General features: G+C 35.4%; 1 protein-coding gene across 8 annotated transcripts; it reads right to left on the bottom strand.

Moving 5' to 3' along the window:
- Nucleotides 1–13,243: 13,243 nt before the first annotated feature.
- On the bottom strand, nucleotides 13,244–46,764 carry LOC18432502 (Ubiquitin-like superfamily protein). Of its 8 annotated transcripts, none has more exons than XM_088857171.1 (7): nucleotides 46,454–46,764; nucleotides 46,295–46,370; nucleotides 46,149–46,216; nucleotides 45,799–45,926; nucleotides 39,999–40,212; nucleotides 35,060–35,232; nucleotides 13,244–13,588 (listed from the first exon to the last, which is right to left on the bottom strand). In XM_088857171.1, the coding sequence occupies exons 1-6, from the start codon at nucleotides 46,454–46,456 to the stop codon at nucleotides 35,065–35,067; spliced, it is 657 nt and encodes a 218-aa protein (XP_088713297.1). In that variant the 5' UTR covers nucleotides 46,457–46,764; the 3' UTR covers nucleotides 13,244–13,588; nucleotides 35,060–35,064. The 8 variants fall into 8 exon arrangements, with proteins under 8 accessions (XP_088713297.1, XP_011622745.1, XP_020521860.1 ...); XM_011624443.3 differs by lacking the exon at nucleotides 13,244–13,588 and adding an exon at nucleotides 22,413–22,812; XM_020666201.2 differs by lacking the exon at nucleotides 13,244–13,588 and adding an exon at nucleotides 22,413–22,766.
- Between the last annotated feature and the right edge of the window lie 25,325 nt (nucleotides 46,765–72,089).

Raw genomic sequence — 72,089 nt, 5'->3', positions numbered from 1 at the left:
TGCACTCCCCAAAAAATGAAAGGTGATGGTGCAAATGAGAGTATTTTGATCCACCAGATTATCTTTTCCACTAACTTTGTTTTATGCAAATATGAATAAGAATAACAATACTTCCACTTCTGAACAAAGGGGAAAAGCCCCTATGGAAACCTCACTGGATATCATTCCAGTAAATATTACCCAATCACTAATAAGAATGGAACCTGCTTTTTCATCTAGTAATAATCATATTTCCTATTCCCCAAATATCAATTATCCAGCTTATTCAAGCCAACCTTCAGCTTCACCTCCAGCTCAAGTTTTTCAAACCTCTACACCAAAGAAACCAACTTTACCCAGCAAATCTCCATATCTTGAAACCTATTTTATTGCTGATGTAATCATAGAATCCAGACATATGAATGACAACCCAAATACTGTTGCTAAGTATTGCTTATGCAATAATCTTTGTCCATCTGTAGGTACCAAAACAAGAGAATGGTACGAAATGATTCTGCTAGAAACAGAGTCTATTTCCATGGTACATTATAATCAAAAGAATTTGAAAATAGTAGCATATTCAAAATTACAAATAAAGAAAGTATAATCTTTTGAAGATTGAGGATCAAACCCTTCCAAAGCCAAAAGATTATATTCCCCAGATTTCCTAAATAAATATTACAGGCATGCTGATTACATTGATGCTTGGCATAAGATATTGACACTTCAAAACCCATATAATTCTCACATTTGGTTCTTACAGTTTAAAATGCCTGTAAACACTCCATTTCCAAATTGGTTTCGTAACTGGTTTGCAACATGGGGATCTTTAACCCAAATACTTCCTGAACCTCTACAACTCTCTCAAAACCATTTTATTGAAATCAATGGGAATGATCCCAATATAGATTACCACTTATATTTTATTGCTATGTGTCAAGTACCATGGATCGTTAAATGGAACTTTGTGATATCCCCAAATAATACAAATAATTTTGAATACATGTCATGTTTAGGCAAACAAATTGCCATAAAATGGTGGGACGTCTTTGTCTATCATAATATTGAACCAGACAATATACAACTCAAACGAATCCCATTAGCATATGACTCTCATTCATACTCCAACCCAAATAGTTTGGCAGAATATATTACCATAATGAAAAAGCAAAATCCTAGAGCCACCAAAGAGGAGCTAGAAAAACAACTAATGAAAATATTGGAAGAAAAGGCAAAAACTGTCCAAATTCATGATGAATCCAGCACACCAAGTACTCTCGAAATAGAAATGTCACCTGATACACCAGACCCGTCAGGACATGGAATGTCCTAGAAACATACCATGTATTAACCAATCAAACCAAGATGTACATACCTTCAATGGAATGGTTCCCTTTATTTATAGAAGGGAAAAGCCTTAGTGGATGCCACCTGGTTCATGATGAAGGAATCTTCCTTTATTGAGAAAAGATGACTTGATGGGATGCTAGAGGCTGGATAGATGCCGCGTAGTTGGCCTTTATTTGGGAATCTTTCCGTATAAACTTGATGAGTTCTGGACTTTGTCGGTGGTGTTTTGCAGGTGGCATTTGTTGTTTAGTACAAGTGGTGGCTGTCTTATCAAGTAGTGGTTGTCAGATCATTTGTTGTTTAGTACAAGTGGTGGCTGTCTTATCAGGTAGTGGTTGTCGTATCAGATAATGGTTGTCCCGTCTGTTTTTGCTTTAAGTTGCTTTTGTCACATCTTCCTTTGTCTGCCTTGCTTTAGTCATATCTATATTGCTTTTCTTGCTTTATATCACATCTGCTTGCTTTTTGTCATATAACAAATACTATTGAAGGTATGTACATCTTGGTTTGATTGGTTAATACAGGGTACGTTTTTGAGACATTCCATGTCCTGATGGGTCTGGTGTATCAGGTGGCATTTCTATTTCGGAAGTACTTGGTGTGCTGGATTCATCATGAATTTGAGCAGTTTCTGCCTCTTCTTCAAATATTTTCATTAGGTTTTTTCATAGCTCATCTTTGGTGGCTCTATGATTTTGCTTTTTCATTATGGTAATATATTCTGCCAGACTATTTGGGTTAGAGTATGAATGAAAGTCATATGCTAAAGGGATTCGTTTGAGTTGTATATTGTCTGGTTCAATATTATGGTAGACAAAGACGTCCCACCGTTTTGTGGGATTTTGTTTGCCTAAACATGGCATGTATTCAAAATTATTTGTATTATTTGGGGATATCACAAAGTTCCATTTAACGATCCATGGTACTTGATACATAACAATAAAATATTAGTGGTAATCTATATTGGGATCATTCCCATTTAATTCAATAAAACGGTTTTTAAAGAGTTGCAGAGGTTCAGGAAGTATTTGGGTTAAAGATCCCCATGTTGCAAACCAGTTACGAAACCGATTTGGAAATGGAGTGTTTACAGGCATTTTAAACTGTAAGAACCAAGTGTGAGAATTATATGGGTTTTGAAGTGTCACTATCTTATGCCACGCATCAATGTAATCAGCTTGTCTGTAATATTTATTTGGGAAATCTGGGGAATATAATCTTTTGGCTTTGGATGGGTCTGATCCCCAATCTTCAAAAGATAATACTTTCCTTATTTGTAATTTTGAATATGCTACTATTTTCAAATTCTTTTGATTATAATGTACCAAGGAAATAGACTATGTTTCTAGCAGAATCATTTTGTACCATTCTCTTGTTTTGGTATCTACAGATGGACAAAGATTATTGCATTAGTAATACTTAGCAACATTATTTGGGTTGTCATTCACATGTCTAGATTCTATGATTGCATCAGCAACAAAATAGGTTTCAAGATATGGAGATTTGCTGGGTAAAGTTGGTTTCTTTGGTGTAGAGGTTTGAAAAACTGGAGCTGGAGGAGAAGCTGAAGGTTGGCTTGAATAAGCTGGATAATTGATATTTGGGGAATATGAAATAGGATTATTACTAGGTGATAAAGCAGGTTCCATTCTTATTGGTGACTGGGTAATATTTACTAGAATGATATCCAGTGAGGTTTCCATAGGGGCTTTTCCCTTTTGTTCAGAAGTGGAAGTATTTTTATTCTTATTCATATATGCATAAAACAAAGTTAGTGGAAAAGATAAAGCTGGTGGATCAAAAAGATCAGTGTTGCCCTCCCTGCAAAAATTCACAAGTAAGAAAATCAGGGAGATGGTTAGTAGTACCGTTTAGGTGTTGGATAGAAAAATCAAAAGATGATAATATCGCCTGCCATCGAGCAAAGATTTGCTTAGAGACAAGGTTTTGCACATCCTTAGTAAGAATATCAGTGGCGGCTTTGCAATCTGTTCTAATAAGAAAATGTTTATTAAGAATATCACTCTGAAATTTAGTAACACAATGGGTTATGGAAAGTATTTCTTTTTTCACAGTAAAATAATTTTGTTGAGTAGAATTCCAAGCTTTTAAAGTATAGCGGACTAATTTCTCATTAGAGTATATTCGTTGTTTTAAAATACCTTCTAAGCCTAATTCAAAAGCATCGCATTCTATAATTTTGAAAGCATTAGGACTAGCTAGATTTAAACAAGGTAATTCTTTAGCTTTAATTTTTATTTTCCTTATAGTTTGAGTATGTTCCTCTGTCCACTAGGAAGGATTCTTTTTAAGCCGGTCATATAATGGTTTATCATCTATAACCAAATTTTCATAAAAGTCTACTATATAATTTAAACATCCTAAAAATCTTTGTAATTCAGTTTTGTCTAAAATAATATCAGAAAATTTATCAGCAAATTAAATAGATCTTTCGATTGGCATAATTGTACCATAAAATCATAGAATCCAGACTTGTGAAAGACAACCCAAATAATGTTGCTAAGTAATACTTACGCAATAATCTTTGTCCATCTGTAGGTACCAAAACAAGAGAATGGTACGAAATGATTCTGCTAGAAATAGAGTCTATTTCCTTGGTACATTATAATTAAAAGAATTCGAAAATAGTAGCATATTCAAAATTACAAATAAGGAAAGTATTATCTTTTGAAGATTGGGGATCAGACCCTTCCAAAGCCAAAAGATTATATTCCCCAGATTTTCCAAATATATATTACAGACATGCTGATTACATTGATGCTTCGCATAAGACACTGACACTTCAAAACCCATATAATTCTCACACTTGGTTCTTACAGTTTAAAATGCATGTAAACACTCCATTTCCAAATTGGTTTCGTAACTGGTTTGCGACATGGGGATCTTTAAGCCAAATACTTCCTGAACCTCTGCAACTCTCTCAAAACCGTTTTATTGAATTCAATGGGAATGATCCCAATATAGATTACCACTTATATTTTATTGCTATGTATCAAGTACCATGGATCGTTAAATGGAACTTTGTGATATCCCCAAATAATACAAATAATTTTGAATACATGCCATGTTTAGGCAAACAAATTGCCATAAAATGGTGGGACGTCTTTGTCTACCATAATATTGAACCAGACAATATACAACTTAAACGAATCCCATTAGCATATGACTCTCATTCATACTCCAACCCAAATAGTCTGGCAGAATATATTACCATAATGAAAAAGCAAAATCCTAGAGCCACCAAAGATGAGCTAAAAAAACAACTAATGAAAATATTTGAAGAAGAGGGAGAAACTGCCCAAATTCATGATGAATCCAGCACACCAAGTACTCCCGAAATAGAAATGCCACCTGATACACCAAACCCATCAGGACATGAAATGTCCCAGAAACATATCCTGTATTAACCAATCAAACCAAGATGTACCTACCTTCAATAGTATTTATGATATGACAAAAAGCAAGCAGACGTGATATAAAGCAAGAAAAGTAATATAGATATGACTAAAGCAAGGCAGACAAAGGAAGATGTGACAAAAGCAACTTAAAGCAAAAACAGACGGGACAGCCATTATCTGATACGACAACCAGTACCTGATAAGACAGCCACCACTTGTACTAAACGACAAATGATGTGACAACCACTACCTGATAAGACAGCCACCACTTGTACTAAACAACAAATTCACCTGCAAAACACCACCGACAAAGTCCAGAAGCCATCTCATCAAGTTTATACGGAAAGATTCCCAAATAAAGGCCAACTACGCGGCATCCATCCAGCCTCTAGCATCCCATCAAGTCATCTTTTCTCAATAAAGGAAGATTCCTTCATCATGAACCAGGTGGCATCCACTAAGGCTTTTCCCTTCTATAAATAAGGGGAACCATTCCAATCGAAAGGAGGAGGAAAGCGAGCATTCCCCTGATCCTCAGAGCATTCCTTGGAGAACTCCGAGCAACCTCTTTCCTCTTACCTCTTTCCTTTTTTCCCCTTTGAAAAAACTACTATCTATGTGTGATTGTAACAACTCTGTATTACCAAGTTACTATCCACCAGAGTGGAAGGATTTCTGCAGTTATCGTTTGTGTGTACTGTAAGTATTCTCTATTTCCATACAGTTTGTTAGTCTGTAACAGTTTGTTAGTTTATTTCAAGTTTGTTTCAATTTGCTTCAGTCAGTAACAGTTTGTTGTTTTCAAGTTTGCTTCAGTTTGCTTCAGTCTGTAACAGTTTATAAAAATTGTTTAAGTCTTCATAACAGTTAACAGCTTACAGTTGTTATGATTATACGTGTTGTATGTAGCAAAAAAGTATATCAAACTACGTATAATACATGGATTACAATTGATATTACTCCTGTATCTCTTATAATTATAATAGTATTAAGTCTCTATTTCGGTTATCTAAGATTGATAGTATAATTAGAATCTTTATTAGATCTTGGTTAGAATTGGTATCAGAGCCACACCATAGTCTTCTTTAAATAGTATCCAAAGAATATTGCTGTTAAGAGTAATACTTTAGGAGAGGGAAACCTAATTAAATTCCTTCATTAGAGAAAGTTGGTCCGAGAGGTGAGGCTAGAAAGCATCCAGTCAAAAGACTGTTAAGGCCAGGAGAGCCGCTGAGGTCAATAAGACGTAAGAGATAGCTAAGAGCACTCATCTGCAACCTAATAATGGAGAATTTAATTAAGAATCTATCAAATAAAACGTTACCCCAAACTAGTAATACTCTAAGGATAAAAAATAAAGAAGAGATAGTGATAGATAAAATCGAAAAACAAATACCGAACTGAAATATACCTAACGTCCCTATAAGTGATATATATGAGAAAGGATCTTTCAACTTCAAAATAGGTTATGCTATAAAAACCGTAGAACAAACTTTATCAGTAACAAGTACCCAGGAAGACTTTCAGTTATTAACTAATAAAATAATACAATCTCATAATGATAAAATTTACAATTATCTTCATATAGGTTTACTACAAGTAGTTATTAAACCATTAACCAGGCTAGGACTTAATAATTCAATATTAATATGTTTAAGCGATACTAGACATAATAGGTTTAATGATTCCTTATTAGGCATGATAGAAACTAGTCTATGTAATGGTCCAGTATACTTTAATTGCTTCCCAAATTATTCTATATCATTAAAAGATCCAAATATCCTTAAGGTATTAACTCTAAACCTGAAAACCCAAGGATTCGATATGATCCCAGGATCTCAGAATTTAACCATAGTATATAGAATATATTACAAAGTTATGACTACATTATGCCCCAATGTTTTACAACATGATACAAAAGGAAAAACAATATTTTTCCAAACCAATATTGAAAAATCTAAAACTATCATACCAAAAACCATAGAATGGTCAGAAATTACTCTACCTGAATCATGGTCAATCTACAATGAAAATCATCAATACCAAGCCTCAATAATAAACAATATTCCAGAAAGAATACTAGAAAATCCTAATGGTAAAATAGAAATTCAATTTACCAACAATAGAAGAAATAACAGTAAAGATGATTCTGAAATAAAATCATCTACAAGACCTATAATAGAATTACCAAGAAGTTCTACTTCTTCTATAAATCCAAAATTAGAAAGTCTATATAGGACAAGAGAAAATATTATCATCCCACAATATAGGTCCATACAAAAATCTGAACCAAAAATAACTGACTCAGAAATGGATTTTCAAGTCTTAACTCTTACAGAAGAAAAAAGACTTAGCAAACAAATTATAGAACAAGATTACTTATCTGAAGAAAATAAGGAAATAAGAACTTGGTATAAAAAACATTTTCAACCTACATTAGTAGAATTATTTCATATAAAGCACAATAAGGCACGAAAAAGAGAACGATATGACAAAGGATTTTTTGTATGGTTAAAAGAAATATGTAGAGAAAGAAAAATACATAATCCTAATTTTGAAATAAATACAATACAAAGTCAATATGCTTCATATGAAACAACTGACGGAAATACAATGACAAGTATTCACCCTCCTAAAAAAAGTATTATTATATAAGGATCAAAACCAGAATTAAAATTAGAAACAAAAGCTACACCGTATAAAATGACTACAGGAGAAATAATACTTAAAGCTGAATTAATTCTACATGTAATAGAACAAAATAACTATACAAATTTATATATGCAATCTTTATGAAGGCAGGCATCCAGAATTGAAAATATGTTAAGACCTGTACCTATAAAAGAAACCAAAAATGTTTTATTTAAACCACCTCCATCACTTGATAAAGAAAAATTTCATTTTGGAGAAGATAATAAAACCCTAGTGGACCAATTAATATCAAAATTATCTAAATTAGAAATTAAAAGAAAAACTTTAAAAATTCAGAACAAAGAAAAAGAGAAAATTTCTACAGAACTCCCTGAATCATCTACATTAACCTTACAAGAAGAGACACCCATAATTGCCAACACAATAGAAAATATGGAAGAAGCCTTTACGGAAAATAGTCATGAACAAGATAATAATAATATTCAAAGAATAGTATATGGAAAATCATGGAAACCTTTAACAGCTAGGCTATATCATCATAGGCCTACCCCTGTTGATATACAATTCGAAGAAGATTTGGTAGCTCAGAATATTTCCTATTCAGGAAGATCAATAGTAAATTGGAATATAGATGGATTATCTGAACAACAAATATTAAATACTATGAAACATATGACTATGTATGCCTCTGCATGCAAAATGGTAGGCAACCATGATCAAGAAGTCGTCAAAGCCATTGTTTGTGGTTTCACAAGATGGCTTCGAGGTTGGTGGGATTTCCACTTACCTGAAAATACAAAACAACAAATTTTGAATAATACTCGCCAATGGACTGTTAAAAATGAAAATAATCAAGACATCCTATATTCCGAAAGTGATGTTGTTAATACTCTCATTTACACCATCACCCTTCATTTTGTGGGGAGTACAGCCTTACTTGAAGCCCGATCTGAATATTTGTTATCTAATTTAAGATGTCCAGCTCTATCTCATTATAAATGGTACAAAGATGTTTTCTTTTCTAGACTATTAAGTAGAGAAGATAGCCAACAGAATCATTGGAAAGAAAAATTTATTGCTGAATTACTATATTTTTTGCAGAAAAAGTAAAAACTCGATTAATAAATAAAAATAGAGGAATAATACCATATTCTGTTTATACATTAGAAGAGTTATTTGCAGAAATATGTGCAGAAGGATTAGCCCTATGTACAGATAGTCTGTAACAGTTTGTTAGTCTGTAATAGTTTATTAGTTTATTTCAAGTTTGTTTCAGTTTGCTTCAGTCATTAACAGTTTGATATTTTCAAGTTTGCTTCAGTTTGCTTCAGTCTGTAACAGTTTATAAAAATTGTTTAAGTCTTCATAACAGTTAACAGTTTACAGTTGTTATTATAATACGTGTTGTATGTAGCATAAAAATATATCAAACTACTTATAATACATGGATTACTAATGATATTACTCCTGTATCTCTTATAATTATCATAGTATTAAGTCTTTATTTCGGTTATATAAGATTGATAGTATAATTAGAAGATTGATAGTATAATTAGAATCTTTATTAGATCTTGGTTAGAATTGGTATCAGAGCCACACCATAGTCTTCTTTAAATAGTATCCAAAGAATATTGCTACTAAGAGTAATACTTTAGGAGAGATAAACATAACTAAAATTCCTTCATTAGAGAAAGTTGGTCCGAGAGTTGAGGCTAGAAAGCATCCAATCAAAAGACCGTTAAGGCCAGGAGAGCCGCTGAGGTCAAAAAGACGTAAGACATAGCTAAGAGCACTCATCCGCAACCTAATAATGCAGAATTTCATTGGGAATCTATCAAATAAAGCATTACCCCAAACTAGTAATACTCTAAGGATAAAAAATAAAGAAGAGATAGTGATAGATAATATCGAAAAACAAATACAGAACTGGAATATACCTAAAGTTCCTATAAGTGATATATATAAGAAAGGATCTTTCAACTTCAAAGTAGGTTATGCTATAAAAACCGTAGAACAAACTTTATCAATAACAAGTACCCTGGAAGACTTTCAGTTATTAACTAATAAAATAATATAATCTCATAATGATAAAAGTTACAATTATCTTCATATAAGTTTACTACAAGTAGCTATTAAGCCATTAACCAGGCTAGGACTTACTAATTCAATATTATTATGTTTAAGAGATACTAGACATAATAGGTTTAATGATTCCTTATTAGGCATGGTAGAATCTAGGCTATGTAGTGGTCCAATATACTTTAATTGCTTCCCAAATTATTCTATATCATTAAAAGATCCAAATATCCTTAAGGTATTAACCCTAAACCTGAAAACCCAAGGTGGATAGTTGAAGCAAACTGAAACAAACTTGAAATAAACTAACAAACTGTTACAGACTAACAAGTTGTATGAAAATAGAGAATACTTATAGTACACACAAACAATAACTGCAGAAATCCTTACACTCTGGTGAATAGTAACTTGGTAATACAGAGTGGTTACAGTCACACATAGATAATAGTTTTTTCAAAGGAGAAAAAAGGAAAGAGGTAAGAGGAAAGAGGTCGGTCGGAGTTCTCCAAGGAATGCTCTGAGGATCAGAGGAATGCTCGCTTTCCTCCTTTCTATCGGAATGGTTCCCTCTATTTATAGAAGGGAAAAGCCTTAGTGGATGCCACCTGGTTCATGATGAAGGAATCTTCCTTTATTGAGGAAAGATGACTTGATGGGATGCTCGAGGCTGGATGGATGCCACGTAGTTGGCCTTTATTTGGGAATCTTTCCGTATAAGCTTGATGAGATGGCTTCTGGACTTTGTAGGTGGTGTTTTGCAGGTGGCATTTGTCGTTTAGAACAAGTGGTGGCTGTCTTATCAGGTAGTGGTTGTCACATCATTTGTCGTTTAGTACAAGTGGTGGCTGTCTTATCAGGTAGTGGTTGTCGTATCAGATGATGGCTGTCCCGTCTGTTTTTGCTTTAAGTTGCTTTTGTCACATCTTCCTTTGTCTGCCTTGCTTTAGTCATATCTATATTGCTTTTCTTACTTTATATCACATCTGTTTGCTTTTTGTCATATCACAAATACTATTGAAGGTATGTACATCTTGGTTTGATTGGTTAATACATGGTATGTTTCTAGGACATTCCATGTCCTGATGGGTCTGGTGTATCATGTGGCATTTCTATTTCGGGAGTACTTGGTGTGCTGGATTCATCATGAATTTGGGCAGTTTCTGCCTCTTCTTCAAATATTTTCATTAGATGTTTTCATAGATCATCTTTGGTGGCTCTAGGATTTTGCTTTTTCATTATGGTAATATATTCTGCCAGACAATTTGGGTTAGAGTATGAATGAGAGTCATATGCTAATGGGATTCGTTTGAGTTGTATATTATCTGGTTCAATAATATGCTAGAGTAAGACGTCCCACCGTTTTTTGGGATTTTGTTTGCCTAAACATGGCATGTATTCAAAATTATTTGTATTATTTGGGGATATCACAAAGTTCCATTTAACGATCCATGGTACTTGATACATAGCAATAAAATATAAGTGGTAATCTATATTGGAATCATTCCCATTGAATTCAATAAAAAGGTTTTGAGAGAGTTGCAGAGGTTCAGGAAGTATTTGGGTTAAAAATCCCTATGTTGCAAACCAGTTACGAAACCAATTTGGAAATAGTGTTTATAGGCATTTTAACTTGTAAGAACCAAGTGTGAGAATTATATGGGTTTTGAAGTGTCAGTATCTTATGCCAAGCATTAATGTAATCACCATATCTGTAATATTTATTTGAGAAATCTGGGGAATATAATCTTTTGGCTTTGGAAGGGTCTGATCCCCAATCTTCAAAAGATAATACTTTCCTTATTTGTAATTTTGAATATGCCACTATTTTCGAATTCTTTTGATTATAATGTACCAAGGAAATAGACTATGTTTCTAGCAATATCGTTTCGTACCATTCTCTTGTTTTGGTAGCTACAGATGGACAAAGATTATTGCATAAGTAGTACTTAGCAACATTATTTGGGTTGTCATTCACATGTCTGGATTCTATGATTGCATCAGCAACAAACTAGGTTTCAAGATATGGCGATTTGCGGGGTAAAGTTGGTTTCTTTGAAGAAGAGGTTTGAAAAACTGGAGCGGGCGGAGAAGCTGAAGGTTGGCTTGAATAAACTGAATAATTGATATTTGGGGAATAGGAAATAGGATTATTACTAGGTGATAAAGTAGGTTCCATTCTTATTGGTGATTGGGTAATATTTACTGAAATGAAATCCAGTGAGGTTTCCATAAGGGCATTTCCAAAATGAAATTTTTCTTTATCAAGTGATGGAGGTGGTTTAAATAAAACATTTTTTGTTTCTTCTATAGATACAGGTCTTAACATATTTTCAATTCTGGATGCCTGCCTTTCTAAACATTGCATATATAAATTTGTATAGTTATTTTGTTCTATTACATGTGGAATTAATTCAACTTTATGTATTATTTCTCCTGTAGCTTTTGTTTCTAATTTTAATTCTGGTTTAGATCCTTTTATAATAATACTTTTTTCAGGCGGGTGAATACTTGTCATTGTATTTCCGTCAGTTGTTTCATATGAAGCATATTGACTTTGTATTGTATTTATTTCAAAATTAGGATTATGTATTTTTCTTTCTCTACATATTTCTTTTAACCATACAAAAAATCCTTTGTTATATCGTTCTCTTTTTCGTGCCTTATTGTACTTTATATGAAATAATTCTACTAATCTAGGTTGAAAATGTTTTTTATACCAAGTTCTTATTTCCTTATTTTCTTCAGATAAGTAATCTTGTTCTATAATTTGTTTGCTAAGTCTTTTTTCTTCTGTAAGAGTTAACACTTGAAAATCTATTTCTGAGTCAGTTATTTCTGGTTCAGATTTTTGTATGGACCTATATTGTGAGATGATAATATTTTCTCTTGTCCTATATAGACTTTCTAATTTTGGATTTATAGAAGAAGTAGAACTTCTTGGTAATTCTATTATAGGTCTTGTAGATGGGAAAAGCCCCTATGGAAACCTCACTGGATATTATTCCAGTAAATATTACCCAGTCACCAATAAGAATGGAACCTGCTTTATCACCTTGTAATAATCCTATTTCTTATTCCCCAAATATCAATTATCCAGTTTATTCAAGCCAACCTTCAGCTTCTCCTCCAGCTCCAGTTTTTCAAACCTCTACACCAAAAAAACCAACTTTACCCAGCAAATCTCCATGTCTTGAAACCTATTATGTTGCTGATGCAATCATAGAATCCAGACATGTGAATGACAACCCAAATAATGTTGCTAAGTATTACTTATGCAATAATCTTTGTCCATCTGTAGGTACCTAACCAAGAGAATGGTACGAAATGATTCTGCTAGAAAACAGAGTCTATTTCCTTGGTACATTATAATCAAAAGAATTCGAAAATAGTAGCATATTCAAAATTATAAATAAGGAAAGTATTATCTTTTGAAGATTGGGGATCAGACCCTTCCAAAGCCAAAAGATTATATTCCCCAGATTTTCCAAATAATCATTACCGACATGCTGATTACATTGATGCTTGGCATAAGATACTAACACTTCAAAACCCATATAATTCTCACACTTGGTTCTTACAGTTTAAAATGCCTGTAAATACTCCATTTCCAAATTGGTTTTGTAACTGGTTTGCAACATGGGGATCTTTAACCCAAATACTTCCTGAACCTCTGCAACTTTCTCAAAACCGTTTTATTGAATTCAATGGGAATGATCCCAATATAGATTACCACTTATATTTTATTGCTATGTATCAAGTACCATGGATCGTTAAATGGAACTTTGTGATATCCCCAAATAATACAAATAATTTTGAATACATGCCATGTTTAGGCAAACAAATTGCCGTAAAATGGTGGGACATCTTTGTCTACCATAATATTGAACCAGACAATATACAACTCAAACGAATTCCATTAGCATATGACTCTCATTCCTACTCCAACCCAAATAGTCTAGCAGAATATATTACCATAATGAAAAAGCAAAATTCTAAAACCACCAAAGATGAGCTAGAAAAACAACTAATGAAAATATTTGAAAAAAAGGCAGAAACTGCCCAAATTCATGATGAATCCAGCACACCAAGTACTCCCGAAATAGAAATGCCACCTGATACACCAGACCCATCAGGACATGGAATGTCCCAGAAACATACCCTGTATTAACCAATCAAACCAAGATGTACTTACCTTCAATTGTACTTGTGATATGACAAAAAGCAAGCAGATGTGATATAAAGCAAGAAAAGCAATATAGATATGACTAAAGCAAGGCAGACAAAGGAAGATGTGACAAAAGCAACTTAAAGCAAAAACAGACGGGACGGCCATTATCTGATACGACAACCACTACCTGATAAGACAGCCACCACTTGTACTAAACGACAAATGATGTGACAACCACTACCTGCTAAGACAGCCACCACTTGTACTAAACGACAAATGCCAGTAGCGAAACATAACCTACAAAGCCTAGAAGCCATCTTATCAAGCTTATACGGAAAGATTCCCAAATAAAGGCCAACTACGTGGCATCCAACCAGCCTCTAGCATCCCATCAAGTCATCTTTTCTCAATAAAGAAAGATTCAAACCAGGTGGCATCCACTAAAGCTTTTCCCTTTTATAAATAGAGGGAACCATTCCAATCGAAAGGAGGAGGAAAGGAAGCATTCCCCTGATCCTCAGAGCATTCCTTGGAGAACTCCAAGCAATCTCTTTCCTCTTACCTCTTTCCTTTTTTCCCCTTTGAAAAAACTACTATCTATGTGTGATTGTAACAACTCTGTATTACCAAGTTACTATCCACCAGAGTGGAACGATTTCTGCAGTTATTGTTTGTGTGTACTGTAAGTATTCTCTATTTCCCTACAGTTTGTTAGTCTGTAACAGTTTGTTAGTTTATTTCAAGTTTTTTTCAGTTTACTTCAATCTGTAACTGTCTGTTATTTTCAAGTTTGCTTCAGTTTGCTTCAGTCTGTAACAGTTTATAAAAATTGTTTAAGTCTTCATAAAAGTTAACAGTTTACAGTTGCTATGATAATACGTGTTGTATGTAGCATAAAAATATATTAAACTACTTATAATACATGGATTACTATTGATATTACTCATATATCTCTTATAATTATCATAGTATTAAGTCTCTCTTTCGGTTACTAAACCTGCATGTTTGATCGCTTGTACAAATGTATGAATATGTTTAAAATGTTGTTCGATAGTATCCGAGAAGACTAAAACATCATCAATGTATACTATCATAAATTTATAATATGGATTAAATACTTCATTCATTATTTTTTGAAATTCTGATGGAGTATTTTTTAATCCGAATGGCATTACGTTCCATTCATATTGTCCAAATGGAACATTAAATACAGTTTTATATTTATCTTCTTCTTTTATTTGTATTTGCCAATAACCAGATTTTAAATCAAATTTAGAAAAGATTGTAGCAGTAGCAAGTCTATCGAGTAAGTCTCTTTTATTAGGTATTGGATACCTAATCCATTGTAAAACTTTATTCAAGGGTTTATAATTTATTATTAATCTTGGTACGTCTCTTTCTTTTTCCGCATTTTTATTGACATAAAAAGCAGCACAGCTCCAAGGAGATGCACTTATTCTTATCAGATTTTTTCGTTGTAATTCATCAATTTCTTTTTTACAAAATTCTAATAAGGTTGTATTCATTTGTACTAGTCTAGCTTTGGTAGGAATTTTTGTTTCACCGAATCCTTTTTCGTAAGGTAATCCTACGATATGTTTCTTTCTTGTCCAAAAGGCATTGGGAAGGTCACTACAAATTTCTGTTTCTATTTGAGTCCGAAGATTATTAATTTTTGTTATTATCTCAGGGTTTTCTAAGTCTTCTTCTATTTGTTTATATTTTATTTCTATTTTAAGGGAGCATAGAAACTTTTCTTTATTATCTATTTTGTCTTTGACTCTATTTATTTCTTTAAGTTTTGGTTTTTCTAAAAATTCAAACTTAATTGTTTGTCCTACTCTAGATGTTTCTATTCCTGTAATATTAATTGTTATGGGATATAGTAAGGTTAGGAATGGAATTCCAAGTATGACTACTTGACTTAAGTTTTTTACCATAATAAAAGGTGTTGAAAAACAGTGTCCATTATTACATACCATGGCATTTGATAATTTGTATTTAATATATAATATACTACCATCAGCAGTATTAAGTATTTGAGTAGTTTTATCAAAATGATTTGATAGAACTAAACCTTCATTAATACAATTTAAATCTGCACCTGAATCTACTAAAGCTAGTGTTTGAAAATTACATTCTTCTTCAATGACAATTTTTACTAATATAAACCATTTTTGGGAAATAATTTTATTTACTAAGTTTATTGATATATTTTCTTCCACTTATTTGGTTCCGGAAGTTTCTGGTTCTTTAGCACTAGGATCTGCTAGTTGATCGAATTCGATTTCATCTGTATCCGTTACAGTTCCTGATATGTCATTTTGTAATTCTAATATTTTGATTCTAGTTTTTAATTGTCCTACTTCTGTTTTTATTTCATTTAATTCTTTTTTTAATTCAGATATTGTGGGTTCTCTTTGAAGTATATCTTTTTTATTAATTCGTTTGAGTATTTCAGCAAAATTGTAATCCTCTGGTGGTTTGAGTAATAGAACTGGTTTATTTTTTGCTTTTGTTAATGTGATAAATTGGGTAATAATTTCTCTCTTTTCTTCTGGATCATTTATTTTTTCTATAAGGTCTAATATTAATGTATCTTCTTTGGATAGCATATTACAGGAACATTCTTCTATATTCTGTTAAGATCCAGATTGTTCTGTTGAGGACATGACATAATCTTCATCTTCTATTTATCCTACCATTGTAGTATCAGTGGAAGATTCAGAAGAATCATCATCATATATTTGTATTATATCATATAGTTTATTTCTAATAGATTCTTCTAAGATTATAGTATCTATTTTCTTTTTTATTTTACATTGTTATGGGATATAGTAAGGTTAGAAATGGAATTTCAAGTATGACTGCCTGACTTAAGTTTTTTACCATAATAAAAGGTGTTGGAAAACATTGTCCATTATTACATACCATGGCATTTGATAATTAGTATTTCATAGATAATCTACTACCATCAGCCGTATTAAGTATTTGAGTAGTTTTATCAAAATATTTTGATAGAACTAAACCTTCATTAATACAATTTAAATCTACACCTGAATCTACTAAAGCTAGTGTTTGAAAATTATATTCTTCTTCAATGACAATTTTTACTAATATAAACCATTTTTGGGAAATAATTTTATTTACTAAGTTTATTGATATATTTTCTTCCACTTCTTTGGTTCCGGAAGTTTCTGGTTCTTTAGCACTAGGATCTGCTAGTTGATCGAGTTCGATTTCATCTGTATCCGTTACAGTTCCCGATATGTCATTTTGTAATTCTAATATTTTGATTCTAGTTTTTAATTGTCCTACTTCTGTTTTTATTTCATTTACTTCTTTTTTTAATTCAGATATTGTGGGTTCTCTTTGAAGTATATCTTTTTTATTAATTCGTTTGAGTATTTCAGCAAAATTGTAATCCTCTGGTGGTTTGAGTAATGGAACTGGTTTATTTTTTGCTTTTGTTAATGTGATAAATTGGGTAATAATTTCTCTCTTTTCTTCTGGATCATTTATTTTTTCTATAAGGTCTAATATTAATGTATCTTCTTTGGCTAGCATATTACAGGAACATTCTTCTATATTCTGTTAAGATCCAGATTGTTCTGTTGAGGACATGACATAATCTTCATCTTCTATTTGTCCTACCATTGTAGTATCAGTGGAAGATTCAGAAAAATCATCATCATATATTTGTATTATATCATATAGTTTATTTCTAATTGATTCTTCTAAGATTATAGTATCTATTTTCTTTTTTATTTTACATTGTTATGGGATATAGTAAGGTTAGAAATGGAATTCCAAGTATGACTGCCTGACTTAAGTTTTTTACCATAATAAAAGGTGTTGGAAAACAGTGTCCATTATTACATACCGTGGCATTTGATAATTTGTATTTAATAGATAATCTACTACCATCAGCAGTATTAAGTATTTGAGTAGTTTTATCAAAATGATTTGATAGAACTAAACCTTCATTAATACAATTTAAATCTGCACCTGAATCTACTAAAGCTAGTGTTTGAAAATTATATTCTTCTTCAATGACAATTTTTACTAATATAAACCATTTTTGGGAAATAATTTTATTTACTAAGTTTATTGATATATTTTCTTCCACTTCTTTGGTTCCGGAAGTTTCTGGTTCTTTAGCACTAGGATCTGCTAGTTGATCGAATTCGATTTCATCTGTATCCGTTACAGTTCCTGATATGTCATTTTGTAATTCTAATATTTTGATTCTATTTTTTAATTGTCCTACTTCTGTTTTTATTTCATTTACTTCTTTTTTTAATTCAGATATTGTGGGTTCTCTTTGAAGTATATCTTTTTTATTAATTCGTTTGAGTATTTCAGCAAAATTGTAATCCTCTGGTGGTTTGAGTAATAGAACTGGTTTATTTTTTGCTTTTGTTAATGTGATAAATTGGGTAATAATTTCTCTCTTTTCTTCTGGATCATTTATTTTTTCTATAAGGTCTAATATTAATGTATCTTCTTTGGATAGCATATTACAGGAACATTCTTCTATATTCTGTTAAGATCCAGATTGTTCTGTTGAGGACATGACATAATCTTCATCTTCTATTTGTCCTACCATTGTAGTATCAGTGGAAGATTCAGAAGAATCATCATCATATATTTGTATTATATCATATAGTTTATTTCTAATAGATTCTTCTAAGATTATAGTATCTATTTTCTTTTTTATTTTACAATGGCTTTTATAATGGCCAACTTTTCCACATTTATAACATACAGGTAATTTCTTTTTTTCTTTATGGTACTTGTATTTTGGAGAGAATCTTTTTATGAATTTTTATTTTTTATGTTTTTTATAAGATTTCTTTTCTTTTCTCTCTGTCTGATATCTTTTCTTTTTATGAAATTTATCTCTAGATTTCTCTATATGATATCCGAATTGTTCACACAAGTCCCCTAATTCTTTTTTACCATTCATTTTTTATTTATATAATTGTTTCTTTAAATTCTTGTCTGTACATAGGGCTAATCCTTCTGCAGATAATTCTCCTAATGTATAAACAGAATATGGTATTAATCCTCCATTTTTATTTTTTAATCGAGTTTTTACTTTTTCTGCAAATAAATATGGTAATCCAGCAATAAATTTTTCTTTCCAATGATCCTACTGGCTATCTTCTCTACTTAATAGTCTGGAAAAGAAAACATCTTTGTACCATTTATAATGAGATAGGGTTGGGCATCTTAAATTAGATAACAAATCTTCAGATCGGGCTTCAAGTAAGGCTGTACTCCCCACAAAATGAAGGGTGATGGTGTAAATTAGAGTATTAACAGCATCACTTTCGGAATATAGGATGTCTTGATTATTTTCATTTTTAACAGTCCATTGGCGAGTTTTATTCAAAATTTGCTGTTTTGTATTTTCAGGTAAGTGGAAATCCCACCAACCTCGAAGCCATCCTGTGAAACCACAAACAATGGCTTTGGCGACTTCTTGATCATGGTTGCCTACCATTTTGCATGCAGAGGCATACATGGTCATATGTTTCATAGTATATAATATTTGTTGTTCAGATAATCCATCTATATTCCAATTTACTAATGATCTTCCTGAATAGGAAATATTCTGGGCTACCAAATCTTCTTCGAATTGTATATCAACAAGGGTAGGCCTATGATGATAGGGCATAGCTGTTAAAGGTTTTCATGATTTTCCATATACTATTCTTTGAATATTATTATTATCTTGTTCATGACTATTTTCATAAAGGCTTCTTCCATATTTTCTATTGTGTTAGCAATTATGGGTGTCTCTTCTTGTAAGGTTAATGTAGATGATTCAGGGATTTCTGTAGAAATTTTTTCTTTTTCTTTGTCCTGAATTTTTAAAGTTTTTTTTTTAATTTCTAATTTAGATAATTTTGATATTAATTGGTCCATTAGGGTTTTATTATCTTCTCCAAAATGAAATTTTTCTTTATCAAGTGATGGAGGTGGTTTAAATAAAACATTTTTTGTTTCTTTTATAGGTACAGGTCTTATCATATTTTCAATTCTGGATGCCTGCCTTTCTAAACATTGCATATATAAATTTGTATAGTTATTTTGTTCTATTACATGTAGAATTAATTCAGCTTTATGTATTATTTCTCCTGTAGTCATTTTATATGGTGGAGCTTTTGTTTCTAATTTTAATTCTGGTTTTGATCGTTTTATAATAATACTTTTTTTCAAGAGGGTGAATACTTGTCATTGTATTTCCGTCAGTTGTTTCATATGAAGCATATTGACTTTGTATTGTATTTATTTCAAAATTAGGATTATGTATTTTTCTTTCTCTACATATTTCTTTTAACCATACAAAAAATCCTTTGTTATATCGTTCTCTTTTTCGTGCCTTATTGTACTTTATATGAAATAATTCTACTAATCTAGGTTGAAAATGTTTTTTATACCAAGTTCTTATTTCCTTATTTTCTTCAGATAAGTAATCTTGTTCTATAATTTATTTGCTAAGTCTTTTTTCTTCTGTAAGAGTTAACACTTGAAAATCCATTTCTGAGTCAGTTATTTCTGGTTCAGATTTTTGTATGGACCTATATTGTGGGATGATAATATTTTCTCTTGTCTTATATAGACTTTCTAATTTTGGATTTATAGAAGAAGTAGAACTTCTTGGTAATTCTATTATAGGTCTTGTAGATGATTTTATTTTAGAATCATCTTTACTGTTATCTCTTCTATTGTTGGTAAATTGAATTTCTATTTTTACCATTAGGATTTTCTAGTATTCTTTCTGGAATATTGTTTATTATTGGGGCTTGGTATTGATGATTTTCATGCTAGATTGACCATGATTCAGGTAAAGTAATTTCTGACCATTCTATGGTTTTTGGTATGATAGTATTAGATTTTTCAATATTGGTTTGGAAAAATATTGTTTTTCCTCTTGTATCATGTTGTAAAACATTGGGGCATAATGTGGTCATAACTTTGTAATATATTCTATATACTATGGCTAAATTCTGAGATCCTGAGATCATATCGAATCCTTGAGTTTTCAAGTTTAGAGTTAATACCTTAAGGATATTTGAATCTTTTAATGATATAGAATAATTTAGGAAGCAATTAAAGTATACTAGACCACCCATAGAGTGAGACCAAATTACTCGCCCAAGTTGGACCAGACTCGGGTGAGTCATGGCAGAATAACTCAAAGACTTAAAGATGAGTTTTTCTTGAGTTTAGTAATTACATGGATGGGAGGGTAACTATGCTATGCTTTTTCTCTTTATTATTTATGGAAAATGGCCATAAATGATTTCTTCTCCTCCTACTTTTCTCGTTTGAAGTTGCAAAATGGGGCCCCATTTTAGTTTTTAGGCTTTTGAAAGGACCTCTCAACTTTAAAAGGACATATCCTTAAAAATGGTAGCAAAATTGAACTATGATTCAATACTCATGTACAGGGGTATACAAAGGCGTATGGTTTGTTGATATACACAGTGATTTTTTAACCAACATCCCTTACCCATTGTAAGACCTGTCTTTTTTCTATAACCCAAAAAAACAAGGCATGTCTTTTTAGCGAGACCAATTGTATAGTCATTGATTAAAGATGTATGAGTGTTCATGCTAAAATGTTATAAATAGCAAGAGGAATAGAAAGGCTCTTGTTTTCCCCTTATTCTATTATAGGAGAAGAATATCTTTGAAGGCCATGGTCTTAATCATTACCGGGATCTCTTCCCAATGTTTACAAAATCGAACCGGAATGGTTAACCTAACATGGGCCTGGAAGCGATCTAACCGGTAAATAGGTCGATTCAACCGCTCTAACCGGACAAGTCCCAACGTCATAGGAGTATTGAAAAAAAATTAAAAAAAAATACAAACAAATCTACTAAAATATGAAAAGCATATAAAAAATGATTAAAACAAAACACATTCAAATGAAGTTGAAAATTAATGAAAAAATGGATTTTAACCCATTTAATATTTTCCAAGGGCTATTTGTAAAATTTTCTTAAAAAAATGGAAAAATATAAAAGCAAGTATTAATGACCAAAACAATTTTTAATCTTTACCTTAATGTAAAGAATATTTTAAAATGCATTACAAATCAATTTTTTTATTTTTAAGAATTTATATACATTTTTTTGAATTTTTTTTTTTTAATACCTGTTGATCACCCTAGCTGCCCAAAACCGGAACCGGCCACTAACCAGTTCCGATCTAACCGGGCGATTAGCCGTTAGATCGGGGGATTTTGCAAACAATGGTCAGTCCAGATCTGGAAAGTCGATTTTGTGCATTGGGGTAAGGGATGTCAATTTTAGGGCATTTTGATTTAAGGATCTCAATCCGTGAAATTAAGGATCTAGATCCCTAGTTAAAGGGATCCAGATCCCATCCAAATCTTGGCTCCTTAAATTACTCGAATTGAGCCTCAACTTGGAAACGAGTTTCTTTTACATTAGAAATAAGGTTCACCAGAGCTTCTTCATTTACAATACGCGGATGGATCACAACATATTTGAGTTGTTGTGTATGACAACTGGTTTTTGGAAAAGTAATATACACACTCACTCTTTAGGATAGAGTAAAGAGTGCTTTCGGGAATTATCATTAAAATGATAAAAGAGAGAGAGAGTGTGTGAATTTCCAAATGATTGAACTTGTCTGTAGAACTGACTTTTCGAAACTAGAAGAATACCAACGATTGGGAGAAGCAAATTTCTACATGATAAGAGTTCTGTCATGGAATACTAACCTTGAAACGAAAGTCGGAACTTCTTTTTATTATTATTATTGTTATTATTACTATTATTACTACTATTATTACTATTGTCATCATTGTATACGATGATTACATAAAACTCCAATTACACATCTTTGTTCAACATTGTGCCTCACGTGGCTCTCTCATGGTTGACTAGCCAAATTCATTGAACTAAATTACAAATCGCACTATCCCATTTGTCTATTTCCGTGATTTAAGTTATTCAAAGTCCATCAAAATCGTATATCCTTTTGTAGCAAACATGGTGGTTGAGGACTACAATGACCACTTTGGAGCAGACGATGTGGCTGAAGTTGAAAAGGAAGTCGATGAAGCCTTCACCACTCTATCATGGAGATATGTGACAATAGTGGGTAGAAATACTCAAGGAGCTGGCAGTTGAAGAAAGTAAAAATATAATTTGAATATTTGTGAAGCCCCCGTTAATTTTCTCAAAAAAATAAAATAAAAATAATAAAAGAAAAATGATTGAGAAGGCCCCATTTAAGTGGTCATAAGCTCGTGTGCAGGCTCATTTATTCGTGCTAAACCATGGGCGGAGTTCAAAGGGCATCTTGTTCAATCCTAAAATATTAAAGGATGAGTGCTAGGCATTACAGTGTGAGGAGTTGGAAGTAAATATATAGTATGGTAGTAGAAAACAAAGAAAGGAAGAACAGATACATTGTATTTATCATTATTCGTGTTCAAGTCTACTCATCTAACACTGGGAAAGAGGGGAAGGGGAAGCTCCCATAGATTTTTGAGGTGCATGCAAAAAAGGTGAAGTAGATGCTATAGTTCAGGTGTTTTTTTTTTTTTTTTTTTTAAATACTAATTTTGCATGCAATAAACTATGCTCCTAATGGCTCCGTGGCGCCCAAGTACGAAAAGCTTAGGACGCCATTGTTGGACAAAGAGTGGAGTAGCATCGATGGTGAATTAGGTGTATCAACTTATGGATTTGGAGTAACATGAAGGATGAATGTCTAATTAATATCATGGTTGTCTAGTGAAAAAGCATTATTTGTGAATGGTTTAGGCTGTTTGATGTTTGAGAAGACAAACCATAATATTGTAGATATCTCTTTTAGTGCCATAGATAATAGCATTGGCTTTATAATGCGGTCCAAGCTGTGACAAACAATTACATGAACTGTAAAAGTGCGGAGACCATATTCAACATTGTCATCCTCATATTTTATTGACAGGTTGCTAGGCTCACACTTTGAGCATTCTGAGCTTTTGTAAGAAATCATTGGAAGGAAGCAAAAAGGGCGTTAAAGTATTTCTGGAACCGTACTAGGTGTGTGTTCATATTTAGGAGTATTTCCAACCTCGGACTTTTCCAAAGAAGACTAGGTTCGGTTATCACTTCATCATGTTGTACAGACTCATGGAAATTAGAGTTGCCCTAGCATCTATTGTATTAAGTGAATGCGGGGCTGCTCTTAAATAGGATCCAACAACAATGAGCATGGTGAGGTCCGCAAAGTGATTATGGAGGATAATTTTTTGACAGTAAACTATAAAATCTTGGATCTTACAAAACTCATATCGAAGATTACAAGGTTCTTTAATATAAATAAAGTTGTGATGCTTGTGAGAAAATTGACACTATAGACGGCGGGGCCACTCTTAACACCACCACCCCCACCACGCCGCCGCAAAGTGATCATGGATGATAAGTTCATCGTCATTGGCTGTAGAACGAGAAAAATACCCTTATAAGTTCATATTATATTGCCTGTAAAGTCCCACAATCAGCCTCCCCGAGAGTCTCTTTATGTGACACTACCATCAAAATTGAGCATTACCCATCGTTCTTGTAGTGCCATCCATCTGATAGGCCTACTCCATTTGATATTTCTATATGGAGGTTAGATTTCAACTATGCTCTGGTAATACTCCAAAGGCAATACATAAATTGTAGCCAGCTATATAATGAATTGAGAATGAACTGCTTGATATCTGAAAGGTCTAAAATCTTGTCTTAAAAGGTTCTAAAGATCCTCTCTCTCCATATATACCAAGGGACATGTTCCATTGAAGTTCTCCATAGCCGAATGAATACCTTTTTTTGTAAATGGGGAAAACAACCATTAAGCAAATGAGAAGTCCACCGTTTGACGAGCAGCCCATTGTAGATTGACCAAGGAGAGTATCCACTTCCATAATTCCATCAAAAGGGCAATGTCAGAAGAGATATGCATTGAGCTGCATCAAGGTGTGGCTTGCGAGGTATCTACATGAATTAGCTAAGCACATGTACCGAGCAAGTGATATCGGGGTGTGTAATTGTCAAATAAATGAGTCTTCCCACAAGACAACGATAAGAACCAGGGTAATCTAAAACATCAGTATTGTCAACCCTTAACCAAAGATTTTGCTCCATGGGAAATTGGACTAGTTTGGATCCAAGAAAACCAGTTTCATATTCAGGTAGGATTTTTCCGTCCCAAATCCTTGATGTGAAATTTCATATTCAAGTAGGATTTCAAACGATTGATGGAGTCAGTATCATTGCCAATAACAATCACATCATTGACATAAACAAGTACTACAATAAAGTGGTGACTATGGGAGCATGTAAACAGAGAGTAATTGACAATCGATTGTTCGAAACCAGCTCGCTTGAGAGTGGTGGAGAACTTGTCAAACCATTGATGAGAGGCCTACTTGAGACCATATAAAGATTTGCGAAGTCGGCAAACGAGGGTCTCCCTCTTTCGGGTATAACCGGATGGAGGAGTCATGTAAACTTCCTCATTTAAGTCGCCATGTAGGAAAGCATTGTTGACATCCAATCGATGTAAAAGCCAATTCCTTACAGAGGCAATGGAAAGTAAACAACACACAGTAACGAGCTTGTCGATGGATGTAAAGGTCTCATGGTAATCGAGTCTTGCAGTTCGAGTATAACCTTCGACAACTAGATGTGCCATGTATCTCTCTATAGATATATCAGCCCGAAACTTAACCTTGTAGACTCATTTGCAACCAATGGGGTGCTTACCAAGTGGCAAGGGTTGTAGGGTCCAAGTTTGTTCTCTTCAAAAGCCTGAAGTTCTGCTGACATGACATTTCTCCAATGAGAATGTTGGACGGTCTATCGAAAACTGGAAGGTTTATTATGAGAAGAGACAGTAGTAAGAAAAGCTTTGTGAGTGCTAGAATAACTAGCATTAGGAAGATTGGTGGCAATAGGGTAGGGTTTACCTAGGGCAACAAGCCCTGAAGAAGACTGCATGGAAGTGTGGGATGAAAGTGAGCAAACTATCGTGGGCAGAACTACAAACATAATCATTTAGATAAGTTGGTTTGTGAGAGGTCAGTTGGGAGCGTCATATGGAAGGCAGCAAGTTATCAGGTGGTGTTGATGAGGAGGGGTATAAGGCAACACGATTATCGGTTTGTTGTTGATCAACAAAGGGCGGTGTATTAAGTTGTGTAGGTGGTGGTATTTGTGTTGATGGAGATGACCAATGTCTAGGTAGAACGAGATCATCAGCAACTCGATCAAATTGAGTGTTAGGAAAAACAGAGGGAAGCATGGTTTCTAAGAGGCAAAGTGTTTTGAATAGAGAATTATTTTCATAAAAGATGATATCTCTACTAGAAAAAATTTTCTTAGAACTAAGATCATACACTCGATAACCTTGTTGTCCAAGTGGATAACCAACAAAAATACAACATTTTGCCCGAGGGTTGAACTTGCTATTTTAAATGTCATCGTTATGAGTGTAGCATTGACATCCAAATACGTGGAGGTTATCATATTTAGGTTCGCTTTGAAGAAGCATGTCATGCAGAGTTTTGCTAGAAAGAACTTGAGTAGGCATTCGGTTTATTAAGTCTGCAGTCGTCAGAACACATTCTCCCCGAAAAGCAATTGGTAAATTGGCTTGGAAACGCAATGCACGTGCTATCTCTATGATAGATTTAGTGCTTGCATTCCGCAATTTTATTGTAGGGTGTTGACACATGTTCGTTGGTGTAATATGCCTAGCTCATGGAAAAGAGTTTGCATGAAATTAGATAAAAATTCAATCCCATTGTATGTTCTAATTTGTTTGACATGACAATGAATCTGAGTTCGTACCATGGCAAGAGAGTTCCTCATGAAAGGATACGTTTCATATTTCAATTTCATCAAATATATCCATGTACATCTAGAAAAATCATCTACAATGGTAAGAAAATAATCAGCACCTGGACGAGAAGGGGTTGGGTAACCTCTCCAAATGTCACAATGAATAAGTTCAAAAAGAGAATAGCATTTATTCAAACTAGCAAAGAAAGGGAAATGTGTTGGTTTAGCTAAAATGCATACATCACAAGATGCAACAAAACATGGAAAAATATCCAAATGAGATGAAGATGAACTAGCCAAACTATGTTGGGATGGATGTCCTCATCTTCGATGCCAAAGTTCAGAGCAAGAAACGTGATGGGCAGGGAGTGCAACTTATTTATTTTCCCTTAGCTAAACATAGTGATACATCTCATCTCTCATCTCAACCAATCCAATCAGCTTCTTCGTTTTCAGGTCTCAAAAGACACAAAATGTTGGAAATAAAATAGCAACACAATTCAATGATTCAGTTAACTTACTGATATAGAATAGATTAAAATTGAAAGATGGTACACAAAGGGCATCATCTAACATAATAGTGGAAGAAATAATTGACTTTTCAGTATGAGTGACAGGCATGCTAGTACCATTTGGAAGGCATACAGGTTTAGCATTGGAATTTTTAGTAGCATGAGAAAGAAAGGATAAGTTGGATGTGAGGTGGGCCACCAAGAAGGGGTCTTTCTCTAAACCTTCCCCTCTCAGGCAAGGTCCCTTGTATTCTGCAAATGGCAGCTAGCTCTTCCCCCTTCAAAGCAACAAGTTCAGCTTTCCTGGGCATTTGCTACTTGGTTAGTTCTTCTTGGCTTATACTTTGACTCCAACACAAAGTCAAACTCCGCCAGGAACTCCTGCCTGGAGAAAGCTTCTTCCGTGTAGCAAAGTAGCTTGTGGCCACATTATCAGTCTTGACCACAAATCTAGACCGAACGCAAGTAGTGCCTCCATGTCCTCAGTTGGAAGCACCTGAATCAATTACCCAAGAGGTAAGTGGAGAGTGGGATGCACAGTTACACTGTTGTATACCTGGAAAGTTTGCCATAGAGAGTTGTCCATCAACATTTAGAAGAGATAGAAGTTGTTGGTATTGGCTGGTGGTGAGTTGTGCAACTGGAAGTTAGTCCCACTTGAAGAAAGAGGAGCAAATGGAGTAGTAGAAACAACAAATGGTGTTGTAACAGTAGCTACTTTGGAAGCTCCACCATGTCAAGCAACAACCATATGAGATTTTGGGTGTCATGTTGGATACCCATGTAATGCAAAACATTTGCTACGGTAATGGCCCATTCCACCACAATGATCACAAGTGGAGGCAAAGCTTTGTTTTCTACGACTAGATGTTCTTGGGTTTTGAGGTGGACGAACACGCGAAGCTGCTAGGGCAGCAGCTTCTCCAGTAGAAGCGCTAGTAATTTGGACACTTCTTTGTCTTTCTTCTTGTTGAACTAAAGAATAAACTTTGTTAATATTTGGCATGGGTTCTACAGCAAAAGATCTGTGTCCTTAACGTTCAAAAAGTCTCATTTAGACCCATAAGAAATTGATAAACACCTTCAGATTGTAGATGGGCATGCAACTCCTTGCTTACTCCACATGAATAAGATGACATCTTTGTATAAGAAGCTAACTCATCCTACAATGTTTTTAAGGATGTGTAGTAAGCACAAACCGACAATTGTTCTTGCCAAAATGTGGCTATAGACCGCTTCAATTCATAGATTCTCGAACAATTTCATTAAGAGAATCTATCTTCGAGGTCTAACCACACCTCACGGACAGAATCAGCGCAACTCACGTTGTTGCCAATGTCAATGGAAACATTGTTGAACAACCTTAAAATTATCATATTGCTACAGCATTCCCAAGCCATAACTGTGGAAGGTGGAGAATTTGGTTTCTTCAAACTTTCATCAACGAAACATAATTTATTATCTGCAAGTGCCACTTTAATGACACGCTTCCAAGTAGGAAAATTATCACCAATAAGTCGTTGAGATACTAAAATCATATCAGGATTATCCAAAGGGTATAGGTAGAATGGTGATGAGTAATTGAAGGCATAGCTTTTTTCAAGCTCATCAACTGTCGACGCCATTGTTCTCAGGTATACCATGGTTTGTTGGGGTCGTATTGTTCTTGGTAGAATCATAGTCTGTAGACATGATCAATCAACAAGGGAACACAAGGCAAGCAAAAAGTATAAGGAATGAACAACACACTGCGTATGGGTTCAATTGGGTTACTGCTCTGATACCATGATAAGTTGTTACACTACACTCTGTTGACTTTATTGCTCCATTTGCTCCTCCTTGTGTTCTTTTGTTGATTGATCAAATCTACAGACAATGACTCTTCCGAGAACAACACGACACCAGCAAATCATGGTATGCCTGGAAACAATGGCGTCGACAGCAGGACAGTTGATGAGCTTGGAGGAAGCTATGCCTTCGATTATTCCTCACCATTCTACCTATACCCTTCGGATAATCTTAGTATAATTTTAGTATCACAACAACTTACTAGTGACAATTTTCTCACTTGGAAGCGTGTCATTAAAGTGGCACTTGTAGCCAAGAATAAACTATGTTTCGTTGATGAAAGTTTGGAGAAACCAAATTCTCCACCTTTCACAGTTATGGCTTGGAAACGTTGTAGCAATATGATAATTTCATGGTTGCTCAACAGTGTTTCTATTGACATTGGCAACAGCGTGAGTTATGTTAATTCTCCCCGTGAGGTGTAGTTAGACCTTGAAGATTCTCTCAAGGAAATGAAGATAGATTCTCTCAAGGAAATGGTCCGAGAATCTACGAATTGAAGCGGTCTATAGCCATATTTCGACAAGAACAATTGTCGATTTGTGCTTACTACACATCCTTAAAAACATTGTGGGACGAGTTGGCTTATTACACAATATGATATCTTATTCATGTGGAGTAAGCAAGGAGTTGCAGGCCCATCTACAATCTGAACGTGTTTATTAATTTCTTAAGACTCTAATGAGACTTTTGAAACGTTAAGGACCCCGATCCTGACCATGGCACCCATGCCATCAACAAAGTTTATTCTTTAGTTCAGCAAGAAGAAAGGCAAAGAAGTCTCCAAATTACTAGCGCTTCTACTTGACAAGCTACTGCCCTAGCAGCTTCGCGTGTTCGTCCACCTCAAAACCCAAGAACATCTGGTCGTAGAAAACAAAGATTTGCCTCCACTTGTGATCATTGTGGTGGAGTGGGCCATGACCACAGCAAATATTTTTAGTGAATCGGATATCCAGCATGGCACCCAAAATCTCATATGGTTGTTGCTTCACGTGGTGGAGCTTCCAAAGCAACTGCTGTTACAACACCCTCTGTTGATTCTAGTGCTTCATTTTGCTCCTCCTCCTTTGTATGGTTGTTGCTTCACATGGTGGAGCTTCCAAAGCAACTGTTTTCAAATGGGATTGAACTTCTACTTGCACAACTCACCACTATCCAATGCCAACAACTTCTATCTCTTCTTATTGATATAAGCAACTTCTCTCCCGCTCTCTCATATTTTGATCACTAGAAAAGGCCAAAGTTCTCTCTCTCTCTCTCTCTCTCTCTCTCTCTCTCTCTCGCTCTCATATATAAATTTCGATCACTAGATAAGGCCAAAATTCCAGCCAAAAGTTGCATCTGACATGAAATTAAATAATAAGTGCCAAAAATCCCTACAAGAAAATCTCTGAGAATAAAAATTCGAATGATGTTGGTGAAAGATTAAAGAAAACACGCCAATGAAATGGGAAACCTCAAATAAAGTACCATACTGTATCCAGGTTGTGCATGTGTATCACTAATGCAGCTTCGACCGTCCATCCTCGAGGATGGTTGATAAATACCAGAATTCCAAGGACCTAGATTCATCCAAGAACATGGTTCACCTCCATTATTGAACTTGATAAAATTCGATTAATGACCAAAGGTGTATATTATGCCACATACCGGATGTGTATTATACGAATTTTGATAGCTAAAGAGAGGTTCTTTCACTATTTTGAGAGGACATGACGGCCTCTATGAAAAGCTTCCTCTACGTTCCCCATTTCTATCATTTCTCCAGATTCAGTTCACCTCCAAAAGGGGAGTTACATAGTTTACTCTCAGCACTCAGTGAATGTACGTGTGTATGTGAGAGAGAGAGATCGATCGATCATGATGTTCCCCACCAAAGAAGTTGGAGACGATGTAGTTCTTATCGCAAAAGCCCCCAATGTCCATATTCCCCTTTCATTGACCATATCACCAAGGTCAAGGACACCGAAGCTTTTTTGGTGCACGAAGACTTGAGGCTTGAATTCTCATATTATGTTTTTAGTTTCACCTCTCGCATGTAGAACACACTCCAATGATAACAAAAAACCAAGAGAGTATTTCAAGGTGATAATTTTATTTTTGAATTCAGAGAAAATTAATTGTTCGATAGAATTTGTTCCCGAAACAAAGTACACTAGTTAAGTAATCTTCACGATCAGCAATTCTAAGCTTGATGGATTCAGTCCGATATATTCTATCAGTCGATCCAAAACAAATTTAGATCGCATCCTTCCATGTTAGGAACTCGATCCTTTACCTCCCATTGTACAGATCTTGTTCCCTCATCTATGGTTCTCAATGCGTCTTCAGTCCACAAGTAAGTTTTAATAGATTTAGGGCATGAATGCCACTTTAGATCCCTGTTTTGGGGCTCAAAATGTGCAGATCTAATGACCTGTGAAGAATTAAAAGAATGGTTGAAAGAAAATTTAAGAGACTATTTTTAAGGGTAAAAATCTGTTCTTTCCTCTCTTTTTTTTTTCTTTTTTTTTTCTTTTTTTTTTTTTTGAAGACTCGATCATTGTCGATAGCATGGACCGATAAAATTTTGGATCCAAGATCCATACATGGGATAGGTTCTGAGTTGGAGAGCGCATTTTAATAGTCGCATCGGCTGACGCACAAAAACCTCCCCATGTAAGTCAAGACTGTTAATTGTTAGGTGAGTTAGCACCAAACAAATGCATCTAACTTTTCATTATACCCCATGATAAATGACCATGGAAAAATGGCTGCTAAAGGATAGAGGCATTTAGGTTCCAAAATATTGGCGCAGGTTAGAAAAATTCACACAAGGGAGATGTCAAGAAATATTATATAGATCATCATCATCAAAACTTTTTTCCAACTAATTGGGGTCGGCTAAATACTATATAGACATGCGTGCATACATACATGTACATATTACACTTAAAAGGTGAGGATCAATGAGCATGTATTTTAGCAATGAAAATTAAAAGTTCCCTGCATTCAGTACCCCACAACTAATAGCATTGTTAGGGGTGAATTGCCAAAACCTTGTGACCTTTATAGGACTAAAAGCAACCAAAGCTGCCCCCAAGTACAAAGTGCCCACCAAAAATGACAAACACCCCCTCTGGATGCAGCTAGAAGCCTTTCCAAAATTGTCATTGTTGAAGTCCTTGTATTTGCTTCTAGAGTTTAAAAAGTGAGTCTTAAATTTGATGTTCTCAAACTGAAACACTTTACTTTCACCTGATCAAAAAGAGCATAAACCTGCAGTAGAGCAGACTACACCGTGACATCCACTGGGAAAAGCATGCTAAACACAACAAACAGATGAATTCATGGATACAAGCAGATAAGATCAATTAACATCCTTTTTATGTTATCTTTTTCCTCTCCTGGCGAGAAATCAAATCACTCCAAGTCCCCTTTTCTTCTCTTTTCAAGATTCTAGTTCTTCCGTTTTGTGAAAGTGATGATCTATCATAAAAAACGAAAAGTTATTGAAATTAGAAAATAATGACAAAGAGTCACAGAACCCCTAGACCAAAACCCTTAGTTGACATATGCTGATTAAACTGCAAGGATTATTAGATGAAATGAATACAACAATGCGAAGCCTGTAATGATTGCAGACACCTTAGTTCTATTGCAAGCAGGCAAAAATTCAAGGGATATTATAGAATCAAAGGAATCATCATGAAGGTGTCCAAACAGATGGCATTGGTATCACAAAATGGCAGTCCATCATTAGACAAGGGCATTATAAGATCATGGAGATGCTTGATTCCACCTTAAATTCCTTTGAGGATCCTTTGGTAACTAACCTATAGCAAGTTGGCCGAAAGTCCTTGAGATGGACCAAGTCCAACCAAACGAGCCATTAGGACATCCAGTTTGCATAATAGATAACCAACCTGAGGACCCCTTGATTCCCCCTTCAATTCCTTCGAGAACCCTTTGGTAACTGACATATAGCAAGTTGTCTGACCTTTAAGTCTCTCCTTCTTCCCTCCCTCCCGCTTCCTTCCCTCCCAATCGGGTAAGTTCAGAAGCATGCTTTGAACTTTCATTATGCTAAATGAGGATTGCCTGCATATTCCTCCTATTTTACCATGTTATTATATACTTATCAGACATATTATCCCAATTCATGTTCTCATTATAATATCTTCAGCAAGCCCCAAACCCATCCTCCCGAGCAGCTAATCTAGGTAAACCCAAAAAACATAGTTGGAACCTTGTCTATATCCCTTGATTGAGCCTTTGTTGCAACACCATGTCATCCACCATCCCAAAGCTCCCTTCCTTGAATGAAGGGCCCCTGTAGGGGGTGAAAGAAGAGAAACCCTAAAGTCTCCCATAGCATCTTCCACAACACTTTGGCAAAAATTTGGCAATGCCTCCAACTAGGCTAATGGAACTGAAATCCCAAGTATCCTCCTTTCCTTTGGCTCTAAGGATTGATGTACATGAAATTGTATTCTATTATTCAATCATTTATTGAGCTGGGCCTTCTTATGGAACTCAAATAATTCCACTAAACACTTTTCACAATATCGTAGCACCCCCAAAGAAATTCATGGTAAATAAAACCTATTCAGAACCGAGGCTTTATCTCTACCAGATGCACCATATAATGATCCTACATCAATTTTCAGTCACCTGATATTATTGGTGAAATACAACCTTTGGAAAACGCCCACAAATCCACATTGGCCATGCAAATATCATTCCTAATATTGTTCTCCATCACCTCACTGTTCCCAAGAAATTACAACACCGACGCATTTAAAATCTAAAGGAAGTCACTTATCCACATAACCTCATCCTTCAGTCACTTCTCCTAGATTTCTTCCTCCAGCTAATATCCTCCTGCCTTGGATTGACAGATTGCCACTCTATCTAATGCCTCAAGTTTGTGGTTATTTCCTCTAATATGGCAGGAACCTCCAAATCATGATCGTCTTCTGTGCCATCCTTTAAGTTGCTGATTGACCAATTATTCTGAAATATATACCCCAACCATCCCTTAATCTCATAAAACGTTCACTATTCTCCAAGTCATTGTCCAGAACCTTAAAATTAGACAGGACGTTCCCAAAATGAAAAGAGGCCAGCCCTCCCTAGCTGGATTCATACCCAGGAACATCTAACTTGTTTTCTGAAAAGTTACCATGGATAGGAACATCAGCATATGGTCAGATACAGGGCAAAAGGACACTGTATCACTCCTTTAAGGCTTAAGCAATCCCAGGGCGTCATTACAGGTTCCTCTCAGATGAACACCTCTGAGAGGCAGATCACTCAACCTACAGCAGCGGACAAATTCAACATTATCCATACCTTAAAGGACTATGTTCCTTTTCTTCTTAATAGAAAGTTGAACAGTGTCCAACATGCCAGCTCCTGAACATGTCCCTTGGTTTACTCAGTTCAGGCCACAACCTCTCTCTCTTACCAGATTTATAAGGAATACAGATTCATGTTAGAGAAACAGAAAAAGAAATGTATTTTCATCACCTTTTTAACCCTAATATCAGCCAACTATAGAAACGCCATCAGTTTCTTGATTATAAGGATACTATCAAGATGCTAGACAAATTTCTCATTAAAGCGAATGAATGATGGGCTTCCAATTTCTGAGAATCTATTATTGTGAAACAATCATGGACAAGAGTATCTATCAATAGGAAGATCTGAAGCAGCATTATCATTCTATTGAAAAATTAAAAACCTTACAGGATCTATTATTTACAGCCATCCACAATAGTTACTCCTGCATATGAGTATTTCTTCATGCTTCTCTTGAGTCTCATCCAATGACTTCTAGAACAAGTTCCATTATTAGAATGCCATCAGAAACTAATCGCATCATCCGGTTTTCCAAAGAAAATTATTATAAGTTAAAACCAACACCAATGGATAGAAAGTTATGTAAAAGTCAGAATAATCCAACAGGAACTCAACAGAACTTAGAAAGGAAGGTGGAGAGTATGCTCACTGCTACATGCTGGGGGATACATTAGACCTTAACGCTTCACGAAACTATAATTTAATTTGGGATCAATCATAAAGCTACTATGCTTTTAGATTGCATGATTCATATTAAGTAAGATCAAAGTTATCAAGAACAATGAACAAAAACTGTAACATACACATGAAAAGCAGAAGAAGACAAGTGTCAAATATAACCTGATTTACTGACGCCTAATGTGGACTTCAATGATATCATTGTCTTCCATGCCAAGAGAAAAGGGGCTAGCAGTCGGAGAAATTTTGTCCCCATCAAAAGAGAATGACATGCTTTCCAAGCATCCATTTACTTTTGCAGCATACATCGTAAATAGCTTCGCAAATTTGTCATCCTGCAAAAAATGGATTTCATCACCAAAAGAACTTGGAAACAGGAAAAAAAAATAGGTTCACGGATCATAGCACTCTGGTGTGAAACTCTTCATCTCAACCCTGGAGTCCAAGTTTAACAAGAATAATAGAAAAATTAATAAACAGACCCAAATGGCATAAAAACATGAGGACCTAATTAGAATAATAAAAAAATAACAGACACAAATGTACAAGTCCCTGAAAAACATGAGGACCGACATATACACAGACTTCCAGACCCTGAATAGAATACATGAATCCCTCTCCTTTGCTCCTTTCATCCCTCCCAATTGCACTAACCCGAAGATATTTGAAAGCAAAGAGCACACGATGCATTTAGTTTATCAACAACTCAGAAAAGCTTGAATATAAAGATTTAGAGCATAAAACACTATAACTATTAAAAAGGAAAGTTTGACTACGAATGCATTCTCTCAAATAAGGCTTGAGGAGATTGTTTGAGACAAGAAACAGCCATCAACCAAATCAGAAAAAGACTACAACATCACCAAACATCTGCAACGAAGGTCTGATGTAAACATAGAAACATAGAAGACTACAAAGAAACTGAGGCTTAGAAACCACGCCTAACAGTGCATCAATCAAATGCAGAAACACAGCCTAACAATTTCGTCAGCAAGGGCACGGACATAGTTGTCAAATTTGCGATGCTATGTTTCTAGTAAATCTTGTAAATAAGCATTATAGAGCTCTGAAAAACTTCAAAGCCTCGTATATGTACTTGCAAGTAGTCCTTATTCCAAGCAGCAAGAGAACTAACACCCAAATTTAGTAAGGCTCAAGGGCGTTGAGCTCTTCCTGCATTGCATCTTACCATCACTATTTCGATACCTCCTTTTAGGAGGTGGGCTCACATTTTCCAATGGATAGGCCAGAAAAACATGATGGAATCAAGAAGGCACATGAAAACAAATGATATAAAGAACAAACTTTCACATGAAAACAAATGATATAAAGAACAAACTTTCTAGGGCAATGTACCTAAATCTCCATGAATCAGAAATGAAGTAATGTGACAAGAGAGAACTTCGAATGACATCTAAAAGCAAGATCCATATACAAAGAAGGGCTCCAACTTGTCTACATATGAACGCGAGAAGAGTCACAGTAGAGTTGCAAAGTATATCTGAACGGGAGAAGAGTCAAAAAAAAATTGGGACGTGCACATAGTTGCTAATCAAAGAAATTAAAAAGAAAGAAAAAAATTGTACCTGCAATCCAAGTACCCAAGCACCAAGTCTAATAAAAAGGGATGTAGCCAAGCAGCAAGTATCATTTGGATCAATATCTTTCAGGTGATTTTACACATGCAGATCAAATTTCAAGTTCAAGCATCTTCCACACCATTTCTCAGATATTTTTTGTTCACAGAAAATTATATATATATATATATATATATATATATATATATATATATATATATGAAAAAAGCTGGGATTAGCCCACTAACTCATATGAACATATGAGCCCAACAGCCCAGATTGAATCTGGGCCGATCTGATGATCACGGATGTCCGGTAGTGTTTGAATTTTAATTTTTTTTCTACAAATCCAAATCACTTGAAATTTTACGAGTGAGTTCATCAAAAGTAGTTGAATCTTTGAAAAATATCAAAAAAATATTTTACAAGAAATAAAATGACCAAAATACCCCCGAAAAGTTTTGGGGGTATTTTGATCATTTTATTTTTCACGAATAATGTTTTATATATTTTTATTAGGTGCACCTTGATGAGAAGAACACACGCCTAAAATTTCAAGTGATTTGGATTTGTAGAAAAAAAATTAAAATTCAAACACGAAATGAGGTCGTGACTATCAGATCGGCTCAAATTCAATCTATGCTGTTGGGCTCATACGTTCATATGAGCTAGTGGGCTAATCCCAGCTTTATATATATATATATATATATATATATATATATATATATATATATATATATATATATATATATATATATATATATATATATATATATATATATATCGTGGGCTAATCCCAGCTTTATATATATATATATGTTTGGGCCATTTGCTTGACCTTAAATTCTGCACACACTCTTATAAACCATAGTTATCAAAACCAGACTGAACCAGTGGTTTGACCAGTCAAACTGTCGTCAAATGCCATGGCCGGTCTGGTCAAAGGCAAAAACCAGTCAAACCGCCGTCAAATGCCTTGGCCGGTGTGGTCAAAGGCAAAACCCTGATTAAGTCGAAACTAGTCAAAACCATCATTTGACCTATTTAGGCAAAAGATGGACCAAACGGTTTCGACCAGCTAAATGAAGTTTGAAGAATTTTTTAATGCATTTTTAATTTTAAATTATTATTTCTATTTCTCTTTCCTTTTTTGTAAAATTTGGTCGAATCGATTTGATCAATTGTTGATTGGACCAAACCTCTTACCCATTCAATTGTAACTTTGATCCTAATAACATTGTTAGAACTAGGCAAATATGATCAAACATAATTTAAAACAATAACTTAGAAAATGGCTTTCTAAAGGAGAAAGAAAGTAAATTGAAGATGAGCCATATGAACCATCCATTTTAATGCCAGATTTATCTACGCTTAAGGGGGCATTGTTTGACCCCAAATTTTCACTTTGTAGATGGTCTCACCATCTGCTTATGAACAATTAAAAAAAAATACCTATTTTGAGTTCTTTAGGACAGAGATTTGAATATATTAAAAGGAACATTTTGTTTTCAATCTTCGGGCAAAATCATTTTAGGCACTTTTAAGGCGTGAATTCTCATTTTTCCTTTTTGGAGAAGAGGAGGGGAAAAGAAAGGGGAAGGACAGCATGATTGTCATGCCCAAATTTTGGGATCCAAAGGAACCCCCTAGCATGGGTTTTGAGCCTAGGACAGACAGCTGCAGTGTCAACCCTAGGGTGACCACATCCTTTTCCATGTGTTGTGTGTATGTTTGTGCCTGTCTATGTGTGGGCTTCTAACGTTTAAAGGGACTCTCACTTTTCAGCCATTTCTTTCTTAATGTACTTTTGGTATCAGATCTTTTTTTTTTAAGGGGTGTAGTAATACATGACCATTTAAGTCTCTCCCAAAAAAGTCCTAGGACTAGTCCATCCATATCCTCCCAAAGAACTGAGAAATGAGAGATTGAGAAAGATGTTACTCATAGAATTTGAGTTGTAGTGGACGAAGTGGACATGTGCTTTTGGAGTCTTATGTGATCATCGGATACCAATGAAAATGAAGGGGAAGTTCCAAAGAACGACTATAAGACCGGCCATGCTTTTTGAGACGGAACGTTGGGTAGTCAAGAAATAACATATCCATAGAATAAGGGTGGTCAGATCCGCATGTTGAGATGGATAAGTGATAATACAAGACAGGATAGAATAAGTAATGAATACATCTGAAGGAACTTAAGGGTAGCTCCAATAGGCAATAAAACGAGGGAAATTAGACCTAGATGATCTGGTCATGTGCAGCGTCGCCCTAGAACAATACCAGATAGAATCAGTTCAAGTGGGAGGCTCTAAAAACACAAGCAGAATACCTCAAAGGACATAGATGGAAGTAGTGAGAAAAGATATAGTGAGTTATGGTCTGACTGAGGTTATGGCACTTAATAGAGCAGAATGGAAGAAAAAAATTCATTTAGCCTATCCTAAATAGTCGGGATAAGGCTCAAACAATGATGATGATTAGAGTTGGGACGATTGGACAAGCTAATCATGGTTGGGCAAATCTTTTCCCATTTTCACAATTTGTATTTGTAATTTTTTGCCCTTTTTTCTTTGTTTTTTTACTTCTTATTCTAGAAATCAAGTCTGACTAGTCTCAATGGCAGACAGTTTTGTCAGGACCAGTCCCATCAAAGGTTTGGCCAGTCCAGTCATGATAACATGTGTCAAGTATCTTTTATATAAATATGCTTTTTACAAGCGTGCACCTTTTTCTTGAATTCATGCTTTTTCCACGCAGAATCCATCAAGGAGAGACCTAGAATGAGAAACAGTCCTGAAGGACAAGCAGCCAGAGAAAAAAAAAAAAAACTCAATTACAAATAGGAAGTAGATAACAACAGAAGGGATTAAGTGGTGCGTGCATGGGGAAAAAGACTGCCAACTCAAATTGGACTAAAACCTAAAGCTCAAAAGATATGATCCAGATGCAAGGTACATGTCATGACTTGTATTCAGGAATCCAAACATGAGTGGGGGGTAGAAAGTGAACAGACATTTAGCTCCACGCGTAAGCACAATAGCAGCACATAAAAAGCATACCTTGTCAAAGCAAGTGGCTTTGGGCAGGTACGATGGGAAGAATGCATCAGTTAAGTTTCGTATGTAAATGAAAGTTTCAATTAACCAAAAGCCAAAAATTCTGCTCAACAAGTTGTATTATGACAATATCTTCTTGAAGATTTCAATAGAATAAGAATACAAGAATAAGGTCATACTGTGAAGCTTAGCACCATGAATGGGTAAACTCCAGTTGCAAAAGGCAAAATAAATTAATATAATTTCCAAAACTAAAGAAATATCTATGCATTATTGAAAGAAAACAATGACATCCTCTCTCATTAGTAAAACCAAGAAGAACCCAACAATTCAATCTATTTTATTCATTGCAGGTGCATCAGCTAGTTGCCAGGACATTCATAAAACCACATGGGTGAAGTTATAATGTAGACAATTCAAATGCAACCTCAAAATAGAAGATAACACTGGCAACATATCAAATCCATACCTTGTACGTACGAAATTGTTTTGATCCATCCTTGTCTTGAACAGCAATCACAACTTTCTCCCTCTCTTTAGGAAGCTTTGGTGAACAAGGTTCTTGTGGTTCTGGGCCAGATTCAAAAGAATGATGAAGTTCGCTTCTAGCAGATTCCTCCAACTTACGCAACACTTCGTCAGCAGATTGGGCAGCCAAAGATGCCAATTCTTGCCTCCTCAACCTACAGATCATCAAAGTGACTTCTTCATGATGAGACCAGTTCAGATCATGGTGCATGCAAACTGTAAAAATAACAGCTCCAAACATTTAATCTGCTTCAACAAGGAAGCTAGAATACCACTATGGCCATTTTGAAAAGCAGAGAATGCATATGAACAAATTTTCAGAGATTGAACTCTTCAAGAACTTTTGTCCACTCTAAAGTGGCTCTCATCATGAAATTCAATCCGCTGCATGGTTCACTCATGCTTTCCAGAATTATATCTCTATAGTCAGCATATTATGAATTACAACATTATATTGATGCTAAATTTTCTACCTCAACATGCAGGTGTAATGACCAAGGTGAGAAATTATAGGATCAGAATCAACTAAGAAATCCTAAATTTGTCAAAATAAATAAAGAAAAACAAATATTTCTTCAATTCAATGGTATATTACCATGAACCACAAGATAAAAAAGCTTTGTGATGATCAAATATCTGTCCATTAGTACCCTTAAACTTTTTGTCACATCAATTCCAGAAGGGAAGTGTCATTGGAATAATTTTATGCATAGTTTACGAACTAGAGTACAGGGGAAGAAGAGGACCCACAAAATTAAAGCATCACATGTTTTCATGATCAATAGCAGTGATCACAAAAGATGCCAAGTCACTCGAACTTGGCCTCACCTGGAAACCATCTCCCCCACCCCAACGACAACCCCCCCCCCCCCCCCCCCCCCCCCCCCCCCCCAACCCGCCCGCCCGCCCGCCCGCCCACCCGCCCGCCCACCCGCCAGCCAACCCTCCCAACCAAAAATAAATAAAAGAGACAAAAAAAACTCGGTAGGGGCATATACAACTCTATTTAGGAGCTTGGCGAGTTTCTTACAGGCCCGCCAAGTCCAGCACAACTCACCGAATTTGACACTTCTGAAACAAAATGACGATGGAAATCCTTTTCCTCATTTCTCTTCATCCACACATCTGAGCAAGCCCAAGTTTCAGTTGTAGGGTCATTTTGCATGATCAACTGATTGAGCAGATCAGATATAAAAGGAAAATCAGATTTTACACTACAGATTTGAGAGATTGAAATTTTCAGCCTAGGTTTTTCCCTAGGGTTGAGGGCTAACCACGATATTTTGATCTAAACCCTACGTATTTAATGGAAATTCGACATCGATCCACCCTTTTAGCTAGTTTAATCACATTAGCTAAGCCCATGTGAAATCCATTAAATGGCACATTGTGATCGGCTTATCTATAGGAATTATCTTAATTTGAGTATTATATAAAATGAGGTTTCCAAATTACCATAAGGGCATGCCCCTACCTTTTGGTGTTTCATTATTTTCAAAAGTATTTGATGGAAAATTATGGAAAGAGTAAATGGCATATGAGAAAACCTTTTACAGGTTAATGACTATTTGGTAAAATGGCTTGATCTTGGGTTTTATGGAGTGATAAAGTTGTGCAATCACATTCATTGATCTTGATGTCTAGATATGGATGTGTGGCTAGGATCACAGCCCTCTCATGTGCAATAAATGAATAGCATCAAGGGTTGAGATTTATTCACTCACACTACCACACCTTTATATAAACCCTTGCTCACCATCATTTCTCTATACACTTATAAGCATTACTTAAAGCGAGAAAGAGAGAGAAATAGGTCTCCACGTCCCAGTCTTTAGCGTTCTATTTTCTCTTCATGCTTGTGAGGCCATATGACCATGGCAGTGCATGCTATCTTCTAAAGTGTCTACTCCATACTATGCTCCAAGATCTAAGGTAAGGATCTCCACCATTTCTCTTTCATCTTGAGCTTTTCTCCTATACTTTGCATGCTGAAAATCTTCAATTACAGTAGCATCTCCATCACATTACCTTTAGTATTTGATGATCCTTCATTTCCTTTTGAAACTATACATGTTTGTTACTTGGTATGTATAGTCTAGCCCTTAGATCCATTCATTAGACACCATTTTATCCATTATTCAAGCACGTGACTTTTCTGAGATTTTTTAGCATCTTTTTAATGTGAATAAATGAACATTTCATGCCCATTTGTGTACCATTTATCTAGAGTCTAGTTCTTGAGCAAATTGTTTGAGAAATTGCACCATTCTACACTACACCATGGTCATATCATGTGTTCTATGTAAGCTGTTTGCACTTGGCTTCACTACACTGTTTTCATCTTCAAAAGTTCATCTCTCTCGTTTTGAGCATAATCAAGTGGTAGATTAGTGAGTAAAAGCTTCCCTTTATGTAAGTGAGATTAGCCCGTGTGACTTGAGTCATACGTGCTATCATCTACGAGATAAAATTAAGTCCTTAAAAGATTCGCATGTGATCCGGGCACAAAGGGTTTGACCTTTGGCTTCTTTTGCATAATTAGCACTCATTTTACTGTAAATTTCAGTTTGTGATTTTTTTTTTTAAATATGTGGTTTGTGGATGTTTTATGCCATGGAGAATGAGATGTAATGCGGTCCTATGATGTATAAGTTGATGGAGAAATTGTATGTGCTGTCCATGCATTAGTCTATGTACATAGTAACATTTTGAATCCCAGTGCAAAGTGATATTTGAGTCTTTGTTACTGAAGTTTGAGTCTTTGTCACTGAAGTTTGAGTCATTTTCAAGTGATATTTGAGTCTTTGTTACTGAAGTTTGAGGGTGTAACAGTGAGCTAAGAGAGCTTGGATTTGTATCTTCAAGTCTTGAATCTAAAATATTTTGTTGAAGTTCCAAGTACAAGAGTTGTACCGAGAGCACACTAGACTTTATATCACCTCAAATGGAACCTACGAGGTGCCAGTTGAAGGATTGCCAATTTATTCTATTAAAATCCTCAAAGTTGTTTCATATGCATTCAAAAGTCCTTTGGTGCCCTGTGTGGGCTGGGACAACCTGGACAATCCACCATTTGAGGTGAAGACACGCCCCTTTGAAGGATAGATTGGAATTGGTTAGGTCTTTAAGGGTTAAGTCCTTGTCTGGGAAAGAGAGAAGGTAATTCCCTCCTCGAGGTTCTCTGCAAATTTTCTCCTTGGAGCTCCAATTCCTTTGGGCCCACAATTTGATTCATCTGATGTTGTCTCTCTGGGGGTAGAATCATCCAATAAGAGAGGTCTCTAAGAGCGTTGGTTCTAACCTGAATTAAGTTCCCCCAATCAAGAAGATATTGGTCCAATTGGAGGCTGGCAAGGAGCCAAAAAAGTCTTCTCTAGAAAAATTTGACTTATCCTCCAATCTATCTGAACAGAATTTTTAACCCCCTTGGTCAAGTTTCTTCAATGTCTATCAAAAACTTTGGATGTCCAAATGTATTAAACATTTCAAATGAGCTTTTTTGCTGTCCAACCAAAAATCTAGTGGATTTTGCTGCATACAAAGAAGCTCTAAGAAAGACAGCAATAAGAAATATGTGCTTCTCTCTAAGAAAAACCATCAAGGTTAAAGTATCCCACAATTAATGTTTCTATCCCTTAGGGTCCTTTAGTGGTAAATGGTTCCTAATACTATTGCGCCCATATCATACCATGATTCCCCTAAATAGAACTACTCTTGCCATTCATGCATCCATCCTGTTCCAAAAAATGAACTCAACCTCTAATTTATATCAGTGTGACGCAAGTACATTTGATTAAATAAAATAGAGATTACTATTTGTATCCATGCAGAAGAAATGCACATATTCAAAGAGAAATGCATTAATTTTAATTTGGACTACAATTAATAGAACTAGCCTTGCCATTCATGCATCCATCTTGCTCCAAAAAATAAACTCAACCTCTAATTTACATGGGCGTGACGCAAGGACATTAGATTAAATAAATAGAGATTACTATTTGTATCCATGCAGAAAAAATACAAATATTCAAAGAGAAAAGCTGGCTAGTGCATGCACTAATTTTAAGTTGAACTATATATACGACATTCTTATCAATGAGGTTTTATACAAACACATATGTGCACCGGGAAGGCCCAAATATTTATCAGTTGGATGTACCAGCAACAAGTTCTAAACAATAATCTACAAAATGCTGTTTAGTATCAACAACAAGACAACATAGCTATTTCATTACAACTTTACAAGCTTTTGGCTAAACTTACACCTCTATAAAAGCCTGCAGATCATCTAAGGAGATGAAATTGATCATGTCAAAAAATTTATGGCAGCTTTTGGGAACGTAAAACAAATTCCTCAATATTTGTAGAGGCTCCATTCAGGCTTGACTGGAGAATATAAAGGCAGGGTAAAAAGGAATCGAATTTGTGAAAATGAAACATTCCCAATACTTTCACAAATGTTCCCAATGAAAGATGATGAGAACAACGAGCACTCATGCCTACCAAGAGATCTTTCGACACAAGACAAACGCCCAAAGTAGGGATGAAAACACTCGAGTCAAGTTGAAAACTCAAGTCAAGTTGGAAAACTCAGCCAAATTAACTCAAATCACAAGGCGGCCAAGTTTTATAAATGAAACATTCAGAATGTATCCAAGAATTTGTCATAAAATGTTCTAGTTTTAATTTGAGAAATACAAGGTGTTGTTTCAAAGTCGTAGCGCTGTAATACGCTTTATTTCACGAGTTGGGTTCGATTCCCATGACAAATCTTCTAAATTTTTTTTAGAACACTTCACATGAAAATTCAAAAGGATCACCAAGTTTTTCAGAGTTCAGTATTCAGCTCTGAGAGGTCACGCATTTTTGCCATAAACAAGTTTGAGTTTATTTAATACTGGCTTGAACTCAATCATTTGAAAGAAAACCTTGATCATTTATAGTTCTTAGAAATGGCAAGCAAGAGCAGGCTATAACATTCAAGATGAACATAGAAGCAAAACGTAATGTAATAACTCCTACAGACTTTAAAACCTTCCCATTCGAGACATATCAATCAGGTTCTTCTAAGATGAATGGTTAAGTCACCTTTAGTTAGAGTTTGGGAAGATGGGTGAAGCAAGTTTTTCAAAACCTGTAGTCCTACATGTAAATTATTGTACTGGTAAGAACCCATGCTTAAGCCTAGATTTCTTGCCCATAAGAAAAGATAAACAGAAATCTATATTATTAATTAAAGTATTAAACTTTCTAACTCCAAAGACATGATTCCAGTGTTCTCAAACAAATTCTAACAAGGGAATGTCAATTTAAGAACCCAAATGAAAAAGGGCTCAAGGTTACTATTTGCAAACAGGCAGACCTTGTACAGCTAATTGTTTGCACTACTGACCCTAAACACACTAGATTTTTCCACCAAAAATAAGATTCTAGACACATATACACAGTGGTATCCATATATTTTGCTCCCTCAATAATTCTTAAAAAGTTACGTATATGCATAGTGTTTACATCAAAATTTGAGAATGGGGTTGGGGTTGTGGGGGTAGCGCCCCAGCTAAGGTCTAGGCTTACATTCTCACCCAACACCTTCAAAAACCACCAATAATTTAGAAAACGAGTAGGGGCTCGTTATCCCCATTGAGTTACCCAAAAAAAACAAATTACATCAAAATTTTAATTATAAAAAGTAACATAAATAACTTGAAAAACAAATCAGCACATGGCTTAGTAACACATACCTTAACTCCATTAAGAGAGAGTCCCCATCAAAATTGTGTTTTGTATTTGGACTTTTTGGAGGTGGGGCTAACCAATCTTCCTCTTCTTCACCATCAAGAGTAACCACTTCTACTTTTTTCGTTGTCTCCTGTTTATCAACAAACAACTATAATCAATCAAAATATAACCTTTAATTATTTACCCCCAAGAATTATCACATATTCAGTGAAGAAAAGCTGGCTAAATTACATAGAGCTTACAAAATTTACCAACAACACAACATTCAAACTATTAAACCAAGGTACCCAACATAAACTCAACATTATAAAAAAGAAACAATATAATTTCTTTAAAACTATTTTTGACTTACAGCGGGATTGGAGGGCTTAGTGGGCTTCTTTTTCTTTGACATGGTAAATGGAGGTGAATCTGAAACATCTATAACACCACCAAAAATTAAACAAAAAAACCCTAAAGGATAGAATAAATTAGAATCGATACACAAACATTGAGTACCTTCAAGATCGACGAAAGTAAGGGGTTGAACACGACTGTAATCAAACAAGGGTTCGAATTCATCCTCTGCTTCTCCCTATAAAAAGAGAACAATGATTTTAGTGAAACAGTGATAATGAATTCAAAGAGTAAGGGAAGGCTGAGGACATGGTACAATACCATTGTGAAGAAGCTCGATCATCTCACGCTTGATTAATCAGAGAGATGAGGTTTAAGGAGTGAAGAGAGTGAGAGAGAGAATTAAGAAGGGAATTTAGAGAGAGAAAGAGAGGGTACGTGAATTTATTGCAAATCTGCGATGGATATATTTGACGGCCAAAGTCGCTTTTCAAGGTGTGTAATTATCGTACTAATAAGAAAAGGCAAAAGGATGGTAGCGATTATCCCGCATAATTGACAGAGCGCGTATATGTAGAGCATACTGTATGTATTTCCTTAGGATAAAGAGTTGCTTTAGAGGTTATTCCCATGAAAAAAAAAAAGGGTTGTGTATATAAGACTATTAATCTTTTTATATGCTGCTCATTATTAAATATCAAATTAAATGGCTTGTATCAAAAGTCCAATTAAATGGCTAGGGGTGTGTCGTAGGGTTCGAAAATAAATTTTTTTGAACTTTTGACTCTCGTGAATGTCACAAATTTATTTAAACTTTGATTCTACTAAATGACATATTCACAACTAGCCGATTTAAAAAAAGATAAAAGTGAAGGTGACTTCTTTGTATTAAAAGTAAAGAGTCTTTTTTCATATTTTTCTTAAAAGAAAAAAGTGCTTCTTCAGAGATTAATCCTTAGAGTAAAAGAAATACTTGGAAGATTTTTCCAAATTGAGACTTTCGGATCCACTTTGAAATGCAGAAGTATCTGATATAAAAAGTTCAAATTTTTTCACACCAATTCAAGTACTTAGATCACACAATCTCAATCAAAAGGATAATATTCAAATATCTTAAGTTAAATTGAACTACTTATAAACCAATATTAAATTTTAATATGTTAGATTGAGGTATGCAGTTCTTGCTTCTAATGTGTATTTTCTCTTAGAGAGATAATTTATTAGTTCAATTCTGGTTACTGGAAGAACTAGTCAAGTATAATAGAAATATTTGTTGTACTTTACTTATATGTAGTACTTTTTCCTATGTTGGTGTTATTATTGAAAAATTCAAAAACTGATACAAAGGATATTGTTTTTAACTTTTAACTTATTATTTATCTGAATTTGTTTTGATTTGTTAGAGGCTTTTGAAACCTTTTATATAAGTTTTGATTTTATTTTTCTTTTTCTGTTTTGACAATATTCAAGACTTTTATTGATATATCAAAAGATTACTATTATCGGATCACAACAAAGATATTACATTATCAAACACCACCAAGTAAGAGAGTGAAGCACCCTTTCTAGCCAACGCATCAACCAATTTATTAGCTTCCCTACCTATAGACATGAAAGAAAGATACTCAACAAATTTGCCAAAATCTATAATTTGCAACCAACAGGGTCGCAATTGTCATGGCACCCAATGCTGCTTCTTGCACCAATTCTTGCACCAATTAATAGTACTTAAGGAAGGAAAAGTTTATATAAGTTTGTGGCTCTAAACAATCAAATTAGAACGCACGTCAAAATTTCACTAAAAAATGTTGTTTTGATGCACAAATATCCTCAAATTGATCATCTCGACCTCAATGTGTATGGACACGAGAAAAAAAATAGATTTCAAATTTTGGAAATAGTCCACCTTGTAATACATTTTTGGACTGTCAATTTTCAATATTTTGAAGTTTTCATAGATTTGCTTGATCTACACTATTTTTGAAGCTTTAAGTTTGATAATTAAAGACGAAAATATATTTTAAAGCTATCATAAAGATTTCCAATATTGAAACAACATTTCTCAATACTATTTGAAGGCGCATTTTATTTTGATTGTTTAGAACCTCGGCACTATGCAAACCAAACCCTTTAAGGAATCACCTTCCACCATACATGATTGACCACCAATTTATATTTATTAGTTTCAATAAGTATAGGAAAAATCAGGTGGTTCAAATCAGAGCAGTCTCGTTAGATCAGAACCAGCAAGGTATTTTAAAAAAATAAAAAAATATATATATAATCCCAAAAGAAACAATGAATTTTGCTTGTAATATATTTTTTTAATTTTTTTTCATCATTTTTGCAAAGACTGGAAATAATTTTGGCCATTAATACTTATTTTTACATGTTTCCCATTTTTTAAAAAATTCAAAAATACCCCTAGGCACAATTGATTCTTTAAAATCCTTTTTTTGTTATATTAATTTCTAACTTCAATTGGATGTGCTTCGTTTAATCATGATTTAAATATATTTTCAATGGGCTTGAGGAGTGCATAGGTGCATATTTTGTTACTAATTATTACTTCTCAGTTAGGTATTTTAAAATGAATTAGTCAATACATAGTTTTCTCTCAACTAAATAGTAGAAGTACCTCATATTATCGTTAATTCCAACTGAACGGTCAAAAAAACCCCTTATTGCTTGCAGCAACTGCTGGTAGATTACAAGCCAAAGAATTTATTAGGTGGGTAGAGAACTCCAGGAACAATCCATTCCACATATGAACCATGATAGAGAACTCTAATTTATTTATCTGTTTTTTCTTTTCCAGATTATATACATCCATTCACTGCAATATATGAGGCTGCAACAAGGTCAGGATCCATCCCAATAAAACTAGATCCTGATTTTTATGAGAGCAAAATACTTGTTCTACCTAGTGTGCATCTAGTTTTTTATGATCCCGACCCTAGCCCTTCGACATTACAGCATAGTTGCAAGCTCGCCAAGATACCAACTGATATCATGTTCACCAAATCACTTCGTGTTCATGGTGTTAAAGCTGATCAAAGTTGTTATACCTCTAATACTGTTATGGTCTAGTGGCACAAGCTTTTCTTTTCTTGGGCAAATGGCACAAGCTTTTCACAACTGAGCAGTTGTTTGGAACCTTGGCTTAATTGCTTGATGTTTTGGTGTTCTCTGTAAGCCATGTGCTCCCATGGCTTTGTTGATTAGATGTATCAGTCCGCAAAGCGTGTGCAGATTTAGGAATTTTTGTTGGATTGGATAACTCTTTCAATGATTTTGAACCCTTATATTTGTTTTGATTTGAAACGCCTGAATTCCCCAAATGTAGGGGTTAGGATCGATTTAAGGCTCGGTATAGATTTTTCCTAAAAGCCATTTCTCTAATCTAAAAGTTTTTGGAGTTTAAAGCAAACATTTCTTTGTGTTTGATCTAGAAGGGAGTGAGATCGATTTAAACCATGTTTCTAATTTTTCAAAATGATATTTATACTTATTTTAATTTTTGGCTTGGTTTACATTTTATGTTAAAATTTTCTAAGATTTGAAAGTTTTTTGGAGATTCAATCAGCAATTTCTCGGGGATTGTGATGTAGAAGGATTAGAATCGGTACTTGTTTTTGCATTGTTTTTTCTAAACCAATTGCGTGATGTTTGGAGCTCTAACTATCAGGATTTTGATGAGCCACCATGTCGTTCGGTTTGGTTTTTAGATAGTATGTGTCAACTCATTTGAATAAAATATTGACATTTGATCAATCACATGCACATAACTATTCAGATTTAATATATTTCGAACTGTGAAATGACTATGTGGTACTCAGGGACCTAACTCCGATATTTATACGTCTTACATAATTTCATCAAAATATATAAAAATATTTTGGTTAATTTTTTTATAGGAACACTTATTTTGAATTTAATTTTTTTTTTGCATACGTAACAAATATGTGAAATTGATTTTTGTTGATGAGAGAGAAAGTAATTTGCAAAACATTCAAGACGAATTATATCGGTTGTCCATTTTCAAGATCTACCTATTTGGTATGTATCTAGATTGTCCATTTTGGGGATTTTGGAGATCTATGAATATTTAAAAACTTGAAAATGGACAATCTAAATAATTCGTTACAAGATGTACTATTTCAAAAAAGAAAACGCTTACTAATTTTTATGTTCAAGAAAACTACTGCTTTATTAAAAATTATTTTTTATCAAAATGAAATAAGTTTATCAAAGAATATAATAAAGAAATTTGATGTTTTATATTTTTGTAAATAAAAAATAAAGACTAGCAAATTTAAACTTTTAATGCAAAATAGAATATTACAAGTAAGAGTCTAAATTAACATAAAAAAAAAATCTAGAAATTGTAAACTAAAACAAAAATTACAAACTAAACTAAAAGAAAGAAAAACAAAAAATAAAAAGAAATTCTTAATTAAAAAAAAGAAAAAAAAAGAAAAAAAAAAGAAAAAAAGAAAGAAAGTCAAACAAAATTCAAAACTAAAACCAAAGAATCTAGTACTTAGAATTTTGAAGTTTTGAAGGACGACACTAGATCTAGAGGTTTTCTCCTCTATTCAAAGGAGCTGGAAATCTCTTAGGGCATGTTTGTTTTGTAAAAGCCACGATTCCACAATGGTAGCACTTCTCATATTTATTACATAGAAAATGGGATGTTATATTTTGGAAATTGATGTTTCCATGCTAGCCAATAGAGTGGTGGCTTTCAAGGTGGCACCCCTTTTCCACAAAACAAACACATCCATATAGAACTAGGAGCTCTTTTAATGAAGCCTTCTAGAGACTTCACAATGGAAATGGGTATCCTGGAATAGCATATGTGTCTATTATTTGAATAGCATTTGGTAAGAGATCTGCAAGATGCATATCTATTGTATGGATTAGTTGGAAGACGTGTCTCCCTGAAATAATATAATATTATATTATATTACTGTGTAATAATATAATATTACATATATTAATTATTGCATATAATATATATTAATTGTATATTATAATATCATATTATATATTAAAATATTATACATCTATTATAATATACAAATTACTTATATATAGTAATATATAATAACTTATAGTTATAATATATTATTACTGTAATTATATAGAATTATTATATATAATAAAATCCATAGTTCTGGCAAAAATTGGTTATCAAAATGGAATATTGAAGTAGAATTCGGTTGGAATATAAAAATTTTGTTTTTACCATATGTATCCCTTTCAGTTTGGCAATACAAACACGAGAATAATTGAAATATTTGATCCAAATGTTATTGGTTATTATTCAGTATTACAATATTCCCTAATTAGTTGGAAAAAAGCTTTGACAATGATGATGATTTAATATTAAAGCATTATTGTACTTGGCAGTTGCTCAAACGGTCCAATAATGTATGGATATTGAACTTTTTGAGGGGTTTTGGGGCGTAATTTTAATTGGTTAATAGAAATACGATTCGATGCAATTTTTTTTTTTTACTGTTCTCTGTATGAGCCGACCATCATAAATGGGAAAAAAAGGGCATTTAATAAATATATTTTGATCATCATCTAAATTGATGTCCCGGTCGTCCTTTTCGGCGAAATCACTCTCCTTCCTTCGCTAATCCCAACTCTATTCGGATTCTACCCTAACCTTGGTAGTGATTTCCACCATATTTGTAGTATTGGACCATGATAACAGGGAGCTATGGGAATTTAACTCCCCAATTGAAATCTGGACCAGGCTCAATATCTAAATACACCTTAAATGGGTCACTATTTTCCCTGACAATAAAGAATAATCTAACTTTATTTTTGTAGAATCAAAATTATATGTGTTGTTTCAAGATAATAGCGTGTACTGGATGTTCTGTGTACACAAAGTTATGAATGGGACTACACTGTACTACCTAAGACCGGAAATGTTAAATTCATGAGATGGGGTGGGCGACTCTGTTTAGTTCATGTTGTTTTAAGAGGAGAGCCTGGAGTTATGGAGCCATGAGGTAGCTTATCAACGGTCCAAGATTGGTCTCATCCTTTAAGCTTCTCAAAAATTGTTAACGAAAAGGTTTGGATCAAAATTGAAGGTGTTCCATCGCATGTATAGAATTTTGAGCTTTTTAAGGAAATTGCAGAATGCTGTGGCAAATTTGTGGAAATTGATTGGAATTCGAGAATTGGCAATAGTGTTGGGTGGGTCTGTGCGTGTTGAGATTGAAAAAATTCATTATAAGTCTATCCATGAATCTCTGAGTCTGAATAATGCTGAAGATCAAGATTATAGAATTTAGCATTATATGTGAAAATTCTAGTAAGATGGGGAATGTGTCTGATCCTAAGATAGATATGGATACTGAAAAAGATTGGCAGGAAGTTAAGAGGAAAGGAATTGCCATTAGATATGCTCCTTCTAATGTGCCTCGACAGTTGCAGGAGAGAATGTTGGTTAGTGGGAAGAAGACAAATAGGTGTCATGATTTGGAGACTGTGACCTGTGCAAATGTGATTGGGGAGAAAAATTTAACAATTCAAAAAGGTGGTTTGGGCGGTAAAATTGTTTGGAGTCCTAAATCGAAACCATTGTTCGCAAAATCACTCGATCTAACGGCTAACCGCTAGGTTCGATCGAAACTGGCCACTGGCCGGTTTTGGTTTTGGGCGGTTAGGGTGATCAACTGATATTTAAAAAAAAAATTCAAAAATATATATATATAAATTCTAAAAAATAAAGAATTTGATTTGTAATGTATTTTTAAATATTCTTTATATTATGATAAAGATTAAAAATTTGATTTGCTCATTAATACTCACTTTTATATCTTTCCCATTTTTTTAGAAAAATTTAAAAAATAGCATTTGAAAAATATAAAATGGGTTAAAATCAATTTTTTTCATTAATTTTCGACTTCATTTGAATATGTTTTGTTTTAATCATTCTTTATATGCTTTTCATATTTTAAATTTTTTTTTTGGTATTTTTTTTTCAACACTTTTTTTACCGCTCGGGACTTGCCCAATTAAAACGGTCGAATCAGCCAATTTACCTGTTAAACCGATTTCAGGCCCTTGTCCAATTAACCGTTGATTCGATTTTGCACTTATCAAAACATAATGTGCACGTGGGCTGGTGAGAAATGTTGCAACCGATGATAATTGTAACGGTGATGAGAAGGCTTCATCGTCTGGAAATCAGGGGGATTCTGGGAATGCTGAGTATTACTTTATGGATGTTAAAGGTAAGGGTATGGTGAACTATAAGTGGTCAAATTGTAAGGAGGATGAGACTATGGATTATGATAGATTGTCATTTATGGATAATAGTGGATCGTTAGATCGGGTAAGGGGGAATTTTGACGATGATTCTTATGGCCAAAATGGGAACATGCAAGATATGAGACTATGGATTATGATAGATTGTCAGTTATGGATAATAGGGGACCGTTAGATCGGGTAAGCGGGAATTTTGACGATGATTCGAAGGAGAACGTTTGTCGGATGGAAAAATTGCAAATGAATGAGCTCGTAACCGTAGACGGCATGATGGGAGGTGAAAGGACAGGTGCCACGATCGTTTTGTTGAAGAGGAATGAGGGTGGTTTCAACGGTGGGATGTATGCTTGAACCATTGTTAGAGAAACTGGGTTAGATTAGAATCCGCGCCTTGACAGTTTTTGTGATCGTTTGGTTTTTTAAAAATAAATATTTTAAAAAATATATATAAAATTTTGAAAATAAAGAATTTGATTTGTAATATATTTTTTACATAATGGTAAATATTAAAAAGTGTTTTGGTCATTAATACTCACTTTTAAAATCTATGTTTTCATTAATTTTCAAGTGTATTTGAATGCATTTTGTTTTAATCATTATTTATATCTTTTTCATATTTTAGTAGATTTTTTTTTTACATTTTTTTCATTTTTTTAATAATTTTTTAGCCGCTCGGGACTAACCTGGTTAGAACGGTTGAATCAGCCGTTTTACCGGTTAGGCCGGTTAAACCGCCTCCCGCCCCATGTCCGGTTAACCGTTACATGTTGTGAACACTAGCTTGAATAAAGAAGGGATTGACCCTAGGTTCGACTGCATTCCGATGAGGAGTTTGGAAAGATGAAGCGAAATTTACCTCATAGGAAAGTTGTGATAGATATATCATTGCGACCCCCAAAACAGTCGGATGGGAGCGATTGGCCCCAATATCAAATCATAAGAATTGATGCGGATGAACTGCTAATTGCTGAAAATGGTAAGGTAATAGTAATCTCTTGGATATGCAAATAGTGATGGTTAATGAGGAAGAGTTCTCTGATAATACTCATTAGGAACAAGGAGAGGGCTTCATCAATTATACTGCTACAAGTTATACTAGCAGGGGATGAAAATCGAATGGTGGAGAGAAACCAGATCCATCAGATGGTGTATGCCATGGATATTCAAGTTGAAACGGACTCGATGGAAGAGATTATTGATGTGATTGAAGCAGTGAAGAGCCCGGTTAGCACGAGAATGAAGAAGAATGACAGGGGAGGAAACAAGAAGAACAAAGGTGAAGCCCAGGAGTTGCAGAGTAAAAAGATTAAGGTAGCTCATGTATAAAAGACCATGTCGGCTAATAGATATGCTACCAGGCATGGCTCGTCCTCATCTACCAAATGTTATATTTTCTTTCTAGAAATGTCAAGGGGTTTAAAAGAAAATTAGAGCTTTCTTCTTTCATTCTATAAGAAATGCCTTATTTGGTTTTGATACAAGAAACTAAATTCCATGTCTTAGTGTTTGCTTGTATTAAATCTTTTTGAGGGTAAAACCTTTAAAGTTCTATGCTAAATACTCCATCGGTTTTTCTAGGAGTATTTTGTCTCTATGGGACCCTTCAGTTTTTGATTGTAAATGGTTTGAAGTGAAATGGTTGGTCCATTTTGAATGTTTTTTTTCATAGAAGTTGTGGTTTTCGTATGATTATTATGAATGTCTATGGTACTAATATTGTTGCTTTGAGACCTGTCTTTTTGTTTGAGCTTTGTATGATTAAAGATACGTTTCCTCTTCCTTGGTGTATTGGGGGGGACTTTAATGTGAATAGATGGCCCTGTGAATCTAGAAAATGGGTATAGGATTTGATTCTAGTATGAGAATGTTCTTGGATTTTATTTCAAACTTAGAACTTTTGGATATCTCAGTAGCAGGGGCTAGATTCACATGATCTAATAACTGTAGTAGTCTAGATTCCCCATTTTTGACTAAAGGAGTTCTAGGAAGCCAAGACCTCGAAAAACTTAAAGTATAGGCCTAAACCTTTCCTAGACCAATCCATAACCAAAACCATGAAAATCACCCCACTAAGAACCCATCCTTTGGCCTAAAATAGACTACGAACCACACTAGTTCCATACACCCTAGGACCACCATTCTTCATACACCATAGCCCATCCCATGCGCCACAGAAGTTGATGGACTCCCACATTTAGAACCTAATTAATTTAGTTCAACCACCTTAGTCCACTAAACCCTCTTCTACCATACTAAATAAACACTTAACCGCTCTTAAAACTTTCAATTTAGACCTAAGCTCCATTAAAACCTTCTAAAACAAACGCAAACCTACCTAAATGGCATAAACCTACTTAAAACTAGCCTAAACTTGAGCCATACTTTTAATACCAGGTCAAACCCAATTAAAACCATAACCCCCACTAAACCTTAGTTTGACCCATCTTTATGACATTTGAAACCCTTAATTTAAACTCATTATCACCACCGAAACATACCCAAAATGGTTCATATACAAATTGAAAACGTCCCAACGGACATAACAAGGCAAGTGGCTTGAAACTGCCAAAATTGTGGGGTCCACCATGTCTGCATAACACCTATTTATGTATGCATAATATTGTGTTTCGCAAGAGATCTACGGCCTAGATTGAGCCACCACATGTGCAAGAACAGTTATCTAGGTCCTAGCCTATAAATATAAGCCCTTACCTACGGTATAGGGCCCCTGGCTTTCAGAGAATTAGGTAAAGCCTTGTCCACTCTACGCACGAAACCCCATATCCTTATAAACCCTAAGGCCAAGAACCCTAATTTCCCATCTCATAGACACCTGAGCCTACTTTGAACCTCTGAAACCTTATCCTAAACCAAATATACCCTCAAGCCAATCAAATGATAGACTCTCAGTTACACCCATGGACCCTAGCCTCTTCCTTTAGACCCTAGGCTTAGTATCTGATCCGAACCAAGGTTAACACCCACTCAATCTTAACACTGTTCCATTCCAATTGGCGAACTATATGAGGCGAAAGAGGTCGGCGTATAATCTCATATATGAGCTAGACCACCAACTCTAGGTGCTGGGCCTGTAGGCCCATTTTCAAGTAAGTTCATCTCTTCTTCTTTTATTTAGATTTTCATTTGCATATTTAGTGTAGTTTAGACTTAGTTCCTTATTTCAAAAAGCATTTCCTAAATCTCTCACATACTTTACTTTACAATTTCCAAAGCCACTTTTTGTTTGAATTTTCGGCCTCATTGTCCCATAAGTCTATAACTACTAATCGTTCGTGAGAGAGAGCGGTCCTTAGGCCTATCTCCCTCTTGGACCATAATTTGATAGAGCTCCAATCTCTACATCTGAATGACTTCGTTCCCGTTCGAAGGTGCTTGGTGTCACGGTCGAAGAACGGTGCCCTGCCTTGCCACCTCGGGCGTTGTTGTGAACAGTCTGACGCCCACTGTGGGGCCTGTCGAACTTGTGGGACTTTGGAGCTACTGAAAATACCTTTTGGATTCCAATCCAAGGAGTGTTTTTAGGTGGAAATTCGTTGTTTTTCTTTTATGAGATTTTTGAAGCAAACAGAAATTGAGGAGAAAAATGTGTAACTATCAATAACACCAATGTAACACCTATTTACGTAGTTCCCTAGGATTTTGTAGTGTGGGCAAAACAAGCATCAAGGCATTTAGGTCATGTATGATTGTTTTAATACACACCAATACTACCAAATCCTAAGATCGTGTCTGTAGTTCGGGTCTTCCTTTGGCATCTCTTGACAATTTTCCTTTTACAAGCGGGGTAACAAAGCTTTTTGGAGTATGCGTTACAAGGACTTACTATTGTATAGGAGTCATTTATGCAGACCCATTGAGCCCTCAATTCTGGGTGTCTCTGATCATTATGCTTGCGAGCTTGTCAACACAGCTTTTTGGAGTATGCATTACAAGGACTTACTATTGTATAGGAGTCATTTATGCAGACCCATTGAGCCCTCAATTATGGGTGTCTCCGATCATTATGCTTGTGAGCTATTGACAAGCGTAACACCTTATTACACTTGTGTTTTAACCAATTTCGCTTTTAGCTCGTTGCTCAGAAAAATTCCCAAATTTTGGTGGTTTGTCCTTGTGCTCCTTGATCTATTGCATTGTGATTTCTGACTTTTTTAAAAAATAAAATAAAATAAAAAGGTTTTCTTTCTTTCTTTACTTGAAGTAGGAATTTCTCACTTCCATTTTCCTTTTCTTTTCTTTTCTGTTTTAAATGAGTTTATGTTTGTTTCATTCTATTTTATTTCCTTGTTGCCTATTTTATTTGCTCTTTCTTTTTTGGGCCACCCAGCCCTTCCCTTGAATTGTGCCTTGCTGGAGCCCACATCAGCCAAGGCACACCACACTTGCATGAACCATGTTTGTGCTTCACATTTGCTTTTTTTGTGCTTATTCTTTCTGCATTTATTTGATACACATTGTCCCGAGCACAGATGCGTATCACACATGAGGGCATGAAAGAATTTTTTTTTCCAAATTAGCTTTCGAAATCCTTGAATTCAGCCTTAATGTTTTTGGAATGGGCACCTAGTTCCGAGAGAAAGGGCAGCAGGGAGAGCAAGCCCCCAACGAGAGTGCACCCTCTGCATAAACCCGACCTCTAAGAGCACCCCACAATACTTTAGTCCCATAGCTACCGGCACAGGGACTCAAACCAAAGGTGGGTGCACCCATACCTTATTCTCTTTTGAAATTTACCATTAGTCAGGACACCCCAAACCTTGGCCTTACCCCATAGATACATAGAATTACCCAGCAATTTCGATTGTTTTGCTTGTTGAGTAGCCTAGATTGATGTATTTCGATCAAGACAGGATGATGTGGGACTCGAACACCAAGTCTACCGCTTCATCTCAGCCTCGACTGGATGCATCGCCTTGCCTCCTAGGGGAGCAGTACTCTACAGTCCCTTGGAAATATGGACCTCGGGTTAGTCCAATAGGCTCGGACCAGCCTGATACCATAGTTAGGCTTCCCGATATTCGAGTAGATGATCAACTAAGTCATCAACAAGGAGCCGGGGGTCATCAGGTTTGCACCACCAAGAGCACCCTAAATGGCCGAGGCATCAAGCCAGGAGTTATACTCGAGGAATAAGGGTTATTACAACTGTTTAGACTCCGAGGCCAGGTTAGGGCTGATGTTCAAGGTCTTAATGGGGGGCAACTTGGCGATCGTAGTGAGGGAAACCATGAAAACTCAGCAACCATCGATCAAGATAATGGGGAGTTGCCCACTAGGAATACGTCATCTAGAACATCCACTAGGGGGAGCAATTATATGATTAGGACCAACCCACCTATGATGGGCACCCAGTCGACCCTACCTTAGTCCAAGTTGTGCTCCAAGCCATAAACAACCAATGAAACGTAGGACTAGGGGCAAACCCAGCAGCCCAATACAACCCAGGGCTCCCTCATGTTAGTCAAGCTAATCCCCAACCTCAAGTAGGACCTAGCCAACCCATCTATAATGCTCCCTACCCGAACCGTCCCTACCATCCACCACAACCACTTATTTACCTTACACAACCCATCCAATAACCCCTCGCAGCACCTATCTATCCACCACCACATCGATCTACACCCACCTATCTAGTTGTTAATCCACCTACTTTGGGTAGCAATCCACCACTTCAACCCACACAAGCGGATGCCAAATATGCGGCCTTAAAAGGGACAATCAAGGACCTCAAAGACTCACTTAGACGCCTAGGGGTACACGAACATTGAATATTGAGGCTTATAATGATGTCGACTTAGATGGCTTCGCTGACTTACCACCAGACTTCGCCATTCCAGATTTTCGCAATCACTTTAGTGGGAAGGGTGACCCACAACTGCACGTGACTAGTTACCTACTTGCAGTCCCAATGCTTCGCGATAGGTCGCACCCACTTAAAGCATTATTCACACATAGCCTCATAGGAGATGCCTTGGTACAACGATTTTGGGAGAGACTACCCCGATGCATCATGTCGTGAGATGTTCCAAAAGTTCATATCACACTATCGTGGAAATAAGCCATGTTCAATCTCATTCGGCGCACTTACATCCGTCAACAAGGAATTGATGAACCCTTCATCGAATTTGTAGAGAGGTTTAAGAGTATGGCTTTGAGAGTTGTTGAGATGCCCTATCTCTAACCATTTAAAGATTGGGCTGATAATGGAAAATATGAATATGGAGTACAAGACAGTCTTTAGGCATGGCGGTATCCCTCTAACTTTCACAATGATGTCTGAAAGGGTTGAGCTATATGAGAGGACCAAGAGCCTCATAGCTGGCATCAGATCGGGCAAAAACCAAAAGATTACCAAGCAATCATGGAGCCATAGTAACAATCGGGGCAAACCACTAACAACTGGGGAGGGAAATCAGATTATCATCAATCAACCGAACCGTCAAAATCAAAATCGAAACCAAAATCCAAACCCCAGTCAAGGCCAACAAGGTGTACTAAATCAACTTAGAGGTACAAATAGAAACAAGTCATTTAATTGACAAGAGACACTAAGGAATTTCACTCCACTCAAACAACCAATGATGGAAATCCTTCAACTTCTTTTGCATGAGAAGCTATTGGTACTCCCTTCACCAAAAGAACTCCCATATGAAGTCAAGGACAAGTACAAATGGTGTGATTGGCACCAAAATCAAAGCCACAATACTAAAGAATGTGTTTCATCACGACCCCAAGTCGAAAATCTGATTGATAGAGGTGCAATTGATGTACTGAAACAAGAAAATGAGAAGCCTATAAAAGAGGTTAACCAAAAGATAGGGATTTGCCAATCCGCTGCTGAACAATGACCCACAATCTACCAGCAAGCCTAACATGGCAACCCCTGCAGCAATTGGTGACGGCATGAGGAAAGCTACGGTCATGACAGTCCTTAGAGGACCAAGGCAAGGGATCTGAGGTCCTTCATCTTCCCAAGTGAAACATTAGTCAGGCCAACTTTGAGGCACCACCAAAAGAAACACATTATGAACCAATTCCCCAAGAAGAAATAATTAATACTCTCTCTAACATGGACATTGGTGAAGAAAAAGTCGAACGGGTGGGCATCGAAGTGGATATGATCTACATAAAGCACGATAGGCCTGCCTGACCGACCACTCAACTAGAAGTTCCCAGAAAGGTAGTCACTTTGACAGAAGCCACTCCCTCTTTGGTCCTGGAAGATGGAACCATAAGTTGTTTGACTAGAAAGGGGCGTCATTTCAAGCCTGCTTGACTTAGAGCCGACACATTAGAAGAGACACTAGGGAACCTAGTTCAAGCAATCAAGCCTACCATAGATATCCCTAGCCCTCCGACCCAAACAACCCCAAAGGTAGAGACTATTCTTAAGATTCCACCATGTAACACAACTGGGTATGATCTCCCGACACACTTAGATAAGATCCCAGCATCTATATCTATCTCAGATCCGCTTAGGATCTCTCCAACCCACTGGTAACAAATTGAAACTATGCTCAGAAATATACATGTTTCTCCCGACACAAGACTGGAAAAGCTCAACGAGATGATCAGTCAATTAATGGCTCCAACGCCGATCACCTTCAAGGATGATGACATCCCATGAGGGTTTAACCTATTCCATAACTAGCCCCTTTATATTACCATTTACACAACGGGCTTCGAGATTCCTCGTGTGCTCCTTGACAATGGAGCTTCCCTTAATATTTGTCCATTAACGACGATCAAGAAATTGGGTATAGGCCGAACTTCTTTTGAGACCTCTCAGCTCACCATCACTGCCCACGATGGGACTAAGAGGCAAGCTGAGGGGATACTGCCGCTCACCATCAAAATAGGGCCAGTAGTTCAAGTTGTTAGGTTCTATGTCTCAAACATAGACGCATCCTTCAACCTTCTTTTAGGCCGGCCATGGCTTCACAAGAACCTGGCCATAGCATCAACATCTCACCAATGTCTTAACTTTCTTACAGCCCAAGGGTAATTAAAATAACCTTAGATAATCCATAAATGGTGAACATTATAGAAGTAAGACGTCATCAGGCAGTCAATGAGAACGAGACCAATGAGGTACCCCTCGTCTCATTCGATATGGCCCAGTGCGCCATGTTACATTCAGAAGTCAGTGACCCTATTCTAAAAAAGTTTCAAAATTCTATGTTGCTCAGTCAAATACGTTTCTGCTGTCAGCAATATGGTTACAGGTAATCCGAAGCTTGGCACATGCTCCTTGTCCAGGGGTTCCACTTAGGGCATGGCTTGGGAATCATGGAGCAGGGTGTAACAATTGTCGTTTCTGAATCTCTGAATGCCAAATTAGATAAAAGTGATCGAAGGGGGCTAGGGTGTTCACACGTCTACCAGGAAGGCAATCTTGGACCTTCACGCCCTTCAAAGTTCATCTCAGGAGGTATTCAATACATCGACACTCTTGGCCACTCGCCTCTATTACCACAGACGGAGATCATTATTTTCAAATCCTGTGAAGCTCTTCAGCTCTCGCACCAAGATATATCGGCTTCCAGACTTCTGCAAAATTTTCAAGACTCCACACTATTTCTAGAAATTGCACATTCAAATGATCACACACACTATCACAGTCACACTAGGCTCAATGACCATCTTGCCCCCCTCGATCTAGGCGTGATCACGACCGACACTAACCCCATTGACTGTGACCAATCCTCGATGTCTTTCCAAAGGTGTCAAGGGAAAAATTGGTCTCTTACCTATCTAACTATCAAATCGTTAGAAGATTTCCAATGGCACCAATTGACCTCGGTGCTAAAAAATGGATAGGTGCAGGGTGCTCTCATAAAAGTGTAGTTTTTCGCTGAGATCAAGATAAATAAAGATTTAAAAGACTCAACCAACCAGGAAAATATATTGAGGGAAAACATAATTAATAACAATGAGTCATGCCATACCGGCCCGGATCAATAAGAAATAGAAATCAAGAGTAACCCTAAGTCGAATGAGTTTAAATCCCAAATCGAGCTTTTCAAGCAGAAATTCGACAGGAATTCAATGGCCACAGTCGAAGAAACGTCATCCTAGGCACGAAAGAAGACCCAAAGATAACCAAAATTGGGACTTCACTATCACCGAAAGAACAAGAAAATATGGTCACTTTCCTCAAGGAATACTGAGATGTCTTTGCATGGTCATACAATGACATGCCCGGGCTAGACCCCAATCTAGTGGAACACCATTTAAGCCTTTAGAAAGAGGCAATACCAATCAAGTAAAAGGCATGGCAACTAAAGATACATTTGCTACTCAAAACCAAGGAGGAAATCGACAAACTGCTAAAAGCAAACTTCATTGTTCCCATCGATTATTTCGGCTATTTGGCAAATATAGTGGCGGTGCCCAAGAAGAACGGACGCATAAGGATGTGTGTTGACTATAGGGATCTTAATAAGGCATGCCCTAAAGATGATTGTTTGCTGCCCAATATAGATACCCTTGTTGACAACACAATCAGACATGAAATGTTGTCATTCATGGATGACTTCTCAGAATACAAATCGGATACGTATGGCTAAAGAAGACCAAATCAAGACCTCCTTCATTACGCCATGGGGAGTATATTGTTATCGGCTCATTCCCTTCAGCCTCAAAAATGCCGGAGCAACATACCAAAGAGCGATGAAATCTATTCTTCATGACATGATGCATACCCTTATGGAAGATTATGTGGACGACATCCTAGTCAAATCTAAAACTAGGGACGACCACCTTACCAACCTAAAATTGGTGTTCAATCGGCTTCAAAGATACCAACTCAAGCTTAACCCACAAAAATGTTCTTTTAGAGTCACTTTGGGAAATTTTTAGGCTTCATCATCAGCCAAAGGGGCATTGAGGTAGACCCTCAAAAATCCCGGCTATCATTGTGATGCCGCCTCCGTGGAACATAAGAGAAATACGGGGCCTACAAGGAAGGATCCAACCCATAAGACACTTTGTTTCTCAACTAGCTGATAGATGTGAACCCTTCAATCGGCTATTAAAAAAGGATACGTCGTTTGTATGGAATGAAAAATACCAAGAGGCATTCGACCGAATCAAGCAATACTTATCGAATCCACCTCTACTAAGTCCACATGTTCCTTACAAACCTACCTATTTTTAAATCTTTCTGTCAAAGACAAGACCATAGGGGCCATGCTAGGGCAATACGATGACCAAGGGAGAGAGCGAGCCATATATTATATAAGCTAAACCATGTTCGACTATGAAACATGCTACACGAATGTTGAAAAACATTGCCTCGCGCTTATATGGGCCAATCAAAAGTTGAGGCATTATGTTTTATCACATTCCAACAATGTGATCTCTAAGATGGATCCACTAAATTATATCATTGAAAAATCAGTCCTCAATGGACAACTAGCCAAATGGAGAATGCTCCTAAGTGAGTTTTAAATCCAATATGTCACTCAAAAGTCTAAGCATAGGGCAAGTGATTGCTGACCACTTAATAGAGCACATGATAACCCATGATGCACTGGTGAACACTGATTTACTCGATGAAGGCCTCTTTGCAATCAAGGATCCGACTTAGGAACTCTATTTCAACGGTACGAAAAATGAATACAGTGCCGATATAGGTGTCATCCTATGATCACAAGAGAGGGTCATGATGCCCACACCTGTAAGGCTCACACTTATAACATTGTGGAATATGAAGCCCTAATAACTGGGCTCGATAATGCCATTGAACTCCGAATTAAAAAATTAAGAGTCATTGGTAATTCTCTTTTAGTGATAAGCCAAGTTCAAGGGACTTGGAACGTGAGAGACAAAAAATTGATACCATGCCAAGAAATTGACTAGGCACTTCAAAGAAATCACTTTCCAACATATGGCTAGGTCAAACAATAAATTCGTCGACACCCTAGCTACCTTAGCTTTGATGGTTAGCATTCCGTCATGAGTAAATATAAAACCATTTTACATCAAGCATAAACACAAGAATACGTTGTGGTACCACGATCTTGTGTTACGTCAAGCTTTTGGTTCTACCATTTAACACAAAAGCTTCTCCCATTTCTTCTTCTTTTTGTGTTAAATGCCGAAATCCTAATTGAAACAAGACCGTGGTACCACAACGTATTGGTTCTATTAAGAGGTAAAGAATACCCAGAAGGAGCTAGTAAAACGGCTAGGAAGCCATAAGAAGATTCGCAGTAAACTTTGTCATAATGGGTAACCAAGTCTACAAGAAATCCTTTAACGGGGTTCTTCTAAGATGCGTTGATCATCCGAAAATCGACGAAATTCTCAAAGAATCACACAACGAAGGAGGACACCCTAGGGTAGCCGTCCTAGCCCAGAAGATTAGGCGTTAAGGGTATTATTGGACCATGATGGCTAAGATTGCTGGAAACACGTGAAGAGTTGCCCAAAATGTCAAATATACGGGGACATTATCAATTCTCTCTCCATGCCGCTAAATTGAACTCCACCTACGTGGCCTTTTTCCATATGGGCTCTCGATGTGATGGGCACGATATCCCCTAGGGAGTCAAATGGATATAGATTCATCCTAACCGCAACCGAGTATTTCACAAAATGGGTGGAAGCTGCTTCCTCACAAAAAATCGAAGGACAACATGTGGCCCGTTTCATAAAAAACAATATAGTCTATAGATTCGGAGTTCGGAAGTCACAGTCACAGATAATGGAACCAACTTCAAGAATGAAAAGGTAGCAAGGGTATGCAAGCAATTTAGCATAACCCAAAAATTCCCAACGCCTTACTACCCACAAGAGAATGGCCAAGCCGAGGCTACTAATAAATCCCTTCTTAAGATCATGGACAGGATCATAGAGAATGGGAAAGATTGGCTGAAAAGCTTCACAATGCATTATGGGCCTACCACACTAACGAAAAAACCCCTACCGGAATGACGCCATACTCATTAGCTTATGGTATGGAAGTGGTTGTGCCTATTGAAATTGAGATACCTTCTCTTAGGTTTCTCCCTCACCAAGCATCAAATGATGAAGAAAAATACGAAGCTCGCTTAGCTACATTTATCACACTAGATGAGAGGCGACTTCGAGCTTGCAATGCAATGAGGGCGTACCATTGAAGAGTTGAGCGAGCATACCTAAAGAAGGTCATTCCAACAATTCAAAGTCGGTGACATGGTACTTAAGAAAAATTTCCATTCCACTGCAAACTCACACCCATTGGGAAAATTTAAACCCAATTGGGAGGGACCATTTGTAGTCACAGAGGTACACCCTGGAAATGCTTGTAGTTAAGAATCAAGAAGGGGAAGAATTGAATGACCCTATCAATATGATGTATCTCAAAAGGTATTATCCATGAAGAAACCATTCAAAAAAAAAATTCATTAAAAACAAAGAAAAGAGAGTGGCAGGCATAGCGAAAACTTGAAAAGGCCCATGAAAAAAATGCCAAATAAAATGACAAACGTGGTGGTGACACTACAGGCAAAAAAGTCCTAAAAAAAAAAAAAAACAACGTGGTAGGCATGGTGAAAACCTGAAAAGGCCCATGGGCAAAAATGCCAAATAAAAATGACAGACGTGGTGGTGACACTACGGGCAAAAAAGTCATAAAAAAAAATAAAAAATGATAGGCATGGTGAAAACCTGAAAGGGCCCATGAGTAAAAATGCTAAATAAAAATGACAGATGTGGTGGTCACACCATGGGCAAAAGAGTTATGATAAAAATAAAGGGAATAGTGAAAACCCGCAAAAAGGCGCTACTACCCAACGCCTCAGATGAAAACCTAAAGAGCGTTCGGGGTACTTCTAGTCCTAATCAAACCGATGCCTAAACCATCTAAGGCATCTGACCATCAAAATCAGCTTCCAAGAATCGCAATACATGACCACCAAGGTCTTGATGTGGAGTCTAAGGGAAATCTGAAGTACTAGGGGCAATATCTTGTGACTACCAAGACGTGGACTAGCACAGACCGAAGAAGATCGCTCAAATTGTGAGATGAGGGACCGAGATTCAAAAAGATGGAGGGTAATTGAGAATTCCAAATCCCAAAGATCAAGCCAGTAATGGTGGGACTCTAAATAAAGGATTCAACCACAATGATTGAATTAACAAAATTAATTTCTAAAGTATTTTCTCTGAAAAAGTTTTCCAAAACACAAGAGCTTCTTCAAATTTGGAGCAAAATCCATTTCAAAATTAGCTTCCTAGTTAGTTTTTGGGTAGATTGAACCTCAAACACCCGACCGAATTCTAATCTCCACCAAAGGGACCACAAGTGGATAGATTGTAAGGCTCGTCCCACTTTTCAAAAGAATTTTGAAGAAATTACCCAACTCTTCTCTGCTTTCTCAAAATGATTTTCAAAATAGGGGTCAAAACTCCATTGACCACATGAGGATAAACTGCTTGGTCATCCTCTGGCCTCATGTCCCTGCCTGGGGGCATGAAGTTAACCTCCAAAGCCTAATAAGAGGTCATAAAACTGGTAGGCACTCCATAGTTGCACAAGTCTAAGCTGCTAACTACCACATCATGGCAACATGGTTCCCCATTAATGATGAAATTAACCAGTGTGGAGAGTTATTCTCTCTCATCAGCGTTCTCGAGGTAAAAAAAATGAGGGGCATAACGCTAAAATGAAAAGAAAGTGCATGACATGAATAAGAACTAGTCCATGTGATCACAAGGTGCTCAAAGTGCTAAACAAAAAAGGAAATTTAAGACCTTTCCAATTTTTCCATAAAAAAAAAAGAGAAGAAATAATTTGCTTTTAAAGCCGTCATAATTTCAATAAAACAAAATAAAAATCTTTGAGGGAATCTATTTTCTATTAAAAAATAATGGCCTTCCTCATTTTTAATGCCATCATCTTTTCAAAAAAAAAAGAAGAAGAAAATCATTTATTCTTATGAATCCATCTATTTTGTTAAATAAAATAAATAAATAAGAAGATCGAGTCCATCTTGCTTAGCCCACTTTGTCACGACCAGCTAAAGCTAAAGTTACATCAAAGAGCGCTTCCACATGGTAGAACCTCCTCAAGGACTATAAGGTTTTTATAAAGCTGATCTTGAGCCTTGGTTGATTTCATGCCCTTTGTTTGACTAGAAAATAGGCCAGATTCTGCAGGATCAAACATATGGAGCCTTAAGGAATGATGGAAGGAAATAAAATGACAAAAGGAGAAGGAGACAAAATTGAAATAAAGAATTGATCGAGAAAGATATCTTGTTTTTATTAGAATATAAGATCGTGATTAGATCCGCATATGTTTGTGGTAAAAGAATGATCTTATCCTTTGATCATAATAACAAAATAGAAATATCCAATTAGAACATGAAAATGCGATTAAATTGGTCCAAGTTACCCTTCGAGACGAAGTGGAAGAGGGAATGAGAATTTCAAACGAGGAAAAGGATCCCATTACTTAGAAAAAATTGAAGACGAGCCATATGAGGTGAAAATCTCATGTACAGTTCTGTAGAGTGACAAGAAGTATGACTTATTTATCAACTTTTCTACTATCACCCCAAAAAAACAAACCCTACATAACGTGAAGTTGTCAGAATATGATTAACCTCTAGATTTGAAATCATTGCTTATATACCTGGTGTTGGCCATAGTTTTAAGAACATTCTATTGTATTAGTAAGATGAAGGGTTAAGGATTTACCCAGCGTGTGATATCACATTATTCAAGGAACCCTAGATGTTGTTTGGGTAATAGATCTTCAATTAGTGTAGGAAAAATAGGTTGGTTCAAATCATAATCACCCGGTTAGATCAGAACTTGCCAGTTCTAACTTCGGCCGGTTTTGATGATCTGGTCGGGTACTTTAAAAAAATTTAAAAAAATTATATAAAATATCAACAAATAAGATATTTTATTTGTAATGTATTTTTTAATATTTTTCATCATTTTGGCAAAGATTGAAAATTGTTTTGGCCATTAATACTTCTTTTAACATTTTCCAATAGTTTTGAAAAATTTCAAAAATACCCATGGGCACAACTCGATTTTTTAAAATACATTTTTCATTAATTTTCAACTTCATTTGGATGTGATTTGTTTAATCATGCTTTAAATATATTTTTTATATTTTGTTGGATTTTTCTTTCTATTTTTTTTAATCTTTTTTAACACTTTTTTGACCACTCGAGACTTGCCTTGTTAGGTCGGTTGAACCGGCTGGTTTATCAATTAAGCCAGTTGAACCACTTCTAGCTCCATATTCAGTTAATCGTTCTGATTCGATTTTTCCTACACTATCGTCAACGACGGTGTTCTAGTGCATTGTAGATTCCTATCCAAGATTTGTGTCATTTGATGATGGTGATATGTGCCTCGCTAGAAATATGTGAAGTACATGACTAACCCAATAACAAAAGTTTCGTTAGGGGACTGGAGTAGGCTACCATGAGACAAAAGATCTTCTTTTTATAGACGATCAAACAATTTCAAATCATGGTCCTTGCTAATGGATCATTTGTATCTGTATAGGATGAAAAACAAACTCTAGATATTTGATTTCTTTCTCTTTGAATGAGATCTCAATTCCAGCTATTGTTTCATTAGACATCTTAAAACTAGAATCATTCTTATTTCTAATCTGGTTCTTGTTCATTCCTATCACAACAGGATGGACTTTACTTAGGATGAGAATGGATCAACTATTAAGTCTTGGTTGGAAATTTATTTTACCTATTATTATTACTTATAATTAACATGTTAAGTATATCTTTTATAATATTTAATTGATAAAATATTTATTATTTATTATTCATGTATTAATTATTATATATTACTTACTATAATTATTACAGCTCTATCCACTATATAAAGTATAACTTACCGCAAGTTTTTGGGGGCCGTGGCTCTTTTCAATCTCCCATAAATATTAATTACACCTATTTTGGTGAATCGGCATTAATGTGGAAATCGGTCTCCACTTATAAATGGGACTCCTACCTTGGGAGGGCATCCAAAAGTTGTTTTCATGGAAATGGGTCTCTTAGAGATCCATCTCTAGGGAACTAAGCAGGCCTTTGAGAGTTTTTTGGTGTTTTTATGGGACTACAAGGGACCCTATTTCTAGAATTTATAGACCAATGTTTTATAGTGTATAATAATAACAAAACATATACAATAAGACAATTTACTTTTGATATAAAGATGTTACAATCATTATTGATCGTTAGATGTGAAATCAAGTGGTTGAGGATGTGTCATTATTTGGACAAAAAGTCAAAGGGAAAATTTCACAAATATAATAATACTTTTAATAAATTGGATTTCACATCTATTGCCTAAAAGTAATTGTAATATCCTTGTACCAAAAGTAAATGGTCTTAAAATATATAATACCTAGTAATAGTTGCCCCAATTTGCATTGTGGAATAAGATTACGGGGCATTTTTAGCATTTTCTTCAATAAAGTAAAAGGGTATTAAGTGGGTTTCCTCATAATCCAGGTACAACAATTTGTGCTCATAAACAAAAGGAGTTGAGTCATATATTATTATGGGATTGTCTACAAAGAGATAATTTATCTTTTGTACATGGAGGTAACAATCATTCTTGTCCTTTAAATTTCAAAATGAGTGGTTGTAAGAGTGTTATTGAATAAACATAAAGTTCCAAAAAAAATTCTCAGATTTTACGAGTCACATCAAATTTGACATCTAAAGAATGAGACTGATGATAACCTCCATGTACAAAAGATAAATGTTCTCTTTATAGACGATCCATATTACTATTTATCATTTATTAATGGGAGGGAAAGAGAAATAGGATTGTTCAGTGATCAACGGCCTCTTTAAAGTGAGCTAAAAATTTTACCTTATACTTAATCCTACCCAGGCTACAAGAGTAGATTGAGTAAACGGCAGCAAGTAGCAGTATCTACAATTGATGCTATTTCTTTTGGTCATTAACGTCTCACTCCCTTCTTTGAAAATTGATGTCTTGGATTTTGACACCTTAACTCCTACCTATTATTACTTTTGTATTATCTGAAATTTGGTCCTTAGTGGTAATAATTTTTTAGTCTCCTCTCACGATTTCAAAACTTAAGCTAATGAAGTAATCACTAGGACGTAGTCATGGCTTCCAACCACCTCTGAGAGAGAGAGAACAATTGACCTAAGTTTAGAGAGGGAGAGAGAACAATTGACCCAAGTCTAGAGAGAGAGAACAATTGACCTAAGTTTAGAGAGAGAGAGAACAATTGACCCAAGTTTAGAGAGAGAGAGACATAGAGAGAGTAGAGTTGACACAAGATTCAGTCATTCCTGCACTTGTTCAGTAGCTAAGGAAGGTGCTTAAGGGGAAGGATTTTTAGGGCTCTTTGGGGTATAATTTCCGAAGACCAAATCAAGGTTTCCTTCCCTAGATGAATGGGTTAAGGAAAGTTCCACTTGTGCGTACACTTCTCACCTAAAAAATGGACAATTGTAGATTGATATTCCAATATCCATTTTAGAGAGAGTTTAGACTTATATTTATAGGGGTACATAATTTTGTTCATGATAATCATGAATGTGAAAGAAAAAATAGATTTTTAAAATTTTAAATAGTATATTTTGGAAATCTTTCTCATAGTTCATTTTCCATTTTGTTTAGAGAAAGTTTGGACTCATATTTATAGGGGTACATAATTTTGTTCATGATAATCATGAATGTGAAAGAAAAAATAAATTTTTAAAATTTTAAATAGTATATTTTGGAAATCTTTCTCATAGTTCATCTTCCATTTTGAACACGTTACCATGCTCCCTCACGAGCATAGTTTATTTCTACTCCATTGGTTAGAAGACCTATATGGGAGGATTTTTTCAATTTGAAATTCTCGGAATTACTTAACAATTACTAGATAGTTGTTTTTATAAATAAATTTGAAATTTTGCTGTTTTAACACTTAGATCTCACCATCTAAAAATTGGATGGTCTCTATTCAATCTTGAGATATTTTTTTTTGAAGTACATAAAGGGTACAATTAAAAATTCTTTTATTGAGGTTAATCTATGGGATGAAGAAGTTACATCTCCAAAATTTAGGACCCTAAAAATGATTTTCGTTGTAGTTTTAACAGAGAGAGTAAATGAACATTATTCTCCCACGAGAGTATAAGATCTTTTGGGTTACATTTAGAGGCATCATTCTTTATTTAAATGGACTATGGACATTTGGTGGGGTGTTTGGGTTTCTCAATCCAACACCTATGTCACCGTGACGCATCAAATACTTTTCCTTCACTAAAGCAATAACAAAAGAGTGAAATTGACAAGAGGCCCTCGAAAGGGATGAGTAGGTGTTAATTGGCATGATGCTTTTAAGAAGGTGGACTTAGATTAGTATATGAGAGGTGTGAGTACGGTTATTTTTATATTTTCCCATTTTTTTGGATTATTCGAAAGACCTCCAGTCACAGATTTTTAAAATCTATTTTTGCTACTTTTTTAACATCATTTTGAAGGGTTTTGTTTAATCTTTTTTTAAACATACATTTCCTAAAACTTTTTTATATTTTATAGTACTTGACACTAATCGGCCGAGTTACTCAGAGACTGAGTCTGAGTAATCGGCTCGAGCCAAGACTGATTACTTGGCCCGAGTCACGCT

This window comes from Amborella trichopoda, chromosome 13 (assembly GCF_054954075.1).
Source record: "Amborella trichopoda isolate Santa Cruz 75 chromosome 13, AtrichopodaSantaCruz75HAP2 v2.0, whole genome shotgun sequence".
NCBI classification, from domain to species: Eukaryota; Viridiplantae; Streptophyta; class Magnoliopsida; order Amborellales; family Amborellaceae; genus Amborella; species Amborella trichopoda.
Note: the sequence above shows the minus strand (reverse complement) of the source record. Positions and strands in the feature narration are given on the sequence as shown.

Excerpts from the sequence above, each read along its gene's own strand:
- LOC18432502 (XM_088857171.1), bottom strand. Across the intron at positions 45,927-46,148 it reads CTAAGCCCTCCAATCCCGCT|GAGACAACGAAAAAAGTAGA; the intron begins GTAAGTCAAAAA and ends GTTGATAAACAG. Across the intron at positions 40,213-45,798 it reads TCTCTCTTAATGGAGTTAAG|GTTGAGGAGGCAAGAATTGG; the intron begins GTATGTGTTACT and ends GATGATCTGTAG.